Source organism: Arvicanthis niloticus, chromosome X, assembly GCF_011762505.2.
Source record: "Arvicanthis niloticus isolate mArvNil1 chromosome X, mArvNil1.pat.X, whole genome shotgun sequence".
Classification (NCBI taxonomy): domain Eukaryota; kingdom Metazoa; phylum Chordata; class Mammalia; order Rodentia; family Muridae; genus Arvicanthis; species Arvicanthis niloticus.
In genome coordinates, this window is record NC_047679.1 from 21,607,929 (window position 1) to 21,680,017 (window position 72,089).

The 72,089-nt window shown below is 38.9% G+C and overlaps 2 protein-coding genes across 7 annotated transcripts in view; one reads left to right on the forward strand and one right to left on the reverse strand.

Annotated features, from left to right (window-relative positions):
• Window positions 1-6,471, forward strand: part of Frmpd4 (FERM and PDZ domain containing 4) — a 617,514-nt gene extending 611,043 nt beyond the window's left edge. For 5 of the 6 annotated variants that reach the window (XM_076919095.1, XM_076919093.1, XM_076919092.1 and 2 more), the window contains 2 exons: window positions 1-1,023; window positions 2,482-6,471. The exon at window positions 1-1,023 is cut by the window's left edge and continues 267 nt beyond it. In XM_076919095.1, the coding sequence (XP_076775210.1) occupies window positions 1-1,023; window positions 2,482-3,806 (2,348 nt within the window). In that variant the 3' untranslated portion in view covers window positions 3,807-6,471. Of the gene's footprint in view, window positions 1,024-2,476 lie in introns of all 6 variants that reach the window. The other variant, XM_034485555.2, reaches the window with a different exon arrangement.
• A 23,273-nt stretch (window positions 6,472-29,744) lies between these two features.
• Window positions 29,745-30,862, reverse strand: LOC117693987 (FANCD2 opposite strand protein-like). Its single transcript, XM_034484703.2, has one exon. It carries the CDS (start codon window positions 30,860-30,862, stop codon window positions 30,320-30,322), a length of 543 nt encoding a protein of 180 aa, XP_034340594.1. The 3' UTR covers window positions 29,745-30,319.
• Window positions 30,863-72,089: the final 41,227 nt, after the last annotated feature.

Here is a 72,089-nt window from a genome sequence, read left to right on the forward strand (position 1 = left end):
CCAAAGTTGTGCCTTCCAAGCAGATCCTTCACTCAGACCACATGGAAATGGAGCCAGAAACCATGGAGACCAAGTCAGTCACTGACTATTTTAGCAAACTGCACATGGGGTCAGTGGCATATTCCTGTACCAGCAAAAGGAAAAGCAAGCTTGCTGAGGGAGAGGGGAAATCCCCCCTGAGTGGGAATGTACCAGGGAAAAAACAGCAAGGAACCAAACTGGCAGAGATGGAGGAGGACACCAAAGGCAAAGTTGGCACTATGTCTTCAAGAGACAATCCACACCTCAGCACTTTTAACCTGGAGAGAACTGCCTTTCGCAAGGACAGCCAAAGATGGTATGTGGCCTCTGATGGTGGCATGGTAGAGAAAAGTGGAATGGAAGCAACAGCCATGAAAGCCTTTCCCAGAGGTCCAGGTCTGGGTAACAGAGAGGCTGAAGGGAAAGAGGATGGCACTGTGGAAGGAGAGGCTGATGATGCTTCAGGACTTGGCCAAGGGGACCGCTTCCTAACAGATATGGCCTGTGTAGCCTCAGCCAAAGACTTAGACAACCCTGAAGATACTGACTCTCCCACTTGTGACCATGCCACTAAGCTTCCTGAGGCTGAAGACAATGTGGCCCGCCTTTGTGACTACCATTTGGCCAAGCGAATGTCATCCCTGCAGAGTGAGGGCCATTTTTCTCTCCAGAGCTCTCAAGGCTCTTCAGTGGACACAAGCTGTGGCCCGGGCAGCAGTAGCAGTGCCTGCGCTACTCCTGTGGAATCTCCCCTCTGCCCATCCATGGGGAAGCACCTGATTCCAGATGCTTCTGGGAAAGGCGGGAGTTATATGTCACCAGAGGAGAGAGCACCAGGCCATCCCAACCATGGAGCCACCTTCAAGGAACTGCACCCACAGACAGAAGGGATGTGTCCACGCATGACAGTGCCTGCTCTGCACACAGCCATTAATGCCGACCCCCTGTTTGGCACTTTGAGAGATGGATGCCATCGACTGCCCAAGATTAAGGAAACCACAGGTACAGCAATGATGGATTTAGTGTTTTATTTTATGTGCCAGGAGCATGGGGGCCTTATTACAATAAACCTAAAAATACAGAGTAAAAGGTAAAAGGGGGGGAAGACCATGGAGCTGTTTAGTAGCAATCACTGACCCAGTGACAATAAATAGTGGGGTTTGAGTCTGGAACAATGTGGGAAATAGATTTTTCTCATTATAATCTTGCTTTGCTCTTACTTTAGAATTTGATGGAGTCATAAATTTTGTTCTAAATTCTGAGCGCAGAGTCCCCCTATGACTACAGCTACAAGAATGTATTGCATAAGATCACATAGCACTTTGATTTCCTTCTTGCTAAGATCACCCCTTTCTAGTTTTGCTGTCATGTTGTTTAGAGAAGGATACAGAGCAGGCAGTAAGGCAGACTGGAGCATTTGAGTCTATGTGTCTCAGCAGAGTCATGCCTTCCGGTCTTACCTTTGGGAGACACCTTCCCTAAAGTAATAGTCTCATGTCTCCAATGGACACTTGTGTTGAGAAGAGTTGGAAGGGTTATGATAAAATCTGTATCAAGAAGATAACACAGTCACCTTTTGTGCTCACCATAACCCATGCCCCAGCAGGCGCCCCCTCATCCTGACCTACTTAGCTGATCAGATTACCCAAGCAGATGCTCTTAAGGCTTCATGTTATGACAATAGTGTTTTTCCCATAGTGGCCTTAAGTAAAGGTTACTGAGATCTCATACAGCTTAATTTCTAGTCCTGCCCTTTAAAAATGTCTTGAGTCTTCAAAAGACTGTGATGCTGCCTCCAAACTCACCATTAGCTTTGGTTTCCTACTCTAGGCAAATCATCTGTGAGTGTTGCCCAGCTCATTTGGCTTTCAAAGAGTTTTTGCCTCCATTACCTCTTGTTCTTTTACATATAATATGTTAGTTTTCCTACAGAAGTTGAGCAGCTTGTCTAGTGTCTTGACCTCAAGCCCTATACCAAATAAACTTTACAACTCATGCTGTCCTCTTAAAAACAGGAGGCTGAGTTAACTATCAAGAATTCAATTAGAACGCTTAAAAAGTTGTCACCCATGCCCCAATTAATCCAATTCCCTTAAGATGAAACTTAAATATCTCAAACCTGTTGGGATAATGTATGCAGTGGGATGCTTATTTACAAACTATATATCTAACCTTTGGAAATTCATGAACTACAATTGTCTCCATACAAATGCTTCAGATTTCTAGACAAATTCAACTGAGCCAGTAACTTCCAGAAGTAATAGACTCCAGAAATTCTTGCCATCCATTGACATGAATAAGTTATTAGGAAGCTATCTTTGGGAAGCAGGGTAACCCTGACACATAGCAACTCTTTTTAAATAGACTCCTGGGAAATGACAGGCATCCCATAGAGCAGTAGTGAAAATGTCCACCCAAGAGATGCTTAACGACTCTGTTTTTCTACTACCCCTAGTGTAGCTTTGACAGAGCCTGGGAAGGAGAGAAAAGGAGGCATGCCTTCAGCTTGGTCTCCACGTCCTGAAGTTGATCCCATCTTGCTACCATCAAATATTCACTTGGAATCAAAGGTGCCAAGCCCAAATCAAGACCCTAATGATTTCTCCCAAGGAAACCAGGCATTTGGAGAGGCTGTGAGCTGGCGGCTGGCAGATCTGAGAGGGGGGAGTCTCAGGACACCCCCCAGCCAGAGGGCTCTCAGACATAGCAGCAGTATCCCCTCAGGACCCATAGGTTTGGAGACCTTCCAAGAGAGAACCAAGGGTGTAGTCGGCTTGAAGTATCCAGGAATCACAGAAGCACAGGAGGCCAGTTCAGAAAGACGAGCAGAACTCCCTCTTGGGAAGAAGCTCACCAAAAGTTTTTCCCAAAGCTCAATGCACTTTATCTCTGAGGGAAAGTTTCACAAAAGGTCCCCCATGTCTTATAAAGACTCAAAGGTGTATAGGACCCTACCCTTACGGAAGCTGGAAAGCAGCAACTGGAGATGCCGAGGACCCTTCAGCTACTGTTTTCTAAACCAAGGGCAGGATGAAGATGGGGATGAGGATGAAGAGGAAGGAGAGGCCACTCTTCAGGTCTCTTGTCTCTATCGACCACAGATAACCCAAGCCATGCCGGAACAAAGTAATTCATCCTTGGTTGTTGGACAGCAGAAGCAAGGGGAAGAACTGTCCAGAGGGACAGTACTGAAGGTCTGGACAGAAGTCCCAGATGGCCCAGATGACTTGGACTTCAGCAATCTGGCTTTTGATGCCCGGATTGCAAGAATAAATGCCCTAAAGGCAAACACATATGGAATGCCCAATGGGTTTCTTGAAGCCCAGAATGATGCCAATGAGCTGCTCTGCCTTGTGAGGGCAACCAAGGCAAAGAGGGATGAGTCACGCCCTGAAGCATATGACCTTACACTTTCTCAGTACAAGCAACTGTTATCCATTGAGTCCAGACAGTTGGGAAGTGCCTGTAGGAAAATGGCAATGGCCGAGAAAAGCCCAGAAGAGATGCTCCTAGCTATGAGTTCCAGTTTTCAAGTGCTCTGTTGCCTAACAGAAGCTTGCATGCGGTTGGTGAAAGTCGTGAACTCTGAAACACAGCGGCAAGAAATTGTAGCGAAGATTGATGAAGTGGTCATAAACTATATTTGTCTCCTGAAAGCTGCTGAGGCAGCCACTGGCAAGATCACTGGAGATCCTAGTATTGGACTATCGATGCGACATTCAACCACCATGGCCGCTCTTGTAAGCACACTAACACGTTCTCTCAAGATGCTTTTAAATAAATAAATATGAAAGTCACATCATAATCTATCTTTGCAAAGCCATACATGAACTTTTCTTTACTTTCTGTGTACAATGAACAGATGTCTCCTTTCTTCTCTTGTATATTTTGTTCTTTTATATAAAATAGGAGATAGAAGTTACATTGATGAAATGTTGAAAAGTCTTAATCAGATGTATTCTGTTTATATTATACATATATACATGTAGAAGGAATATATGAGAAAATGAGGGCATTTGGCTATTTTTCATATAGTCAAAACTCCAAGCAAATGATATGAAATTTTAAATTCTACATTGTTAGAGGAAAACAAAGAATCCTATCACCTCTCCTTTCAAATGGATACCTGGATATCCTATCATTCATATTTAGAAAAAAAGCCAAAAGAAAAAATAGAAAAGAAATCAAAATGTATATAAAACAGTACCTTTGTTTTAAAATTATAATTTTTAAACATTGGAAGTAGCAAAAATATATTTAAAATTCAAGAAGCTATTATGAATTATTAGAAAATATATATAATAAATTAATGTTTTGCTCATAGTGTTTTGTTATTGGATGCTTTCTTCCAAGAATCCCCACATATTCAATTTTGGTTTATACTAATTTGGGCTACAGATTGGCAGGGATGGGCAGATTCCATTGTGTCAGCATAAATGCTCTTTACAGTATTTCTAGACTTAAAAAGCTCCCCAAATAAAAGAACTGGGGGAATGATGTGCAGGATCCTAGGCAATAGCTAAAGGTATGGGTTGTCTAGTTACATAAAATAAATGGAATTAGTAATGCTAAAATTAAATTGTTTGATGAAAAGAGAGATCTGCTTTGACTCAATGTCAAAAATACAGAAACCAAAGGCATTATTTCCTTCCAACTCAACCATGAAGCTTACGATTTCCTTTAGAGAACACCTAATAATGTGTTTGTAGATTTACACAAAAGCAGAAGATTTAATGAGCACAAAAAGTGCAGACCCAGTAACGTAAATCAGAGCGCACCCTAGCACCTGGGAAACACAGCTCAGCCTTCAGCTCCTAGCCCTCAGCTCCATGAAGGGCTTCATATAGCCCCTCTACTGCAGGAGAATGGCTACCAACAAAACATGAAAGGACAGCCTACTACTGGGACAAAATTTCAAATCTAGAATGTTCCAGAAAATCAAGGAGAGATGAATGTGCTCATAATTGAAACCATGATTGACAAAGTAATATTTACCTAATGAGTACTTCATTTGGCTGATAGAAATACAAAATCTGAAGAGAAACATGGCAAATTTGACTATTTCAGGTGAAACTAAGGGAATACAAAGATGCGTTCTGAACTGTCATCACTCAAATTATACCTTTGGGTCAAAACAAAAGAAGGCAAACTCTTCAATCATAAGTTAAATTGATATGTACATATGTAGTTTCTGGATCACTCTGTAGTCAAGCTCCCCACATTCCTATTTCTGTAAATGGCTTAGAATAAGAGTAGTATAGCAAGAACCAATATTTCCCATTTTGTAGCCTGCCATGCAGGAGACCTAGCAAGGTCTACAGTTGCTATTTCTCTCTGGTCAGCCATTCATTCCACAGAGACTCAGCAAATGCAACACCACAGATTTACAGATTGTAACCAAGGAAAGGAGGTCAGATGTGTTATTATAAATAATGTTTGATTAAATAATAAAACATTATTTCATTACAATTCTAAATATTTGGTGTTTTGCTGTTGAGAGACATTAGTGGTGTTTACTGTGGAAAATCTTAGCAAATATTCTGTGTACTATAATACAAACAATAATAGGATGTGTGCTCTGTGTCAGACAATGTGCTAAACATTATTATCACATGTATTATCTCATTTAATCATCTCTATGATCTCTTGGTTTAGACACTATCATTAGTTCCTTCTGGAGGCATTATGGTTTACTAGTTATGAAATGTGGGGCTTGGGGTCAGAAACATCTTGATTTAAATTTTGGTCCTGCCATTCCCTCGCCCTTTCATCTTGGGAAAGCTATTTCTCAGTCTTGATATCCTTATTGTGAAATGGACTTCAGTAATGAAATCTATTTCCATAGGGTTTTCACAAGTTTTAAGTAAAATTGTGTATTGTAAAGTTCTTACCACAATATCTGATGGAGAATAAGTATTCAATGTTAGATCTAATTATCATAATTGTTGTGTTAAATATATTGCCCAAGATACTGTGTGGAGGATATTTGTTTTCAATGCATATTGTATCCTGACTGTGTGCAGAACACATTATGTGTAGTGCATATTCTGAAAAAAAAAAGCATACAAGGAAATGATGGTCCTTTTTCAAATTGCAAATCTAGCTAGAACAACTTCCTACTCCATTGTGGTTCTTTGAGAAGCCTCAGGGAAATAGCTCTGGGTCTTTCTAGCCAATCTCCCATTTCCTGTGGTTACTCCAGTAAGTTTCTGTTCTCTTAAACAAAGTCTTTACTATTCAAATATCTCAAAAGGTCCCCTCACCTTCATTAAGCATGGGGCTCCTAACTGGAGTTCGTATTAGAACTTCCATTAGAGTATAGAAAGAACATACTAGAGTGATACTTGTGTTTATTTTTATCTAGTTTTTTTTATGTTTGTGTATGTTTTATAATGGCATAATAGTACAGTGGTACATGTACATAATTTTAAATAAATAAATAAACAAATAAACAAGCATAAGCCTGGTGCATGTATGTAAAATACCATTACAGGTAGAATGACATTCACCAAAGTTTGAAGACCATGGAACTGGCACTGTTCCCAAATGTCTCTCTCGCCATTTTTATTTAGCTATCATTATAAAAGGTACAAAAGCATGCAAGAATGCATGTAGTTATTAAAGGTGCCAACTGGTGACTCTATGGACATCAACTCCTGGTCAGTATTACTTGCTCCATTTCCACACACCTCCTCCCAGCCTATATGATTTAGAAGCACCACCCTGGTATCATGTCACTTAATTTATGAATATCTCATTAGGAATCTTCTAGGAATAAGAACTTTAAAAAACAACCACGATGCCACTTCACATATAAAAATGGGCAATTCCTCCATATCGCTAAACAAACATTACAGAAATAAAAGGTAATGAAAGTGAAAGTCCCTTACAAACTGAGCTTCCAGAGACCTTGTCCACAATTACTGCCATCTTTTCCCCACTTCTTTCTCTTTATTTGTTGGTATTTTCATTCATTTCACTCTTCCGAGTTTAACTATGAACTCAGTTGGTGTGAGCACATGAATCTTAATTTGTTCATCAGTCATGTAAGTGAATTTGTCACAAGGAATATTGTTGGCATGAGAGGGAGAGGTGACACACAAACAACAGTCATAGCATTGCCGCTATTTGACACAGTTGATTCGATGTCAAACTTAACATGGAATCTACCAATTTGGGGCTCAGTGGGAATGAATCTAGTCATACAAGAAATTATTTTCTAGAAAATAGAGGCTAAAAATAAGTTTTAAAACCATTAGCTACAATGCCACCACGTTTGATTAATTTTGCTAAGAACACCATCTTTTCGTGGTAGACACTCTCCATTTGCTTATATTCCATTTGCATATTCTTCCAGTGCCAATTATCAATTACCTTAGTGCTATTTTTGAGCCACTCAGAATGTTGCTTTAATCTCTTCTGCCTGCATTTTTCTTTATTTGGCAATAGGGCGATTTATTCTTTTTTTTTTTTTTTTTTAACCACTCATTGGGCTACTGATAACTGTGTTTAAAATTGGAAAAAAGAGGAGAGTGAATCAGCTTTGTTCAGGCAATTCCTCATCTTTTCTAAACACTTAGAAACCTTAAGGGGAGCCTTGTGCAAGACCCTGGATTCCATCCTCAGCAGTTAAGGAAAAGGGAAGGTGAGGAAAAAGGAAATAAATGGGGAAATGAAAGGAGGAGAGATAGACACCGAGAGGGGATATTTGTGAGAAATAAAACTAAATGAGTATTAGACTGTCTCTAATCTGATTTGGGATATGCATGTGTCTGTGTGTGTGCGTGTATGTGTGTGTGTGTGTGTGTGTGTGTGCGCGCATGCATGCAGGCTTGCCTGTCTGCGGCTTGCCTGCCTGCCTATGAGGCTAGCTTTTCTATTTGGCTTTATAGATTTCAATACTTGTTTCCTCTCTGATAGTACATAAAGTATGAAAAAGACATTTAGATGTAATGTGACTGATTCTCATTTAAAGGCAGGTTGCAGTAATAGCTACTCAGTTTTAAAATATCAAGGAGCAAGTATTCTACCATTTGAATTGTTTATATTCATAACAGCTTGACTAGCATCGCTAAACCTGATCGTCTTAGTTATTCCAATTATTCCTTGGCTACATATCTCACTTGAAACTGATCTTTGAGAATTTCATTTCATATAAATATATACATACATATACATATATGTGAACTATATATTGAAATATCTATCCCCATTTTTCCTCTTTAGAGTGCTCCAACATACCCACCTCCTATCTTCACAATAACTCAATTAGAGGTAGGCCTGATCTTGTACAGTTGACCACAACTGCTCTGAGTTCATGAATGGATGACCTAGATCATGATCACAGGACAGCATTTCATAACACTCCTTTCCCCATCCTCAGGTTCTTACAGTCTCCCCACCTCCTCTTGCATGATGTTCCCCTACCTTGGGAGGAGGGATGATAAATTTCAAATCCCCTACATAAGATATCCATGGAAAAATGTTCTACTAAATGTTGTTGCTGCACAAAATAATGGGATGAAATAAATCTCTACTCTGCTGGAAATTCCTACTGGGCTGGAAAAAATAGGTAATCATCCCACTTAACTTATAAAATTAACCCACTTCCTTCAGCTGAGATTCTTCTGGTCTTCTTCATCATATTTATAATTGCATCTCAATTATCTTACACATTCATTTTAGAGCCTTAGATTTGTTTTCCCTTGTTTATTCTAGTTTTATACTTCACAGCCTGAACTGAAAGTCTGTGCCATTTGTGCTGGCTTATTCACAATACACAGTTAAAACTCACTATAATCACAAATATATGTGGTGGTGTACTTTTTTATTTTCTTATTGTCTGAGAATTTTATATATGCATATGATATGTTTGATCAATTCCAGCCCACTCTCTCCTCCAACCCTTCCCTTAACTCCCCATCACTTTCTTCTCCATGTGCTCTGTTTTTAAGCCCACAGAGTCTACTTAGTGCTGCCTTTATGTGCATGAATGTAGGACTAGCTACTGGTACATGGTAGCCTTTCAGAGAGATTATCCCTGAAGAAATAACCCTCCCCCACCAGCTATCAGCTGCCAATGGCTCCTCAATTAAGGGTAGGAACTCATGAGCCCTGTCCAAATTCATGGGGAGATTTTGCCTACACTGTTCTTGTGTATGTACTTATAGCCACTGTAAGTTCATCTGTGAAACAGCTGTCTCACATCCACTAAGACAGTTTCACAGCAAATCACCAATGCTTCCAACTCTTACAGTCTTTCTGACTCCTCTTCCATTATGATCCTTGAGTCTTGGGGACAGGGATATGATACAGGTGTCCCATTTAAAACTTAGCACTCTGTGATATCTTATTTTCTGAATTCTGACCAGTTGTGGATTTCTGTTTTTATAGCCATCCACTACAAAAAAAGCTGCTTCTCTGATGTGGGTCAACAGATCTATAAATATAGACATAAGAAATTAGGGGGCAGTTTAATACTATGTCCATTTGACAGTATAAAATCATTAGGTTTGTCCTGTGGTTTATGATTATATCCATTCACAGGCTTGTGGCTCAATTCATGGTACAAGGCATAAGTTCTATGGAGTAGGGCTTAAATCAAATCAGAAAATATTTGGTTACTTTCATAACATTTGTTAAAGTAGGAATACCTTGTTAGGCCAGTAGTTATCAGGTTACAAGGTTCACAACAGAATAAGACTGTGTATTACTCCCATGTAGTATACAGCAGTATGAGGAGAGAAAACTAACACTACAGATCTTAGAAAAAAACTAAATGGAAACCTACTACTATAGAAGCTTCATAACAAGACCTTAACAGGAGGTTTCTTGGAAACCTCCAAACAAAATGCTATTCCCGGTGTTTGCATTTTCACTGGTGGCTGATATCTATCTAGCTTGTTCTTTCATCAGTGATCCGTGACTGTTTTCTTTCACTTAAAAGGGCAGAAGGATTCTACTCATTCAACACCTATGAATAACTTCCTAATGTGGGCAAATATTATGCAGGCACAGTGATCAACACGGGGAATCAACCTCTGTCAAAGATGGTGTAGCTATTCTAGAATGGGCAAGCCTTTATCCTTCTCTGCCAAAAGAGGAGTTCTGAAAGAATGTCATCCTTGCAGCCTTCACTTCCACGATACATCTGGATGAGAAGATGCCAAGCTGAGACTTGTGTGTAGGTCCATCATAATGACCATAGTAACCTACAGCTTTGAAAAGAAAAGCTGTCAAAGTTGAACATGCCTCATCCTGCTAATTGCATATGTTTGTGAACATTAGGAAATTTAGTGAAACTTGTTTGAGTTTTGCTTGCTTGTTTGTTTTTTTAAGATAGGGTCTCACTAAGTAGTCTAGACTGGCCTGGAACTTGTGTCCCTCTTACCTCAGCCACCTGAGTTCTGAGACTGTAGCTAAGAAGCACTATGTCTAGCTTTCCATTAGTTTAAATTACTCAATTGCCATGTATGAGCACAATTTGGGTTCTTTAGTGAAACCATTCCTCATAAAATAAAGAATCTAGATTAGCAAATATGATCAAAGTAGTCAGATATACTTCAGAGAAATTGTTTTTGTGAAGCCCTTTCACTAAGATCAATGAATATGCATACACCAATTAAAAATGCTTTCAAATGCCCAGGCAAAAAGCAAAGGACATAAGAAACCAAAGAACTGAAACAAGCCTTTTCAATAAAACCCTATCAAGAATAGTTTGAAAAGTTAAGTGATTCGACAAATTGTCACATCCTTTTCTAAATTTGGATGAGCTTCCATAAGTTTTTGCATTTGTGTTTTGAGTCTTGTGAAATATTTCCAAGGGTTCTTTTAATGTAACTATTTTTGTCACTTTCTCTGAGACAGCTTCATTCTTCTCTCAAGCACTCTTCTTCACACCTCTGGCTGCACCCCTTTATTCCCAAATGAAGACACTGTCAGCTACTTCTTCAATTACTCTACCTCCAGCACAACCATTTTCAGTTTCTCTGTGGCACTTGCAGCTTTGCTGGCTAGTTCTTTCTCCTAGTGTTTCTCCCAGTGTTCCCCCTTTTAAAAATGTCTGAGGTCTCATCACTCAGGGAACCAAAGGAGGCAGCACCACTACAGGCTCTGCTCACTGTGCAGGAACTGACCAACAGGTCCTCAATGAGTTGCTACTATCAGCCTTTGAAAGAAAGGATGTGATTTGCTACTAACCATTACACACACACACACACACACACACACACACACACACATACACCTTTTATGTAGTGAATTTTGGATTGGAGTTTGCAGAAAAGTTGGTCCTTTAAACAATGACAGTTAACATGTCATAAGAAGAATTCAAACCATGTTGCTACACACTAGTGATCAACTAAAACATAGCAACTAAAAATGATGTTTATCAGAACTATGAATATTGAAGACTGCCTTACTTAGGTGCTTAAGGAATCTAAGCCAGTCTTCCAAAATAATACTCAGCATTATCCAACAGATTTTTTCCATAGTAATAGACATTTTCTGACTGATACTCAATATGGTAAGAAATAGCCCCATATGACTGATGGGAACTTTGAATATGGCTGACCAAGGTATTGATTTTTTAACATTATATGATTAAATTAATTTAAACATACCCAGTATCTACCCATTTTACACAGAAACTGCTGAAACTATTTAATGGTATATTTAATGAAGATTCCATAAAATAAAGACTTTTCTTTCTCTTGTTGGGTCCAATGCCAATTCACTGTACTCAAATTCCATTCTTTAGCCTTGTGTGGGTCCTAAGTAAAGAAACATCTGAGAAAAGTCTCAAAAAATGCAAACACTTGCATGAAGACACAGATGCATGCACAAACACACATACACACACACCAGATGCATGCACATACACACATGCACACACACAAACTTCACAGTGGCCTAATCACAGTGAAGTGTGTGAGTTGTACAAATAGCTATTCTTCGCCAAGATCTGAACATTTGTAATTTGGCATACAATTTAGTTTTTCAAAAATATTGACAGGGGCCATCCATTCAACATCATTGACAAGCGCCTGCCTGACAGACAGCACAGCAGTTTGTTTGCCTGAAACACATCTTTCCTGACACAGCTGGAACCTACACTAACCCAGATCTCAAAACCTGAGCTTTGCTCTCCTTAGTCTTAATATTTCTACATGTTCTTGGATCTAACTTACATCTTAGTTGGGTTTCAAAATGACTCTAAAGTTCAAGGAGTTCTTTACCTGAACATGTTTTTCAGGTGTGTGTGTGTGTGTGTGTGTGTGTGTGTGTGTATTCAAGTGCCCACGCAAAGAAAGATATGTGCTCAGAGTTTTATGCATGTCAATTGAAATTTGGTCTTCAATGTTCACTGTTTCCACTCTCTCTTTCTCCCCTTTGTTTCTCCTGTCACATATACAAAATATTGACATGAAGACTAGAAGTGTGGCATGTGTCAAGCTAACATGTGCCAGTCTCTCAGTTTGAGTTCCAGTCCTACAAAGAAAAAGACTTACAGTGACACATAGTAATTATTTTGAAGTCTCTATGGATCAGGAATTTGGACATAGCTAGTCGCACAAGGTTTCAATCAAGGTTATATACCTGGGAGGAATTTTCATCTGAAGGCATGGTGGACAATGAGTCAGTTTCTAAGCTCATGCAAGTTGTTGGAAGAATAGATTTCCTTACAACCATTTCCCTACAGTCCCGGCATTTTGCTGGCTGTGAAAACTGGAGTCTGCTTACCGTTCTGTAGGGTACATATTATGACGCCCTAAAGAAGTCTTAAAGAGATCTCTAGGCCCCCTTTTAAGGGTTTTCATCTGATCATGTCAGGCTAGTGTTAATCTTCTTTTTGGTTTCTTCAACTGGGGTTGAAGAGATAGCTCAGCAGTTAAGAGCATGTATTAGTCAGGGTTCTCTAGAGTAACAAAACTTATAGAATGAACCTATTTATATAAAGAAGGGAAATGTATTAGAATGACTTACAGACTGCAGTCCAGCTGATCCAACAATGACTGCTATGAACAGGAAGTCCAAGAACCCAGTAGTTGTTCAGTTCAAGAGGTTGAATCTTTCATCTAGTCTTTAGTACACAGTGGATTCCCAAAGGAGTTGGCTATAAGCCCATGAAAGAATGGATATGCCAGAAAGAGGAGGCCAAACAGGCAAAAGCAAAAGCTTCCTTCTTCCAAGTAGCAGAAGGTGGGGCCCAGATTACAGGTGTGTGTCTTCCTATCTCGAAAGTCATGGTTTAAAGATGTGACTCCCTAATTCAAAGTTCGAGATTACAAATGGATCTTCCCACTACAAATTAAACAAAAAACCTTTCACACATGTGTCCTCTGTTTTGGGTTTTAGTTCCATATGTAGTCAAGTTGGCAACCTAAAACAGCTATCACAAAGCACTTTTTGCTCTTGCAGAGGGTACAAGTTCAGTTCTCAAAACCCATAACAGACAGCACCAGAGGATCCAGTGCTGTCTTCTGACCTCTTTGGACACCCACACTTGCTCATACAGACTACACACACACACACACACACACACACACACAAATAAATAAATACAGACAGACAGACAGACAGACCTGGATTTCTAAAAAAACTAACAGATTTGGAATATTAAGGCTAGCTCTAAACTTTCTCCTCTATTGTATGCTAAGTAAAAAGCACATGATATACAGACCCTCTTTATATTGCAGGGGAGAGGGTTGGACAGTTTGGGAACACCAGGGACAGGAATCATGGTATACTATCCAAGGATTTTGCCTCAATTACTGACTCAACAGACCACATATTCTCCTGGTCAGAAGGAGCAATGGAGACATTTCTTCTTAGTGCAGAAATACAATCCCTGTGTGAGTCATTAAAGGCCATAGGGGACATTTTTGGCCTTCTTTGTCCTGGCTCAGACCCATTCTCTAGAAATATTTCTGTGTTAACATGCCAAGTTGCCCCAGGAATGGAAAGTCCAATAATTATGATGTACTGACCTGTGTGGGTCAGGATTTTATTAGTGCTAAATCCATAGGTAAGCTTCTTGTGGCAATGTGACTTTTCTCACTGCATTCATTTTAGAGTCAAGTTATAACGACAGGATCAGCGTAGATGGAATAATTCAACCTGACAGGTGAATTATTGAAGATGCTGAACTTTAGTGTAACTATGCCATTCTCAAGTATTTATAGGGCATGAGGATAAAGTCAGCTCAGGTCACTCACCCCTACGTTATTCATCTGGCAACAAAGCCTGTGTATTCAAGTTCAGTTCCCCGACAGATTCCACTTGGAACTTCCAGACAGAGTACCTTGAGAGAATGCTATTCCCTCATGCGCCCTCTAGCAAGGATGAGTATGGAGTAAGTTCTCTATACACCCTATGCCCTTTTGAAAACCATTATTGTAAAGCTACACTAGGAAGAATGGGCTGATACAAAGTCTCACCCTATATCCTAGGCTGGTCTAAATTCACTGGCTAGAACAGGCTGCCATCAAATTCACAGCAACCCTTCTATCACTGCCTTGCAAATGCTGATGTGAGCCACATTTGTGATGAAGTGAAATTATTGAATCAGATTTAGAGAAGTTGAGTACTCTGTCTCTATAGTACTCCTCGAATTTATTTACAAAGGCATAGTAATCCAGACACTGACATACACACATTCACTATGACACAAGATGTAAGGAAGTGTACTACAGCACATCACTCAATAATCTACACAGGACCAAAGGTGGCTTTTTTCCCTCCATTTTGTCTATACCTCTTAGTCCTGCTGATCAAGGTGCTGGTCTGTTCTCAGTATGGGTAATAATGATATCCATAATAATAGTAGCCAAAATGTATTCATTTAGTATGCCAGATCCTGTGTTATGTGATCTTCATGCATAATTATTACATCAAATTCTCAGAACAATCAGAGATAAAATTATCTTCTCAACTTTTAAGATAGAAAATTGAGGCTAGAGACTCCAAAGAACTTACCTCAAATACTACATACAGATCAGTGAGACTTGAGATTTGAACTCACCAGGCTCAGATGGTTGAGGCAGGGGAAACTGCCCCAAGTTCAAGGCCACTTGATTTACATAAGGAGACTCTACCTTAGAAAAAAAAGAATTGCAATTTCCCTTTGTATTTTTAAATCAAGTGACCTACTTACATTTTTTTTTTTACTTCTTTTTAATAAGAGGAATACCAGTATGTAGGTTGTGGTTGTTAGTGGTGGTGGTGCTGGTGTTACTGGTAGTGGTGGTTTCAATTAAGTTTCACAAAGGGAAGCCAGACAGTGAGATGTTCGGTAGACAGCAGTGCCTGAGTCTCAGCTTGATGAAATGAGTTCCATGTGTGGGACCCATAAGGTAGGAGGAGAGAAAAGATTTGTATAAGCTATCTTTTATCCTCCCACACACATGCCATGGCCCACTCCTTCCACACACAAAATAGATAAATTCTGCCAAAGAACTCACAACCCAAAACAGCCATCTTTTATCCCATCATCAGTCTCAATTCGGAGATAATTCCTGAATGCATCTATTTTCTAGATGTTAGTGTTACTTATTTGGTGATTCTGGCCATGGAACAAAAGACCTCAATATGCTAAGCACATGCTCTAGCCTAGCCTGGCCCAGTTTCTGTCTTCAGTTTCTCTTATCTAGTTTTTCATAGATAGAGTTAATCCAACTTCATGGCTTATTGACATTGGAATGACTTTTGTCAACTACTCTAAACAGGAAGGGTGATATGTAGGAGGAGCTAAGGGGGAAGGAGTACCGAGAGGAAAAGATGGAATAAGAAGAGGAGAAGATGAAGGAGAGGAGAAGCTAGGTGATGAGAGAGAGAAACAGAGAGAAAGAGAGGGGGGCATGGAGGCAGATGTTCACCTGTCTCCACCAGTCAAAGATAGTTTATATATCTAGGTTGGGTATTGGGTTACACTTCTGATTGAGCATTACTAAACTTATAAAGCCTTTGATTAACATTTTAAAAAAATGTATAAAAGCAAAAAGGAAAAAAGCGCAAGGGATAGGGGTTTTCTAGGGAGGGGAAATGGGGAAAGGGGATGGCATCTGAAATGTAAATAAAATATAAAATATAAATAAATAAATAAATAAATAAATAAATAGAAAAAGAATAAATACACTCTATTATATTCCCCCTCTCTCTTCTTCTCCTCTAACATAAGTCCCATGAGGGACATTATTATACTCTAGTCTTAGTTATTTAGCTTTAAATTCTATCATCACATTGTTGGATTTTGTTCAACCTTCTTTAGGTTCTCTGACATTTTATCTATGAGAAATGAAGTGTTTTGTGTCAGCCTCATCCCTTCCCATCCACCCATCCCACCATTTAATTATAGCTTCTATCTTAGGCTACCATTTCCCCCTATTTACATAATTAGTATTGTCATTAATAATAATATTTTCTTTGGTAAGTAGTGATCATATCTATTTAAACCAATGCGGACACAGAAAGAACATGGTCAACTTTCTTTCTTCACAAAATCATAAACTTGGACTAGGAAGAAATCTGTTTGGAGAGAGCCAGGCAAATGGAGTTCAGTCCCCAGAAACCACATTGTAAAAGGTGAGCATGGTGACATGGGCTTTTAATCTCAGTACTGGGGAGGTAGAGACAGGCAGGATCTCTGAAGCTCACTAACTGCCCAGCCTAACTTATTAGGCAACCTTCAGGTCAGTGAAAAACACGCTTCCAAAAGATGAACTGGCTAACACTTAATAGACATCAAAGTTGACCTCTTGTTTCCACATACACACACACAGGCACACACACACACACACACACACACACACACACACACACACCTCACAAGGCTATAATTCCCCTCAAGAAATCTTATCAGCATCATCTAGAAACTTGGAGAAAATGACAACCATTGGGCTTCACCTAAGGCTTAGGAAATAGCAGTTATCTAGAAATGTGAATTATCGAGTCTTCCATATGATTCTAAAGCATAGTCGAGTTTGAGACTTGCATGTTAAGTGAAGAATAAATTCAATTTAATACCCAGGATCCTTTATATCATTATATATTGTCTTGTAAGTTAAATCATTTAAATTATGTTGTAAAAGTTAAATCTACACATAAAGCTTTTGATTAATATTTCCAAAAGAACTTCAGCATTATAAGATAGTAATGAGTTCCACAAGAGAAATCAAACTATGGTGGTATATAACTGGGTGGGAGGGTGGGGTAGGCATTTACTTATATTGTTCATGACAAAAAAGCAAAGAAACCTCAATATCTGAAAATTACAAAAAATGTGTGTAATATCTGCAGAAGAGGTATCTTACAGAGTATTTTGAAAATCAAATATGGCAATAAATTAAAGCTTTTTTTCCCCAACATAAATTTTCTGCAAATAGAATTCTTAAATATGGTATGAAAGGATCAGTATCTGCTTAGGACCCTCAAGACCAAGTTCTCAGGACAAAAGAAATTTACTTGCCCCAGAGGGACAAAGGGCAAGGAATAAGAGACAAAGACAGGAGACGGAGGAAAAGAAAAAAGGGAAAGAGAGCAAGGGAGAGGAGTCAGGGTATTTGTCCCAAGATGGGAGGGACAAAGGACTATCTGGAAACAGACTCAGCTCATAGGCAAATGGCAGTTTACAAAGATAAAAGGGGAAACTTCATGTTAGAATGAGGGGTTTAATTTTGATTGGGTGTGTTAATTAGGTGAACCAAAGGGGGCTTTTGGTTGCCAGATTTCAACACTTTGATAGCAGTCAGCCTCAGGAGGAGAAAGTGGACAAATAAAGAAATAGACCTTGGGGCTATCTTTAGGAATGTAATCTAATGACGTTTAGCAAGGCAGAGGGAATGGGCAGAAGGGCAAGACCTGCCAATGCCATGTTCATCATGCTGTTCCTAAGCCTGAAAATATGTTGCTATGGCAATATGACTATGTCATATTGTCATCATCACTGAGCTTTAAGGAAGTGAGACTAAACTGGAGAGGAAAAGATTTGGTTCCTGGTGATGGAATACAAATTGAAATTTATTTAATCTATACATGCCATAGCAAGACAATTTCCATGCCATGTTGCCTGTCTTAGTTGGGGTTTGCATTCCTGCACAAACATCATGACCAAGAAGCAAGTTGAGGAGAAAAGGGTTTATTCAGCTTACACCTCCACCTTGCTGTCCATCACCAAAGGAAGTAAGGACTGGAATTCAAGCAGATCAGGAGGCTGAAGCTGAGGCCATGGAGAGGTGTTACTGGCTTGGTTCCCCTGGCTTGCTCAGCTTGCTCAGCTTGCTTTCTTATAGAACCTTGGACTACCAGCCCACAGATGGTACCACCCACAATGGGCCCTCCCATTCTTGTTCACTAATTGAGAGAATGCCTTACAGTTGGATCTCATGGAGGCATTTCCTCAAGGGAGGCTCCTTTCTCTATGATAATTCCAGCTTGTGTCAAGTTGACACACAAAACCAGCCAATACATTACCTAACAAAAGTTCAGTGTGTTTGCTTTATAGAGTTCTCTTAACTGAAGCTCCTTCCAAAGTGAGAGCTTGACCAAAAATACTTTCCTCCTTCAAGAGGGAAAAATATCAGGGTACAGTCACAATCAAAAGCAAAATCAAACTCTAACCCTCCAATGTCTGGGATCTACTCACGATCTTCTGGGCTCCTCCAAGGGCTTGGGTCACTTCTCCAGTTCTTCCCTTTGTAGCACTCATCTTGTCTTCTAGGCTCCAGCTGCCTGTACTTCACTGCTGCTGCTGTTTTTGTTTGTCATCTTATGGTACTGGCATCTCCAAAACACTACTGTCTCCTGCTGCAACTAGGCTTCACCAATAACCTCTCATAGGCCCTCTTCATGGTGCCAAGCCTCAACTCCTTTGCATGATCCCTTCAGTCCCAGGTATCAACTGCAACTGGGGCTGTACCTTCACTGAGGGCCTTCCATAGCTTCTTATAGTACCAAGCCTCAACTGTTCTTCATGATGGCCTCATGCCTTCAAAACCAGTACCACCTGGGTGATTCGTACACATTACCAAGTCTAGCCACAGCACAAGGTACAACCTTCTGGAACACAGCCTCTGTATTCTCAGAAAACACCAGAAGATTTTACCTCAGTGATGCTTGTCTCTTCTTAATCACCACTAATTTCTTAGCTCCAGCTAACCAGCATCAATAGTCCCAGTAATGCAAAGGTTGTGCTTTAGTAGTTCTGGTCTTGTTCATCACAGCTGATTATTCAGCCCCAGCTAACCAAAACCACAGAATCTTCACAATCCAAACAGCAACTACCCTGATAAGAGTCCATGGTAATCTTCCCTATGAAATTTCACAAGACAGGGCTCCATGGTTTGCAGTGTTCTCAACATTATCTTCTAAGCTCCTACAGACCATCCCACAGAGCTCTTAACACCCAATGGCTTTTCTAGCCCAAAGTTCCAGAGTCCTTCCACAGTCCTCCTCAAAACATGGTCAGGTTGTCACAGGAATGCCCCACTATGCTGGTACCAATTTGTCTTAGTCAAGGTATCTATTCCTGCAAAAAACATCATGACCAAGAAGCAAGTTGGGGAGGAAAGGGTTTATTCAGCTTACACTTCCACACTGCTGTTCATCATTAAAGGAAGTCAGGACTATAACACAAGCATGTCAGAAAGCAGGAGCTGATGCAGAGGCTATGGAGGAATGTTATTTACTGGCTTGGTTCCCCTGGCTTGCTCAGCTTGCTTTCTTATAGAACCTTGGACTACCAGCCCACAGATGGTACCACCCACAATGGGCCCTCCCATTCTTGATCACTAAATGAGAAAATGCCTTACAGCTGGATCTCATGGAGGCATTTCCTCAAGAGAGGCTCCTTTCTCTATGATAACTCCAGCTTGTGTCAAGTTGACACACAAAACCAGCCAATACATTACCTAACAAAAGTTCAGTGTGTTTGCTTTATAGAGTTCTCTTAACTGAAGCTCCTTCTAAATCAAGAGCTTGAGCATGCAGTGGCCTCCACATTAAGGTAGATAATTTTTCTCTGTTCCTGATCAAAGAGAAATTATCTATGCTTTGATTTAGGTTTTCTTAGCTTATTAATTAACATTTCTGTTATGATTATCATTGCACTAGAGGAATTCATTTCTACACACTCAATAGCATGGTTCCCAGGTAATTTGAAATCATGTTCATTGACTTGAACTATAATTGATGTTCTTTTAGTATGTTTGATCAAAATATACCAGTTCCTCAAAACCACACCATGCTTTGATTCCTTGATACTTGAATCAATACTTGCTAGGTTGCTTTTAAAGTTCTCCTGTAGTTTCTGTAGATTTTCCCATTTTTTGTACTGACAAAGTGAAAACACATTGTGCATACCTACTGAATCATTAGAAACTGTGAGACCATCCTGATAAATTCCCCATAATAACCAAGGGAACAGAAAGGGCCTTTAGACACACAACCACCCTACTGGTCAGGCTGTTCCTGGTAGCAGGGACAGAGTTAAAAAAACAAGTCAGAGAAAAACCACACAATGTACTGAATAGTAACCAGCTGTACCCTTCACAGGCCTGGATAAGCATAGCCCACCAGAAATAATTGCCTGAATGTGGCCAATAAGTTTAAAGGCTAAGTAAAGTATCCAATTAGGTTTAAGCAAGTTTTGCTGTTGCTAAAGTCTGCCTATGCTAAAGTATAAAAGGTGTGTGCTTCAGAAATTTGGGGTCCTTCCTCCTGTGAGAATGAAGTGACTCTGACATGTTGGAATAAAAATTCCTCTTGCTGTTTGCATCAATCTCGGTCTCCGTGTCTCTGTGCACTGCGTATCCCAGAGTTGAGACTTTCAGGTCCAACAAAACCACCTCAACGGGCCAGAGACATCGATCAGGTACAGAGCATGTATTTAGCATGTACAGTGTCCTGCATTCAATCCCCCAGAATTGCCAAAATAAAAGCAACAACCAATGAAGAGCAACCTAATATTTGGTAACTTAAAGAACCAGTTTCTGTCAACTCTCTTGGAGGTGATATTGGGCTCAGCTAGGTTGTTCTCATGTGGAAGCTCCCAAGAACTTGAAATCAGGTGATGATGGAGTCAGAATAAACTGCACCTTGACACAGGTCTGTTAATTCTTCTCACATGGAGTCATTAATCTGAGAAATCATCTGGGTATACCAAGTCTTGTCAAATCTAGGGACAATTCTGTAAGTCTCAGCTTTCTCCAAGCACAGCAATCAGGAAAACACCAATACTCTTTACATAGAAAATAGCTCCCACGAATAGAGAATTTCAGTCTGAGAATCCCAAGATAGCCCTGAAGGAGCTTTAAGGCTTCATCCATTCTAGTCTACATGGTAATTGAGTGACTTTTTGAGTCATCAAATTAAGTCATATTTAAAAAATGGAAAGGGAAGTGTTATAAGTATATTTCCATTAAAAACATTTAAGAATAAAATTTTAAAAAGTTATGTGGAAGCACAAAAGAGCTGAGATAGTTCAAATAATTGTAAACAATAAAACACTGCTGGATGTATCACCCACAAAGAAAGCTGAATGTCAACAACAACAGAAACAACAGAAAGCCTACATACTCATGGAAACAGAACAACTCTCTACTCAGTGATCACTGGGTCAGGGAAGAAATTTTTAAAAAAAGAAATTAAAGACTTTAATTAGTTTGGCTAAGGGCTTGTCTACCTTGTTGATTTTCTCAGTACACTAATCCACCCATAGAAAGTATACCAGAAGACAAACTCCAACACAATGAGGGTAACTACACCCAAGAAAACACAAGAAATAGATAATTCCACACCATCAAATCCAAAAGAATAGAATCACACAAACACACACACACACACACACACACACACACACACAGAGTACTACCAAAAACATCAAAATAACAGGAACTAACAATCATTGGTCATTAATATCTCTCAACATCAATGGTCTCAATTCCCTGAATAAAAAGACACAGGCTAACAGAATGGATGTGTAAACAGGGTCCATCATTCTAGTGTATACAAGAAACACACCTCAGCAACAAATATAGACATTACCTCAGAATTTAAAAAAGTAAAAGGTTTTCCAAGCAAAAGGATCCCCCCCCTCAAAAAATCAAACTGGAGTAGCCATTCTAATATCTAATAAAATAGACTTTCTACCAAAAGTAATCAAAATACATATGGAAGGATACTTCACACTTATCAATGGAAAAATACACCAAGATGATGTCTCAATTCTGAACAGCTATGCCCCAAATGCAAATGCATCCACATTCGTAAAAGAAACATTGCTAAATCACACATTGAATCCTGCACATCAATAGGGGGAGACTTCAACACCCCATTCTCCCCAGCTGACAGGTCATCTAGAAAAAAACTAAACAGGGAAATATTGAAACTAACAAAGGTTATAAATCAAATGAATCTAACAGATATCTACAAAATCTTTCACCCAAACACAAAAGATTATATCTTCTCCTTAGTACCTCATGGAACCTTATCCAACATTGACCACATACTTGGTCACAAAGCAAGCATCAACAGAATCAAAAAAATTGAATCCTATCAGACTACCATGAATTAAAGCTGGAATTCAATTTAACTTAGTATGTATGAATGTTTTGCCTGCACACATAGCTGGGAACCATATTCATGGCTGGTGTATAAAGGCAAGAAGATGGTATCAGATACCTTGGAGCTACAGTTATAAATGGATATGAGCTACTGTGTGGGTGCTGGTAACTGAAAGTGGGTCTATTAAAAATGTAGACAATATTCTTAATCACTGAGCCATCTCTTCAGCCTCCTAACTCCTATTTTTATGAGAAATGGTTTTTCCACAACAGCATGACTAGAGCATAGAAAAACATTTGCAGTTGGATTTTACTAATATTCATAGACACAACTGGCTAAATCAAATGGACAAAGTTATGAAAGAGGGGAAGAAGGAAGAAAAGAAACTGATTAAATAAGCAGGCACATTGTCTAATATAATCTTGAAAAAACACAGTGATATTTATTGTGTGTATAGTAACTTAAGAATGAATCTCATTTCAATTAATATAATTTGTATGTCTACTGTGCTATTACTGAAAATATATGTCCCATGTTGTTCTACAAACTCCCTGGTAGACTCCTAGTTTGCAATTACTGTATGATATTTCATCATTTACATCTGCCTTCATCACTATTTCCCCAATGATGGACGTTTAACTTCCTTCTTTAACCAAAACTAGATGGAACACCCTCAATTTACCCCCATTATATCAATACAGACAAGTGTACACATGCACACACAGACACACACGACTAAGATGGCTTTACCTTATCTACATTCTCACAGAGCATTACTTCATATTAGTCTACCAACAGTTTAATATTACTCACCATCCAGATTCATCATTGCTTTGCCTATTTGATGGGTTTCTATTTTCTATTATTTTTCATTTATAGCCTCTGAATTCCAATGATTATAAGTATCTCTCTTTTTATGTTTGTTGAATGCTTCCTTGTCTGTTAATTTTCTTATTTCCTTTTATCTTTGGCCTGATGTTTTCTTTGTTTACTGTATGTTTATTTGTTTGGAGATAGTGGATTTTCAGAACTTTCATTCCCATCATCTTCTCCTATCCCCCTCCTTCTTCTGCTAAAACACTTCTTCACAAGAAGGCCCACTCCAATCTTCATGTCCATGTATAACCAGGAGTTTAATTGGGATTGATTGTATGATCATGAGTGGAACACTCAACTACTTTTCAGTGGTGTCACCACTACAGAAAATGATACCCTTTGCCCTAGCCACTGTTAAATGCCAACTGTCCCTCAAGGAGGTGGGGCCACATGAGCTCCTCCCCTATCTCTGGTGAAATGCTATTTTCAATAAACTTTTCTACTTTTCTTGCTGTTGTTGTTGTTAATTTCAAGCATTTTATTGTGGAGAGAGAAGGTCATCACTGGAGAACTATAAATATCTTCTTCCAGTACATTAGTTGTAAACTTTGTCCATTGTTTTATTTGTGACACAGAAAGGTTCGTAATATATGAATAAAGATTTACACAGTTATATTTGCACTAAGACTTGTTTTTGAAAGTCATTTTACAATTCTTTATGAGGAATATATTCTCTCACAGTCTCTTCTATTTAATGTGAAGTTTCACCATTCCTTTGCAGGCCTTTAATCCATCTAAATTATAGTTTATGGCATATAGTCAGAGTTTTCTTTTATTTTCCTCCATAGAGGAAGGCAAGATTTCCTTATCACATCTCTGAGCAGACCCTGGAGGACAAGAAACATATGTTGATGTTTAAGATGGATGAGGCTGGCATAGGTTGGGAATAACAATTAGTATTACTACCAAGTTATGCACATGTTGCTTTTGGTTCACTTGGGGTTCTCTGGAGAAAATGCTCTTTGTTCTTACATAAATTACATTGTGATATTAACATGAGAAAAAGGCTGAGGACCTCTCTACCTTATAATATGAAGTTCACAATAAGGGTGAACTGAGGTAGAAGAACTAGGTAGTCACATACTCTGGGCAAAACTGTAGGAGAACTCACACAGAACAGCACCAGACACTCCTGAGAAAGAAACTTTGACATTAATGGAAAACAAAAGTCTCAGTACTTACCAGATGTCCAGTCCAGCTGGACAATCAAGTGGGACCCTTAGACCCTGTGAAGAGGATTGAGATGCGTGAGAAAATAAGGAGGCACAGCACGTCAAGAATTCTGATCAAGCTGGCAAAGATTTTATTGTTCACACAGGTTATGTACTCTGAAAACAGGATATGGGGAGGGGCAGGAAGGTAAAGGAGCTTTGCAGGTGGAGGAAGCTGGCTGCAGCTGTGGGTTCTAACTAGGTCATACCTGTTGTTCTCACAAAGCCTTGCCATTACCAGGAGTTCTAAAAACATCTATCCAGCAGGATGTTGGCTAAATCTAAAGATCAGGAGGAAGGGTTACTAAGGTGGGTTGCTATGAGGCCTTGTTTGAGTTCTGAGTACTGAAAATACAGCAAGTGAATCATGGAAGGTAAGCAGAAAGAAGAACAGTAGATAGGAGAGCCAAGGGTGAGTGCTTGCCAAGAATAAGGCCTTGCCATGGCTTCCCACAACCAGACACCACTGCAGCCAAGACATGGTTAATTGTTGACTTGAGCTGTTCTATAGCTATTAGCCACTGTTAGCTTTTATTGTCAACTTGACACAACCTAGACTCACCCAGGAAAAAGAAACCTCAATTTAGGAATTGCTCAATTAATTGCATATTGATGTAGGAAGGTCCATCCCACTGTAGGCCACATCTTTTCCTGAATAAGTGGTCCTACATGTATATAAAAAAAGCTGTGAATAAGGCTGTGAGTGTGGTTACTGCCTCAGGTCCCTGCCTGGCCTTCCCTACATGATGGGTTGTAACATGGAAGTATTAGCCAAATAAACCCTTTCCTCTTCAAGTTACTTTTGGTTAAAATGTTTTATCACAGCAACAGAATAAAACTGGAACAGCACATGGTTCCAAGAGAAGTGGGACGTTGCTGTGTTGGACATGACCATCTTGTTTTATGGAAAGATTGCATACGTGTTTGGAACTTTGAGCTAGAAAAGTCATTGAGTGGTCCAAGTTTCATGGTATACTCTACTGGATATTTGGAAGACAGTAATACCAAGATAAATGTGGACTGTGGAGTCCTGACTCATGAAGTTGAAAAAAGGACTTAAATAAAAACATAGATATGGGATGTTTGGGTGACATTTTGAGTTGGGACTCTCTGTTTGCTAATCAGCTGGAACTGAAAAATCACCTGTGATTAATAAGAGATCCCTTTCACTCAGTGAAAATTTCTGTGCTTTATTAGAACTTTTTTTGGTTTTATTAATTTTTGAAATTTTATTTTAATTTACAAAATTTTCTCTTCCCTTTTCTCCCTCAAAAGCCTCTCATGTACCACTCTGTGCTCTCCTTCAGATTAATGGCCTCTTTTTTCACCAATTTTTACTGCATTCATTTTATGTATATGTTTCTATATACATCAGTATTCCCAAATATAACCTTTTGATCATATGGAGGATCTACATAATGTTATTTGTATGCATTGTAACATTATTGTATGTAATGTTTTTAGGGCTGACCAGTTGGCACTAGACAACCAATTGGTATGCTTTTCCCTGGGGAAGAGCCATCTCTTCTGCTCCCAGCTTTATTTAGTTGTCTACAGTTCCTTGTATCTGGTCATGGGTTTTTCCCTACACACTTTGACTAGTTCCTTGGTGTTCAGCTCACAGTTGGGGGTCATGTTGATGAGACTTTATGGGTGTAGCCTCTAATTTTACTAGCAGACACAATCTCAGAGCAAAATTCGCTGGTCTTCTGGTTTTTACAATCTTTCTGCCCTCTCTTCCACAGTGGTTCCTGAGATTTAGGATTGGGAGTGTTTTGTAGATGTATCAATTAGGACAGGGCTTTATAACTTTACATATTGATTATAGGGTTTTTTTTTTTTTTGAAGTGATCTTCATATGTTTCAAAGAGAAGCGTCCTTAATGAGGGCTGAAGACTAAACCTATCTATGGGTATGCAGATAAATTTTTATAGACTGCTGTTAGGGATTATGCTGATTTAGTATATTATTAGTTATAGACTCTCTCCCAGTATCCATGACTTCACTAGTACTGAGTAGTTAGCTAGGTTTCTAGGACCAGGCATGGTATTCTTGTTGAGTGGGTCTTAAGTCCAACTAGAGAGCCACTGTTTATTGCCAAGATATTTGTCTTTCTGCACCTACAAGGTTATTCTACCATGCTTGTCACTGATGTTGTTTCTTGGCTGATTTTATGTCAATTTGACACAATCTAGAATCATCGAAGGTGGGGGTTCTCAATTGAGAAAATGCCTCCATGAGATCAGGCTGCAGGTAAACCTGTAGAGAATTTTTTTTAAATAAATGATTTATGGGGGAGGGCCCAGTGCATTGTGGGTGATGCCATCCCTGGGCTCTCGGTCCTGGGTTCTATAAGAAAGCAGACTGAGCAGACCATAAGAAAACCAGTAAGCAGAACTCCTCTATGGCTTCTGCATCAGCTCCTGCCTCCAGGTTTCTGCCCTGTTTGAATTCCTCTCCTGATGCCCTTCAATGATGAACAGTGATGTGTAAGTGTAAGACAAATAAACCCTTTCCTCCCAAGCTTGCCTTTTGGTCATAGTGTTTCATCAACATTATTTCTAGCAATATAAACCTTAACCAGGACTTGTGTTGGTATCTGGAGTAACAGACCTAACCATGTTGCTTGGGGGTAGATGGTAGAAAGGTTTTGGAACCTTGTGCTATAAAAGCTATTGAGTGTTCAAATCTTGGTGAGATGTTACGTATGAGTCTAGAAGATAAAACTATTAAGGGCTTTGGAAGTTTATCAGGCTGTTATTTCGAACTGAAGTGCTGTGGTTCTGGTTAGCTGGGGCTGAAGAATCGGCTGTGATTAAGAAGATACTAGAACTGCTAGTGTGAAACTTTTGCTTTTCTGGGATATTCAATGTTGGTTGGCTCATGCTGAAAAACTGGTGATTAGGAAGAGACCAGTATCATTAAGGTGAAATCTTCTATAAAGTGTTTTTAGAGGGTCAGCACACAGAAACTGTGTTCCAGATATGGCTAAGGGTTTACCTCCTGCTGCAGCTGAACTTGGTACTATAAGAGTCACCCAGGTGGTACTGGTTTTGAAAACATTAGGGGTCATGGAGAGCAGCTGAGGCCTGTCACTGTGAAAGGACAGGGGAGGTCATTGGTGAAGATACAACCTCAGTAGCAGTTTGTGACCCAGGACTTAGGGGTCATACAGGAAAGTTAAAGTTTGGCACCATGAAGAAAGCCTAGGAGAGTACACCATGAAGTACAGCCCAGTTGCAGCTGAAGACAGTAGCATTTTGGAGATATCAGTACCATGGGACAACCACCAAGAACAGCATCAGTAGTGGAGTGGAGCCTGCCAGAGCTTAGAAGCCAGACAAGCTGTGTGTGCTGTAGAGGACAGAGCCAAAGAAGCAACCTAAGCTCTTTAGATGAACCCACAAGATCATGAATGAATCCCAGACATTGCACATTGAGTTATTTTTATAGATGGAGTTCCATTTTGCTTTGTTCAGATTATGACTGTGCCCTGGTTCTTTCCCTCTTGAAATGAGAAGTTATTTCATTTAATTTTGATTTTTACAGGAGCCTACAGAGGAATGACTTTGCTCTTTTAAAGGAGATTGTGGGATACTATATAAAGAGACTGGAGTTTTAATGTGTTTGAATTTGTAAGAACTGGGGGACTTTTTTTAAAAAATTGTATTTTATATTGTGATATGAATATTAACATGCCATGTTGGGAATAAATGAGAAAGGAAAAGTTTTGAGAAGCAATATGTTTGTGAGTCAGGTGAGCAAGATGTCAGTTTTACTGACTAATTTTATGTCAACAAAACAAGCCAAAATCATCAGAGAGTATGGAGTCTCAGTTGAGAAAAATACCCCATAAGATCAGGCTATAGTCAAGCCTTTAGGTCACTTTCTTAATTAAGGATTGATGTGAGAACTTTGAGCCCATTGTCAGTAGAGGCACCTCTGACTTGATTCCTAGGTGTTGTAGTTGGATGGGACTCTTAGTTGCCTCTCTTCTTTGGAAGCCTGTATGGCAATTTCTGATGCCATGAAAGCTAGACCTCAGGATGAGTAAATTAGGTCTGTTCTACCTAATGGGCCTCTGGAGCCAATTTCTGAAGTGCATGTTGTCTTCAGCAATAGAGACTTACCTTTTGCGTCTGGGAATTAACCAAGGACAACAGCAATAGGCTATATTTTGTTGAGGCAGCCCTAACCAAGGATTCAATGAGGGCTCCCCATACCTGGCATTGGGATTTTTATTGGGTAGTCTTCGATTCTTTGAGGAAGCACCACCAGCTCAGATGAGAACAGTTCATTAGAACTATGTGTCTATACTTATATACTTAAGTACCTGTGTTATAGGGATTTTTAGGTAAATAGTTAATAGTATGATTTCTTCTATCTTTTTTAGTCATCTATATTGTTTTACCTTCTTTTCTCTTCCTGTATTTACCTCCCTTTCCTAATGAGCCTGCACTTTGCCAGATCACTTGTATCCTGCTATTTCCTTTTGCCCTCCTCCTTTCTTCTTCTGTATTTACCTCCCTCCCTCTCCATATGAAGCCCCCTCCCATTTTCTGTTATAGCACTGTATCCTGTATTCTACCATCCTCTTTTCCTTCTTTCTACTTTCTTTTGTATTCACTCCCATTCACTAAGGACTCCCCCTTTCCCATATCTGTAATCAGATTATTTACACATTGCCGTTCCCCTCTCTATTGTTCCCCAAGCCCCCTATCCTGGCTATAGTTCCCTTTTACTTTCCTGGTTTCTATAGTTACTACAAGCTATGTACTCACATCTGAACATTTGGAGCTAGGAGCTCTCCAATCATAGAACATGGGACATCCAAAGGACAATTTTTAAACTCACAATTTTAACAGAACCCAGTTACAATAGGGTGAAACTACAAGTCTTTTTTGATTAATTGTTTAAGAGTTCTGCTTTTAGGACTAAATTACAGTTTGAAATAAGAAATTCTAAACTCCCCTTGAATAAAACAATGATGGTTTATTGGAACTAGAATACCAGAAGCTAATGTGGGAACGCTTATGTCTTCCAACAAAATGTCCAGTCACAAAATTGCTATCAATTTAATCCTTGTCAGGCTGTAAGGATTACTTAATATTTTTTAACATTTTTACCCACATTGATATTAGGGTCCTATGGTTAGGTTTCTGTGGTCATAATCTGTTTGATGATGGCAGCTGTTCTCAAATTGGTCCTTAACGCACACAAAGATTTTGGCTTTTGATTGCTTCATCTTCTGGTAGTCAGAAAATCATACATGTCTTGATATATATGTATATATAAAGTCCCTTTTCTCCCCTAACCTCTTCAGTTATCTTTGGGGCTTGAGTATGTTCATACTGGACTGGCTGACTTGAGTGGTTTGTCTGACTCTTCAGTACCATATGAGCATGATGATGGATGGTAGTTTAACTTTTAAATGTCCATTCAGCTTTCAAACAGAAATGTTCTTCCTTGCTCAGTCTTGTTGGCCCTGCTTGTGAAGAGAAAGGAAGGAGCAGAACTTCTAGGCAATTATAGCTTGACAGAAGGGCAAAATATCAAATATGAGGTTACAGTTTGACTTATACAAACAGGAATTTGAAAGCACCAGTACATACCATACAGTATTGTGTGAAGTACTGGGATCAGATGGAAACACTTTACTGGGAGTGTTGCAAGGCAAAGGTACACTTTTTGTATATTGCATACAGCAGAAGAATCGAGCGTAGCATCTGTTTGCACATGGCCATTGTCATCTCAATCTGTTGCTCCTTGAGGCCAGTGGGCCACTGTTGGTCTTTACTGACAATTTTGCTGAAGGCTGATGTTTCAGAAACTCTGAAGGTTCCAGTCCACCTGGGTGGCTGGATGGTAATAACCCTGCCAAAGACTGAATCCAATCCAATGAGACGGATGGGCTGGGGCTTCTTAATCACTCGCTTCTTCCTGGCTGCTGTTCCTCTCTGGGGATCAGGTGGGTGGCCAGATAACTCTGAGCTCTTCACAGCTTCCGTCCTGGGTCTCTCTAAGACTACAGCAACTTCATGAAAGCACTGATGTACTTCAAGATCAGAAGGGCTCTGTGGAAAGAAAGGTGAGACCCTAAAAGGATGTTTGGAGGCAAATGTAGGTGTTGTTCTCCGCAGCCATTGCAAATTCTCATCTAGGGGGGTCCATGGTGACCAGAGCTGGTATCCTGCCATTGATAGTCTGACTGCACTCCCCAACGCAATACAGACTCCAAAGTAGCAGCTGAGTCTTTTCTGTGTCTGGCACTTAGCAACAGCCTTTGTGACCTAAGGCCACCAGAATCTAACTCACAGCAGGGCTGGAGGCTAGAGGTACCCTTCTGTGAGGTGTCAGGGACTGCCTACTGCCCAATCCTCAGAAGCCAGATATGGGACACTGGAGGCTAAGAAAAATTTTTTGGGTTCCATAATCACATTATGAGTAAAGAATGATAGTTTAGATTTATTTTGTTATGTAATAAAAGCAAATAGGAAATAAGATGTTATAATTATACCAATAAACAGATAAAACCATCAGTAAGTCACCTGTAACACTATCTTAAATAAAATAACAAGTAATGAACAAATCTAAAAAGATATTTCCACTATTTCTTGTTCTTCATCTATCTTCTTTGTGGTTCTCTTCTCATTGGATGCTTCCATTCAGAAAAACTACAGTCGTGATTTTGAAATATGTTTTATTTATCTTGTTCTATATCTGTATTTGGTTGTTTGGTTGGTTTTGGTAGTTTCTTCAAGATGGAGTCTGTGTGTTGAATTTGTAACGTACTGGTAGAGGACATGCCTAGTATGTATGGGGCTCTGAGTTCATTCTCCAATGCTGAGAAAAAAGATCAAAGGATAATCCCTTGATAAGTGTGGTGATTTGAACAGGCATGGCCCACATAGTCTCAGGTGGTTGAATACTTGTCCCATAGGGAGTGTCACTATTAGGAAGTACAGCCTTATTGAAGGAAGTGTGTCACTGTGGGGGTGGCCTTTGAGGTCTCCTGTGCTCAAGCTATACACAGTCTCCTTTTACTAACTTTGAATTAAGATGCAGAACTCTCGGCTCCTTCTCCAGCACCATGCCTGCCTGTACTCTGCCATGTTTCCTGTAGTGACAATGATGGACTAAAACTCTGAAACTATAAGTCAATGCCATGTTTTCTTTGATAAGAGTTGCTGTAGTTATGGTGTTTCTTCATAGCAAAACAAAACAAACAAACACCCTAACTAAGGTACTAAGTAGTCCAGGCTAGTCTTAAACTTTCTATATATCCCAGACTGGCCTTGAATTTGCTTTGTATCCCTAGGTACCCTGTTATACACACTATATAACCCAGGTTAGCCCCAAACACATGGTCATCCTGCCTCAGTTCCCCAAGTGTGGGGACTACAGTTCCATACTACCATGTCTGTGCTTGTTCTCTGTTTTGTTTTGCTTTAATCTATCTTTGAAGATAGGCATTCACTAGTGTGAAGCAATGTCATTGACATTGGAGAACACACCTCCATGTGGGTAGAAAAAAAATGGAGGGACATTGTCTCAGAGCCACAGGGACCTCTATTCACATTCAACACTCAAAGTGAAACAAAATCAGTGAGGTTTTTGATAAGGGGAAGAATCAACTGTAGACTTCAAGTGAGAAACAGATACCTAAGTTCTTACGTATAAGCTATAGAAGGAATCTTGGGGCTTTGGAGTACATTATTTGAAGTAGTTAATCTTAAATAAAATTGAGGGGGGAGAACAAAAATATCTTGATGTACTCACTTCCTTATGAAACAAAGTTTTATGAATTAAATTATAAGATTATTTATAAAAGCACTTGGCAGCCCTAAATATGAGAAAGAAACCCAATTAAGATAGAAATACATACACACACACACACACACACACACACACACACACATATATATATATATATATATATATATATATATAATCAGTGTAAGTTTGCTATATAGAGACCACACAAAGCTCTTACAATAGATGTTTAGAAAAGATAATAAGTATGGTTCACTGACTATCTTAATAGTGTTGCCTATGGTATTTCAGGAAAAAGTGTGATTTCTGTGTACAGTACCCATATAGGTAAATCTCCTGTCAACTACGCTGAAATACTTGACATAGTAAGAAAAATACTGGAGATATAAACATTAGGTTAGATCTGAGAAGGGTGATGGCAAGGGAGGAAGGGCTCTTTCTCTTTCTTATACCCCTCAAATCTTTTCCTATATTTAAATCCTGCTTCAGCAACACACAACTCACTACAAGTTAAAATTATCATCACAATTGATATTTTTGATCAATCAATCTTTCATCGGGATTTTAGTAGTCATTTGCTAGGACGATCACTAAGGTCTTCAAAAAGTGTTTTGTGTCACTTGCTGTATACAGCTGTATTAGTTACTTTTTTATTGCTATGATAAAATACCATGACCAAGTCAACTCATAAAAGCATTTAATTGGACTTAACGTTTCAGCAGGTAAGAATCTATGATGGCAGAGCAAAAGCATTGTAGCATGAACCTTAGAGAGCTCACATCTCAAACTGTAAGCAGGAAGTAAAGAGAAGCAGCTTGAAATTGTGAAATAGTACGAGTCTTTTGAAACCTCAAAACCTTCCCTGTGACATACCTCCTTCAACAAGGCCACATCTCCTAATACTTCCTAAACAATTCCATCAACTAGAGTCCAAGTATTGAAACAATGAGCATCTAGGGGACATTCTCATTCAAATTACCACAACAGAATACATTCAGGTCAGAATATATTGTTATACCCTTAGTAACTTATAATCCTATGAGTCTTTTTTTAATTAAGCACATTGGCTAAATATAAAAAGTATCAGGGACGAGTCAAGCTAATCACACAAACTCCCATATCATTCAACCAAAGTTAGTTTTAATGTATCTTATAAAACTAAATACATATAAAATAAACAATCCAGAAAATTCAAAACATTATAGTATATAATTTAAGGTATAGTTCTGCTACCACAAATAATAATGAATTTGACACAATCAAAAACACTTCCACTATATTATCTCATATATATGTATGAATATTTTTATCCAAAACCATGGAGTGGCTCCCAGTTAGGTTGTGGTATGGGAAATTTTCAGTTTATTCATTTCCTTTTGATTGTTTAGTCATTTTCATATATGAAATAAATGTACACTAGACAGAAAACAGTAAGAGTATACAAATTATATTACACCTCTAAGTCATGAGAGGACTAAATTCTCAAGGGTCAAAATAATTGTTCAACCTTTTCTTGTGGTACTCAGAGCCATATCCAGGGTCTTAACTTCCTAGGGAAGAGCTCTGTACTGAGCCATATACTTAGATCAAGTTGACTACCATGTAGACCTTGGTCTTCTGGGATGAAGAAAAGTAACACAGGTTGTAAGTAGCATCTGCCTTTGGCCACCTCCATGTGAATAGATGTCAAACTCCCAATCTCTTCTTCCTGTGGGAAGTTTCACTTAGGCAGGAAATGAGGAAAGTTGAGAAGAAAAGCTCATATCTACATTCACTGTTTCTTTTACTAATGTAGAGATAGATGCACATTTCTTTTTATAAAAGCACAACTTTTAGAATCATCCCAAATCTGCAGATCTCCATACGTCTTTTAAATCAACACTAAATATGCCAAAGAAACACATTTGTAGTAAAATAGTTTACCTTCTCACAGATGATACAATCCAAATTCTTTTATATTTCCACTTTCTTGTCCCCAGTGTCTTTTCTAAATGTCTCTTTTAGTTGTCTATGGGGAATCCTACTCAGACTGGTAAACTGTCTAGCCATTTACACAGACGTTGTGTACATTTATATGGTATGACATAGTTGGAGTCTAGAGGGTCATGTAAGCTGGGCAGAAGAAGGATTGAGTAAGAAATGGCTACTAAAAGAGGCAGCCTAGCATACATATTGATACTCTGCAAAAGCCTTTCTTACTGTGGCCTTCACTAGATTAGAGTTAAGAAGCCTATTGCCAGATAATCCTTCCCATTGACTGGGTCTATCAGTGTCCTTTCCAGACCTATAGAATTTGATGACATAATTATTAATAATCATCACCTACCTGACTGGCTTTATAATAACTAAGAAAATATGCCTCTGTGAACTTCTGTAAATGAGTGTCTAGATTAGGTTAACTAAGGTGGGATGATCTACCCTGAATTTAGATGGAACCGTCTCATGGGCTGGGGTTCTGACTTGAATAAAAAGGAGACAGGGAGCTGAGCAACAGTGGTCATTACTCTTTGCTTCCTGATTGAGAATGTAATTAATGCACCAAGCTTAATGCAGGAGCTTAATCCTGTTCCTGCTGCTGGGCCTTCCCTGCCAGAAAGGTCTGTGCCTTCAAATAGTGAAGCAAAATATTCCTTCTCATATTGTCACAGCAGTGAGAAAAGTAACTAGTAGATTCATCTTGTTAAATATATGATAGAACAGAAAAGATAATACAGGAAATGTATGTCCATTTATTTATGATGAGAAAATTTATAGCAAAACTCTCTCAAGACAGGTAAATACCATAAACATGAGTCATAAAATAATAATTTCTAATCTGCTGGTACAATACCTCTGTTTTGGTCCACAGTATTCTTGATTTATACTCTTTAATTTTCTCTCCATGGCTTAATAAACCTTCATTTCATTTGTGCAACATCACTAGCAAGATCACAGAAAGTGTGATAAATTTTCAAATTGGTGAAAAGTTTTATCAAGTTTATTTCCTAAGTAAGCTATGACTCTTGAAGGCATTTGGAATTTCTGGTGGAGTAGATATTCTCGTGTGTGTGTGTGTGTGTGTGTGTGTGTGTGTGTGTGTTACAACACTCATTGACAGGCTAGTTTGTTTGTCTTTTGGGAGGGGGTGTTTCAAGACAGGGTTTCTCTTTGTAGCCTTGGCTGTCCTGGAACTCACTCTGTAGACCAGGTTGGCCTTCAAGCTCAGAAATCCATAGTTTGTTTGTCCTATAGTATAGTATACATTTTATGGCTTACTTGAGAAAATCTCATATCAAAACATGGAGAAATAAATTCTTAAACAAGTTTATTTCTGACAGGAGAGAATTTATATTTAAGTAGCAGAAAATAAAAATTGAACCTTCTGCTTATAATTTTACATATTTGGATAATTAGAAATGGTTTTTTTCCACAGACTAACTTCTGACTTCAGATATTTCTAGTTGTATTTCTCTTTGCTATTTTAAATCTCAAGTACTGTGTGCATATCTTCACTAAGATAGAACCTTGACCTTGCTACCAAGTGAGTCAAGTCAGCAGGAGAGAGAAATATTCTTAGATGTGCTTCCTACACCAAGACAGTAAGCAGTAACTCAAGTGCAAACAGCAGCAACAATGAATCCTGTAACTACAGCTTATATGCACAGGCTAAATATATTCATTTCACTTCTACTCACTGCTGTCCTTCTGCTATAGAAAATAAGGACAAGAGTAACAGAAGAGATGTCAGGGTGTAGAGAGACAGCATTGTTAATTAATGTATGTGTTATTTGCAATAATTTTTGCATAAACATTTAGAATCATTAAAATATATTACTAAGGCCTGTGCAATGGGTTTGGAAGAGAACCATGGAAGTCAAGGTGCATGAGGCATGGACTTGCATAGTTGAACAAGGGAAAAGGTAGCTTCATCTTTGGGCTACTGTTATTATTCACATGTTTCCCCTGGAATGTATGTATTACAAACCTGAGGAAGGGCTTCAAAGAGGAGTTTGTGTCATTAAAGTAGTGCCCTCATGTGTGGATTAATCTTGGTATCAAAGGTAAATGTGTTGCTTCAGTAGTAACATTTTTATAGATATTATTCTGCCCATCTCTATCTCCTTCTATTCATTTTGTTGCATTCCATGTGATACTGCAGCAAGAAGACTCTTGCTAAATAATGGTGCCTCAACCTTAGAGGTCTTGGCCTTCAGACCTTCAGAAGTAAGTTGATATTATCATAAATTACTTATTCTTGGGTCTTTTGTCCCAGCAGGACAAAACACTAAGACATGTCACATCTTGAAAGCCATGTATTACAACTTCAAATGTATTCTGTCAGTTACTTGTACGGATTGTGGTACAATGTTATACAAGTTATACAAAGGCATGATTTGTAAAAGGCAAAGATTATTAGAGGCCATATTGGAAGCTGAGTACCATACTGGATAATCTAAACCTCATGGAATTGTGAATACTTTTTGTTTGTTACTATTACCTAAAATGTATCTTTTAAAATCAATTGTTTTCTAAACTTAGAGAAAATTGAACTAGAATTCCCCTGAAACAAATTCTCTGAGGGATAGGCTATGTAACATTAAAGAATAAGCAAAATATCTAAGATGAACTTTAATAAATAAAGTCTTGCAAGCAAAACTGAAGGGCTGTCCAGGCGAGCTGGACAATCAAGTGGGACCCTTAGACCCCATGGAGCGGGCTGAGATGCACAAGAAAATAAAAAGGCACAGCAAGTCAAGAAGTCTGATCAAGCTGGCAAAGATTTTATTGTTCACACAGGTTATATACTCTGAAAACAGGATATGAGGAGGGGTAGAAAAGAAAAGAGGGCTTTGCAGGTGGAGGAAGCTAGCTGCAGCTGTGGGGTCTAAGTTATTCTTACAAAGCCTTTCCATTACCAGGGGTTCTAAAAACATCTATCTAGCAGGATGTTGGCTAAATCTAGAAATCAGGAGGAAGAGTTGCTAAGGTGGGTTGCTATGAGGCCTTGTTTGAAGTTCTGAGAACTAACAAGTGAATCATGGAAGGTAAACAGAACGAAGAATAGGAGATAGGAAAGCCAAGAGTGAGTGTTTGCCAAGAGTAAGGCCATGCCATGGCTTCCCACAAAGGGCAATGATGCACTTATCTGTAGTAAAGCTTTGAAGCAAGGCTGAGACATAATACTAATGAAACTAGGAGAGCAGTTATCTCTCCAAGGGAAGAAAGATTTAGTTGAAAAGTAATGGGAAAGGCTCTGTGCTATGAAACATGGCCTAATTCATGTCATTGTTGATTGCTATACAGATATTTGCTCTATCAAAAGTCATTATTTTAGATATAGCTAATTGAGTCACTTTAATGTATGTGAGTTACAGAGATCATAATTTAAATTTTAACTTAAATATGCTGGGGAAGGGATTGTCAGCAGTTCAGTTAAGTGTTCTGGCTCTCCAAGGTACCTTTTCCTCACAGCAGAATGCTGAAGCAGAGTACCTTCTGAAACATTTCAAAATGGCTACCAAGAGCTCCTTAGGAACAACTGAGCTTCCTGTTGTGAGGGAGGTAGTATACAGCGGTCACTAGCTGACATGAAAAATGAGCTTCCCCCCCTCCTGCAGTCTGAGGCCTGCGGGTAAGTGCACCCAGGAGCCCCCCAGACACATTCTGGGGGATCCATAGAACCCATAGCCAGCGCTAGCGCACCCCTTCCGCCGCTCGCCCCTCCTGCAGTCTGAGGCCTGCAGGGTCTGAGTCCCAGACCAGACCTCTACCAGGTCTGCATTTGTGTGGACCCCGGATTCCACCTGAGACATACTGGAAGGTCTGCTCAACCCAGAGCCACAGAGGAACAACTGAACTCAGAGTGTCAGACAACATACCCTGAGATATCCAAGAGGAGACACTGCACCCAGAACAGCAGACATCTAGCTGGACTGCTACCTTGGAGGTACCATATCCTGAGGCATCCTAGAGATACCACTGAAATCAGGGCAGCTGGAAAAAAATCACAAAGACATCTGGACTCCTAGAAGACCAAACAAAAGCAAGACAACTGGAAAGACAGGCTTCAATCAGAGACAGAAGTACAGGTAGCACTAGAATTAACCAGATGGCAAAAGGCAGGCGCAAGAATGTAAGCAACAGAAACCAAAGTTACATGGCATCATCAGAACCCAGTTCCCCCATCATAGCAAGCCCTGAACACCCCATCACACCAGAAAAGCAGGATTCAGAATTAAAATCACTTCTCATGATGATGATAGAGGACTTTAAGAAAGACATAAATAACACTCTCAAAGAACAGATAGAAACCCTTAGAGAGGAAACACAAAAATCCCTTAAGGAATTACAAGAAAATGCAACCAAACAGGAGAAGGAATTAAACAAAACCATGCAGGATCTAAAAACGGAATTAGAAACAATAAAGAAATCACAAAGGGAGAACACCCTGGAGATAGAAAACTTAAAAAAACGATCAGGAGTCATAGATACAAGTATTACCAACAGAATACAAGAGATGGAAGAGAGAATCTCATGTGCAGAAGATACCATGGAAAACATTGACACAACTGTCAAAGAAAATGCAAAATACAAAAAGCTACTAACCCAAAATATACAAGAAATCCAAGACACAATGAGAAGGCCAAACCTAAGGATAATAGGAATAGATGAGGGGGAAGACTCCCAACTTAAAGGACCAGTAAATATTCTCAGCAAAATTATAGAGGAAAACTTCCCTAACCTAAAGAAAGAGATGTCCATAAATATACAAGAAGCCTACAGAACTCCAAATAGTTTAGACCAGAAAAGAAATACTTCCCACAACATAATAGTCAAAACATCAAATGTACAAAACAAAGAAAAAATACTAAAAGCAGTAAGGGAAAAAGGCAAAGTAACATATAAAGGCAGACCTATAAGAATTACACCAGACTTCTCACCAGAGACCATAAAAGCCAGAAGATCCTGGACTGATATCATACAGACCCTAAAAGAACATAAATGTCAGCCCAGACTACTATACCCAGCAAAACTGTCAATCATTATTGATGGAGAAACCAAAATATTCCATGACAAATCCAAATTTACACAGTATCTCAACACAAACCCAGCACTTCAAAGGATAATTGGTGGAAAACTCCATCACAAGGAGGGAAACTACAACCTGGAAAAAGCAGGAAAGTAATCTTCCAAAAACTGTAAAAGAAGGTAGCTACACAAACATATCTCCACTGCCAAAAACAAAAATAACAGGAAACAACACTCATTTTTCCTTAATATCTCTTAATATCAATGGACTCAATTCTCCAGTAAAAAGACATAGACTATCAGACTGGATACGTAAACAGGACCCAACATTTTGCTGCATTCAGGAAACGCACCTCTGTGGAAAGGACAGACACTACCTCAGAGTAAAAGGTTGGAAAACAATCTACCAAGCAAATGGTCCCAAGAAACAAGCTGGAGTAGCGATTCTAATATCAAATAAAATCAGTTTTCAACCAGAAGTAATCAAAAAAGATAAAGAAGGACACTTCATATTCATGAAAGGAAAAATGTACCAAGAGGAACTTGCAATTCTCAACATCTATGCCCCAAATGTAAGGGCACCCACATACATAAAAGACACTTTACTAAAACTTAAAGCATACATTGCACCCTACACAATAATAGTGGGAAATTTCAACACCCCACTCTCAGCTATGGACAGATCATGGAAACAGAAACTAAATCAAGACACAATGAAACTAACAGAAGTTATGAACCAATTGGACTTAACTGACATCTATAGAACATTTCATCCTAAAACAAAAGAATACACCTTCTTCTCAGCACCTCATGGTACCTTCTCGAAAATAGACCATATAATTGGTCACAAAACAGGCCTCAACAAATACAAAAAGATTGAAATAATCCCCAGCACCTTATCAGACCACCATGGATTAAGACTTGTCTTTGACATGGACAAAAACATCAGAAAACCGACATACACTTGGCAACTGGACAATGCTCTACTCAATGATAACTTGGTCAAGGAAGAAATTAAGAAAGAAATTAAAGACTTTTTAGATTTAAATGAAAATGAGGACACATCATATCAAAACATGTGGGACTCATTGAAAGCAGTACTAAGAGGAAAAATCATAGCTCTAAGTGCTCACAAAAAAAGTGGAAAGAGCATACATCAACAACTTGACAGCAAACCTGAAAGCATTAGAACAAAAAGAAGCTAGTATACCCAAGAGGAGTAGACGGCAGGAAATAGTCAAACTCAGGGCTGAAATCAACCAAGTCGAAACAAAAAGAACTATACAAAATATCAACAAAACCAGGAGCTGGTTCTTTGAGAAAATCAACAAGATAGACAAACCCTTAGCCAGACTAACCAAAGGGCGACGAGACAGCATTCAAATTAATAAAATCAGAACTGAAAAGGGAGACATAACAACAGAAACAGAGGAAATTAAAAAAATTATCAGATCCTACTACAAAGGCCTATACTCAACAAAATTGGAAAATCTGGAGTAAATGGACAATTTTCTAGATAGATACCAGGTACCAAAGTTAAAGGAGGAGCAGATAAACCACCTAAACAGTCCCATAACGCCTAAAGAAATAGACACAGTCATTAAAAATCTTCCCACCAAAAAATGTCCGGGGCCAGATGGTTTCAGTGCAGAATTCTTTCAGACCTTCAAGGAAGACCTAATACCAATCCTCTTCAAGTTATTCCATCGAATAGAAACAGAAGGAACACTACCCAATTCATTCTATGAAGCTACCATTACACTCATACCTAAACCACAGAAAGACCCAACAAAGAAAGAGAACTACAGACCAATCTCTCTTATGAATATAGATGCAAAAATACTCAATAAAATTCTCGCAAACCGAATCCAACAACACATCAAAACAATTATCCATCAAGATCAAGTAGGCTTTATCCCAGGAATGCAGGGATGGTTCAATATTCGGAAATCCATCAATGTAATCCACTACATAAATAAACTCAAAGAGAAAAACCACATGGTCATATCACTAGATGCTGAGAAAGCATTTGACAAAATTCAACATCCCTTCATGTTAAAAGCCTTGGAAAGATCAGGAATACAAGGCCCATATCTAAACATAGTAAAAGCAATATACAGCAAGCCAGTAGCCAACATCAAACTAAATGGAGAGAAACTTGAAGCAATCCCACTAAGATCAGGGACTAGGCAAGGCTGCCCACTCTCACCTTACCTATTCAATATAGTACTGGAAGTCTTAGCTAGAGCAATTAGACAACAAAAGGAAGTCAAAGGGATACAGATAGGAAAGGAAGAAGTCAAAATTTCACTATTTGCAGATGATATGATAGTATACTTAAGTGACCCTCCACCAGAGAACTCCTAAACCTGATAAACAACTTTAGCAATGTGGCTGGATATAAAATCAACTCAAACAAATCAGTAGCCTTCCTCTACTCAAAGGATAAACAGGCAGAGAAAGAAATCAGGGAAATGACACCCTTCACAATAGCCACGAATAAAATAAATTATCTTGGAGTGAATCTAACAAAGCAAGTGAAAGATCTGTATGACAAGAACTTCAAGTCTGTGAAGAAAGAAATAGAAGAAGATCTCAGAAGATGGAAAAATCTCCCATGCTCCTGGATTGGCAGGATTAATTTAGTAAAAATGGCTATCCTGCCAAAAGCAATCTACAGATTCAATGCAATCCCCATCAAAATTCCAAATCAATTCTTCATAGAGATAGAAAGAGCAATTTACAAATTCATTTGGAATAACAAAAAACCTAGGATAGCGAGAACTATTCTCAACAATAAAAGAACCTCTGGGGGAATCACCATTCCGGACCTCAAACTGTACTACAGAGCAGTAGTGATAAAAACTGCTTGGTATTGGTACAGAGACAGAAAGGACGATCAATGGAACAGAATTGAAGACCCAGAAATGAACCCGCATACCTATGGTCACTTGATATTTGACAAGGGAGCTAAATTCATCCAGTGGAAAAAGGACAGCATTTTCAACAAGTGGTGCTGGCTCAACTGGAGGTCAACATGTAGAAGAATGCAAATTAATCCATTCTTATCTCCTTGCACAAAGCTCAACTCCAAGTGGATAAAGGACCTTCACATAAAGCCAGGTACACTGAAAATATTAGAAGAGAAGTTGGGGAAGACCCTCGAATACCTAGGCACAGGGGAAAAGTTCCTGAACAGAACACCAATGGCTTATGCTCTAAGATCAAGAATTGACAAATGGGACCTCATCAAATTGCAAAGCTTCTGTAAGGCAAAGGACACTGTCAACAAGACAAAACGGCAACCAACAGATTGGGAAAAGATCATTACCAATCCTACTCTGATAGGGGGCTAATATCGAATATTTACAAAGAACTCAAGAAATTAGACGCCAAACAACAAAATAACCCCATTAAAAAATGGGGTACAGAGCTAAACAAAGAATTCTCAACTGAGGAAACTCGAATGGCCAAGAAGCACCTTAAGAAATGCTCAACATCCTTAGTCATCAGGGAAATGCAAATCAAAACAACACTGAGATACCACCTCACACCAGTCAGAATGGCTAAGATCAAAAACTCAGGTGATAGTAGATGCTGTCGAGGATGTGAAGAAAGAGGAACACTCCTGCATTGTTGGTGGGGTTGCAAGCTGGTACAACCACTTTGGAAGTCAGTCTGGCGGTTCCTCAGAAAATTGGACATAGCACTACCTGAGGACCCAGCTATACCACTTCTGGGTATATACCCAGAAAATGCCTCAACAAATAACAAAGACATATGCTCCACTATGTTCATAGCAGCCCTATTTATAATAGCCAGAAGCTGGAAAGAACCCAGATGCCCTTCAACAGAGGAATGGATACAAAAAATGTGGTACATTTACACAATGGAATATTACTCAGCTATTAAAAATAATGAATTCGAGAAATTCTTAGGTAAATGGATGGATCTAGAAAATATCATCCTGAGTGAGGTAACCCAATCACAAAAGAACACACATGGTATTTACTCACTGATAAGCGGAGATTAGCCCAAAAGTTTGAAACAACAAAGATTCAACTACCAGACGACATGAAGCTCATGAAGAAGAAAGAACAAGTGAGGATGCCTAGGTCTTTCTTAGAAGGAGTAACTAAATAACCAAGGGAGCAAATATAGAGACAAAGTGTGGGTCAGAATCTGAAGGGGGGGTTGTAGGGAGACCATTCTGTCTGGGTATTCATTCCATAGGCAGTCACCAAAAATAGATGCTGATAGGGATGTCAGGATGGGAAAGCTGACAGCAGCCTGATAAGGCTGTCTCCTTAGAGGTCTCTCAGAGTCGGACATACCCAGAGACAGATACCCACAGCTATCCATTAATCTGATCAAAGTTCCCAATGGAGGAGTTAGAGAGTAAATTGAAGGAACCGTGAACCATAAGGGCTGGTGGCCCTGTGAGGAGAGCAAGAATACCAACCAGCCAGAGCTCCCCAGGGTCTAAACCACCAGCCCAGGAGCACATAGGGAGAGACACATGACTCCAGCTGTATATGTAGGGGAGGATGGCCCTGTTGGGCATAGGTGGGAGACAAGATCATTGGTACCCTGAAGGCTGAGCACTGAGGCGGGGGAATCTGAGGGTGGGGAGGGAGGCTGGGGGTAGGTGGGTAAACACCTTTATAGAGGCAGGAGGAGGGAGGATGGGATAAGGGGTTCCTGGGTGGTGGGGGAAATATGGTAAGGGGATAAAATTTGAAATGTAAATATTATATCCAATAAAAGAGGGGAAAAATAGAAAAGCGGTTAGAACCAACATTCTTAATAAAATGTCAGCCCTCTTTAAAAAAAAAAAAAAAACTATCTTGATACTAAAATTTGTTTTGAGAATTGTATATTGCAGAATGATCAGCCTTGGTGTATCTACTCAACAAGCAAGCTGGGCAGACCTGCTCAAACCTCTGAGGTCCGTGAATTCCATCTGGAGGCAGCGAAGACACAGCATCAGAGGATTGTCAACTTGCTCTCCCCCCCACTCCTCTTCTAATATCTCAACGCCCATAATCAGCTTGAAGAAGCTAATGATGAGTCAGCGCCCCTATTCCCTGGGCATGGGGACTAAGGTGGTAAATGTTGGGCTGTCTCCCTAGGGAAAAGTAGTGGTTTTGTCGGAATAGAGAGGATTAGCTAGGGTTTATTGCATAGCCATAACCTATTAGTAGAAATCTGTATAATTAATATCAAGATGAAGATATAAATTCTTAAACGGCACCAATTTACTTTGTTTACAAATTTTAAGGTTTTCATTGGCATGAGCTTCTTAGTGATATAAGAGTGAGATGAATATTGTTACTCTCATAGGCATTGTACCAGTATAACACACTTAGGAATACAAAGCTTGGACCCAGTCCTTCTTTAACTTTTTTAACTGATTTGAGATGGTCAGCCTGTGAGTTAAGGGACTATAGCAAATTCATGACTTGGAGTTTATTATAAGGGTGTTCTCTATGTTTTATTTAGAAATAGCTGAGTGGAGTTAACAGGCAACAGTCCAGATTACCTTACATGGATAGCTGGTTTTCAAAACATCAGAAATCCTTAGAATTGACATGACAAACATTTCAGTATTAATGTTCATTTTCATTAGAGACCTGTCTGCTCCGGACAGCTTCCTATGTTAAATTCTAAGAAGAAATTGAGCATCCTTGGAGTTACTCCAGTTGTGGTGAGACAGCCACTAGGCAAGAATTGCCACTTTCCTTCTACAGACAAATTACTGTCCAGAAAAGGACACACTTGCAGAATAGTCGACTGATTATATCTGCCTAAACAGAGTAATCAGCCCTTAATGATTCTGCAGCACTAAGGTCTGTCAGATGATCCTGGGCCAGAAGGCAGAAGAACAGATGCTCCAACGTTTTGAAGTAGAGCAAGTGTCCAGGTGTTCAGAGGTCTCTATAAATTGGCTAAGTTTTAGAAGCTATGCTTTGTGCTTCCCACAATTATAGTCAACTCAGTCATTCTGGATTTCTGATGGGGTTGAAAACTTATAGCTATTTACTTTGAGAGAAAAGATCTGAGTGTATGGTCATCAGCTGACATTCATCCTAAAGCCAAGGAAAAAGCCAGGTTCAGAACTAAGTGTTTTAGTTAGGATAGATGACAGAGGTGCTGGTTAGTCAACAAAAGGATGGACTGGGTATTAGGACTATCTTGTACCTCACTGGTACAAATAGGCATAATTATGCTCTAATTGTATTTTGAGAGAAAAGTTTCCTTTTAACAGGAAGGGTCATGTGTAGGAGGAGCTAAGGTGGGAGGAGTACTGAGAGGAAGAAAAGGAGTAAGAAGAGGAGAAGAAGAAGGAGAGGAGAAGCTAGGTGATGAAAGAGAGATAGAGGGGGGAGACAGGGAAGCAGATGTCCATGTATCTCCACCAGTCAAAGATAGTTGATATATCTAGGTTGGGTAGTGGGTTACACCTCTGATTGAACAATACCAAACTTATAAAGCCTATGATTAACATTTCTTAAAAAAATGTATAAATGCAAAAAGGAAAAGGGGGCATGGGATAGGGGTTTTCTAAGGGGGGGGGGAATGGGGAAACGGGATGTATCTGAAGTGTAAACGAAAGATCTAATAAAAAAAATAAAAAAAAAAAAAGAAAAAGAAAAATGAGCTTCCCAAAATGGGTCAGTGATGTGATCATCAAAAGGAGAACTGCACTGTTTCACAAAGTGGTCACCCTATTAATACATTTCCATACAGACAAGTAAAGGAATATCTCAGATGGGCAGTCTGGTAACGGAGACCATGCATTCTGAGCCCCGTGTCAAGTAGATTTCAGCATGTTTTAACTTCTCTGCTGCTTCATTGAGTTGAATGAAATTCTTCTGTCACAAGAAGTCTCCATGTAAAATTTCCTCAATACCATTTCCCATGCACCCAAACACATACCCATAGGCTTTCTCATAGATATCAGTACACATGTCCAGTCCTTAGCTGGAAGAGATTCTACAGAGACTAGAGAGACAGCTCAGTCACTAAAGTACTTGCTATATAAGAATGAAGACCTAAGTTCTGTTCCTAGAACTCTGATATAAAACTCAGGCATGATGGCATGTTTGTAATCCCAGTGCTGGGAGCAGAGTGGGGAGGGCAATGGATTGCTGTAGCTCCATAGCCAGCCATCTTAGCAGAATTAGCAAGCTTTGGGTTATTCTCTCTCTCAAAAACTAAGTAAACAATGCTGTCAGAATGACATCTGAAGGTGACCTCTCATCTCATCCCCCCATCTGTTAGAGAGAGAGAGAGAGAGAGAGAGAGAGAGAGAGAGAGAGAGAGAGAGAGAGACTGCCATATAAAGCCAGAGTTTAGGAGTCTATGGTTGTTCTGCCAAGAGATAGAAAACTAAGAAAATGCCATATAGTACTTATGAAATGACTTATTTTATTATGGAGTTGTATGATCTAAACAAACATTTGACTCAATCACCCAAGAAGCAGTCTTCCCTCTGATTTAGCAGCTTTAGTTGGTTTAGTAGGTACATGTAGCAAAGAGTGTTATCTCAGACTAGGAAATCCGTAGCCCAGAGGGTCTATCAGCTAGAGAAAATTGCTTGTCATGAGCAATGTTGGAACTGTCTAGAGTTGTTTCTTATTTTCATATACAGAAATTTATGAAAAAATACTAGTAGATAGAGACCAGGAATGCTGCTCAAAAATCTTACATACAGGCTGTGGAGTTGTCTCAGCAGGATAATGTACTTATTGTACAAGCATGAATATGTGAATTGGAATCTCTGGCATCCATGTATGATAGTACACATCTGTAATCTGAGTACTAGAAAATGATGACATGGAACATCCCAGGGCTTGGTGGCCAACCAACCAAGCCAAACTGGTGAGCTCTAGGTTAAAAGTGAGAGACTTCTCAGAAAAGTAGAAATTGGTAGAGGAAGATACCAACATTAACCTCTGGCTTCCACGTGTATATGAATGGGCAAATGCAACACACACACACACACACACCACAAACACATGCACAACTAAAATATCTTGCAATCCTCAAGATGCTCCTCACACACCAATAAAAATATCAGATCGAAAATATCAGAAGTTCTGAGGTTGAGAAGCCCATTATTCCAATTTCTCTATAAACCTAAAACACCTTTAGCACCAATCACAAAATTTTGGCTTCCCTTTGTCATGTATACAACTAATAACAAGAAACCAAGACTATCTAATGAGCTCTAGACATGCTAAGATTTCCACAGAAAACAATTTATACCTATTATACATGCTTTTTAAAATTTACATAGATATACATATTTTGTGGGCATCAAATATTCTGTGAGAAAGCCCTCTCAAAACTGCACCTGCTCACTGTTTTCATGATGCAATTAAGAAGTCCAGGGAGAGTTGCCCACAATCATGCTACAAATGAGATAACAGTTATGGCTGGCTAACCATTGCTGATCATTTTTGCCCTGGAGTATACTAAAACAAGTGACTTGTTTTATAAGAGCATGTCTAAAGCTTTTTGCAGAGCCTTCTCAAACTTTCAGAAAAACAGGAATCCCACCATTTAGAAGGCAGAGACAAGCAGACCTCTGTGAGTTTATGGCCAGCCTCGTCTACAAATCTAGTTCAGGCTACCAGATAGTAAGACACTGTCTCTGAAAACAAACAAATAAAATATATTATAGAAAATAATTACATAGATTTTGTTAATGGATATATGAATGTTCTCTTCAAGGTCTTTGAACATATTCATTGGAGCTACTTTGACGTCCTTGTTTTGCGCTTTAGCTATATTATAACCTATTATAGTTAGGTTATTGGGTTCTAGTGGAAGACATTATCGTGGCCGTTGATAATTTTTTGCTGGTGTCTAGGCATCTGTGTTTGGAATGATTATAATTTTAGGTGTTGGTATCTAGTCTTCTCTGTTAGGTGGTTGTTCTGTTCTTTTGATTATGTTGCTTTCTTTGGTTCTTAGGAGAATGTCATGGCTATGAGAGCACTTCTGGGTCTCCACCAGTTGTGGCCACCGGGGGTCCTGGTTTGACCATGTTTCTAAGTATTGGGAGCTGACAATAAAGAAATGGAGCTGGGCTGAGGATGGAGAAATTGAGAGAATCTATAGAAGGCAAGAAAGCTAGGCCTGTCCTGAGGATCTGTGGAGTGCCAAGAGAATGGAGGAAGAGAAGAAAGACAGGCCCCTGTAGGGGCCTGCTAAAGTGATAAAAATGAAACAGGAGAATTGGACATGGAAAACAGGTCCCTGGGACCCAAGAGGTTTCCAGGACCCTACAGGGAAGACATTAGCTGAAATACCCAACAAAGGAGAGATAGAACCTGTAGAGAACATATCCAGTGAATAGGCATGGCCCCCAGTTGAGGGATGGGGCCACCTGTCCATCTCACTATTAATCCAGAATTCCTCCTGTCAAAAGGAAATGTAGGGACAAAGAATGGATCAGAAACAGAAGGAAAGGCCATCCAGAGACTGCCCCACCTAGGGATTCATCCCATATACAGTCACCAAACCCAGACACTATTGTTGATGCCAAGAAGTGCTTACTTACAGGAGCCCGGTATAGCTGTCCCCTGAGAGGTTCTGCTAGAGCCAGACCAATACATATGTGAATGTACACAGCCAAACATTGGACCAAGTGTGGGGACCCCAATGGGGAACTTAGAGCAAGATTGTTAGAGCTTAAGGGGTTTGCAACTTCATAGGAAGACCACAGTATCAACCAACCAGACACCCCCCCCCAGCTCCTAGAAACTATATTGCCAACCAAAGAGTACACAAGAGGTACCCATGGCTCTAGTTGGATATATAGCAGAGAATGGTCTTATCCAGCATCATTGGGAGGTGAGGTACTTGGTCCTGTGGAGGCTCGATGACCCAGGATAGGAGGATAGGGGAACGCTAGGTCCTGAGGCAGGAGTAGGTGGGCAGGTAGGGAGAGCACTCACATACAGGCAGGGGAGGGAGGAGGGGATAGGGAGCTTGTGGAGGGAAACTGGGAAGGGGGATAACATTTGAAATGTAAATAAATAAAATGACCAATAAAAAATGAAAAAAAAATGGAAAACAGGAAGGATAGTTTAGATCACCTACCTGATTCCCAGGCTGGCATAGCCTGCAGGAACCCAGGTAGAGAGTACCTACAAGTATTATCTGAAAACACAGCAAAATTACCCATGATCTGAGGTTATCTTAGCTAGGGTTTCCATTTCTGGAAAGAGACACCATGACCAAGGCAACTCTTACAAAGAAACACTTACTTGGGGGTGTGTTACAGTTTCAGAGGTTTAGTCCATTTTCAGTATGGTATGGTGCATGGTGGTATCCAGGCAGACACGGTGTTGGAGAAGAAGTTGAGAGTTGTAAATCTTGATCCAAAGGTGGAAGAAGGGAACTAGACTCCATTATGGTTAGAGCTTGAGCATAGGATACCTCAAAGCCCAACCCCCCACAGTGACACACTTTCTCCAATAAGGGCACACCTACTCCAACAAGGCCACATATCCTAATAGTGCCACTCCCCATATGAGTCAAGCATGAGTCTATGGAAGCCATACCTATTCAAACCACCACAGAGGGAAAACTATTTTTACATGCATGCTCTTAGCCACTATTGGTATTCTTATACCCAGTCCTACTTGACTGTGTACATTAGAAAGGTAAATGTAAATACCTGGGTATATTAGGAAATCCTACTCCTATGTGTCTGCTGGTACTGGGATTAAAACATTTAGAATCAAACTCTACCACTCTCTTCTCAGTGCTTTCACATGACTTCAAATATAGAGATTATATCCTGGTGATTCCTCAAATGATTAACCATAGTTATTATATGACTTAGCAATTCCAGTTGTACATAGACTCAAGAGAAACAAATACACATAATGATAAAAATTTTGAACATAAATGTTCATAGAAACATTAATTATAGTAATAAAAAAGTGGGACAAACTGATGAAGGAATTTTTTAATGTGATTATACTAGTGAAACTGCCACTATAATTTGATACACTAGATACTGAATTTTAAAAGAAGAAAGGTTTGGCTCATAATGTTGATGGTTTCAATCTGTAGTTGGCTGGCCTCGTTGCTTTTCAGCTGCCTTATTTTTTTTAATTTGTTTTGTTTGGTAGAGTATCTGCCACTTATGCATATGTATTATTGGCATTGACAGCAATATGTAGCTCATGACAAGCAACAAAACAATTGTCACTAAAAAACAGACAACAAACAAAAAACAGAAAAGAACTGCTTGAAATTCTATGGCTGTCTTTATAAAACACTGATGAAACTGCAGTGCTATATATATATATATATATATATATATATATATATATATAAATGTAAATTTCAGGTGAGTCTGACATACATGCTAACCACCCCTACTCTAGATAGATAGATAGATAGATAGATAGATAGATAGATAGATGATAGATAGATAGATGATAGATAGATCAAGTTGATCTGAAACACACACATATATGTATATATAAAATACATAGCATATAATAGATAATAGTACTATTATATAGACTATATGCTATTGCTATATGCTCTATGTTATATCACATGTTATATGTTATGTTTTATCTTATAGGTTTCATGTTGTATGTTGCAAGTTGTATATCGCATGTTATATGTTACATTTTACATGTTGTATTATATGTTATATATTATACAGCATATTAAATACATAAATATTGTATATAATACATTGTAAATTGTATGTTGTATGTTATGTGTTATCTATTATATAGTATGTATTTTGTATTATATAGCATATATTGTAAACCATATATCATATTTTATATTTAATATTTTATAGATTACTGATCACATATATCATATATCATGTTTAGTATATTATATTACATATTACAAGTTAAAGAAAATATGACATGTGTTACATGTCACGTGTCACTTGTAATGTGACACATATTGTATATCATACATCATATATTATATATTAGATAGCACCTAATATGTTATATGTTATATGTTATATACTGTATATTGTATATTGTATATTGTATATTGTGAATTACATATTGTATATTGGTTTGTGTTTAAATTTATATTTGTATTTATATATAACATATATTTATGTTACATACTATATAACACATAGTACATAGTATATAGTACATTTTCTGAATTGTATATTATATATTTTATATCATATGTTATATGATATATTTTATATTATATCTTATATATATATTACAAATTACATATCATATATTAAATTATATATCATACACAAATTACTATATCATATATTTTATATTTTACCTTGTATATATTATAAATTACATATCACATTTATGTCATATTTTGTTTTATATATTATATGTTGCATGTTACGTGATACATGTCACATATCACATGCCACATGTAGTATATCATATATTGTTTGTTATATATCATATATTATATATTACATAGTCTATATTATATATTTGTTTTTCTATTTATAGTTATACTTATAATATATATCATTCATATTACATTACATATTATATATTATATTTATATGCTATAAAGTACTTACTACTTAGTACACAGTATTTTTATATTGTGTATTATATAACATATACCATGGTTTATAGTTTATATTGTATATTTTATAGATTACAAATTACAGAGAACATATCATATACTGTATATCACATGTTTTAAATATTATATAACATGTTACATGTTACATGCCCCATATCATGTGTTACATGTCACATATTATATATATATATATCCTATATCATATATTTCATATTATAATCATATATTTTATAATATATATTGCATTTTACATATTTTATACTATAGTTATGTTTATATTGATATTACTTATATATTTCATATAGTATATATCAAATATATCACATGTCATGTTATATAGTATATATTATATTTTATATGGTATATATAATATATTTTATACTGCATATCAATATTATGTGTTATATATTATATTTATATATTATCTATCATATATTATAAATTATATGCTATATATTTTATATTATATACTGTGTATTATATTTTACATTTAATATAGTATATATTTCATTTTATTTATTATATATGCATCATATATTATGGATTTCATATTGTATATGTTATATACTCAATAAATTATGTTATATACATTGCATATTATATTATATATTATATTCTAGGTATTATATAGCATATCATTAATATTTTATGCCTTATAATGTATGTATTATAATTTGATAACATATATCATATAATACATACTGTTTTATATATAATTATACAGTATATATAATATATGCCATGTTTTATATGTATTCTATAGATCACATATTATATATTATAATTATATATCATATATGCATATTATATAATTACAATATGGGGCTCTCATATAACTCAGGCTGACCTGAAACTTACATTAGGGTAAAGGCTTTCTATGAACCCCTGGTCCTCTGGCCTCCACCTAATAAGTTCTTAGATTAAACATGGGTACTAAGTCTGTCAACTAAACCACATATTCAGCCTAATATACATATATATAAAATATTTATATTATATGTATATATATTATATATAATTATTAATATAATTGTCAGTCTGTCATAGAAATATACAACATGCACTTTTGTATCTGTCAATTTACCTAAACCAACATTTTTCTATCTGATTTACTGGGGAGATATGGAAAGGCATGAGAGTAGTGTCCTAGCTCATAGTCACTGATGCAGGAGAATCTTTATCTCTGGAAAGTTCCCAAATGAGTTTGCTGCTGTTGAACCTTCTCTTAGATCCACTACTCTAGGAGTTGCTCCCAATCCACCATAATCCATAATCTATGAACATTTCATAAATGTCACAGTCTAACCACTTGTATATGGGACATCAGGTTAACATGTTAGACTACCATAGAATCATCTGTCATGCAAGAGTGCCCCATTGTACTAAAGTCATTTCCCCACATTATAAGGAGAAAGAGGTCCTAAGTTTCCTACATGAAGCCTTGGCTTCTAACCCTCAATCCTGAGATTGATACTTATGAGGAAATTACTAAAACTTCTCTGTTCTCAATTATCCTATTTATAAAACTTTTTTTTTCTTCTGAGCCTCAGCAGGCCTTGTTCTGTACTCCAAGTGCTTTCCCAGGCTGTTGTGAGCACCAACCTCACTGGAACCTAATTCTTGAGTAACACATTCCACAGAGCCAGACATGTGCTTTAATTATGTACTTATTACATGTATAATACCTATATATAATATGTAAGCACATATATGTGTATAATACATATATATGCACATATGTACCTATATACACACATATATACATAAATATATGTATATATATATATATATATATACACACACACAAACAACTAGAAATACTCTTAGTAAACAGCAAATAACACACACTCAATAAATGTTTACTGTTGAATGAATAAAAGTAATAAACCTTGAGCTCTAATAGCCGTTTAGGACCTAACTTTATATAAATTTGTTCACTTTAGCTGCTTTAAAGTATCATTAGGCTAGAATGCCCCACCAAGTAGTTCTGGGAGTGAAGGATGCATACTTCACTGCTTAATATGACTCTCCAGAGAGGAATAGATTTTTAGGCAGCCGAGCACTGAATGTTTTCTGGTTTTGTTTTTTTATTTTTTTAATTTCAGATTTAATGATGTATAGAATTATTTTTGGAGGCAAATATTTTTACTGATGCTCTTGGTGTGAGCTGTATTAAGAAATGTTGCTCATAGGCCTTGCTTTTATGAATTAACTGAACCTTTTGTTTTTATAAGAATTTTTACTAATAAAAACAACATTCAGTAGTTAGGTGTTTGGTTTTTAGATTGTACATCATGTTGTACTTACAACCTTTCTGTTGGTGAAATCATGAATCCAAAGTTACAAAGTTGTCTCTCTGGGTTTCTGTTGATATTGCTATTTTGGTGAGACATCCCATGTACGTGTACAAGAAAACAATTCCTATTTTACAGGTTTTTTATAGTATACATTAATTAAGAGATATTTTTTAAAAACTATCTGTTATATAATAAGCTCTAGCAAATAAAAATGCTTTGTGGTTGAGTAAAATAAACAATTTGCTAGAGATTGTGATCTGTGATTTCGATTTATCACTTAAAAAAAAGGACAGTTTGTTCGTCAAGACTGGTGAGATTTCGATGAGTTCATGTATGGTGGTTTGAACGAGAATGGTCCCCATAGGCTCATACATTTCAATGCTAGGTCCCCAGTTAGTGGCATGTGTGACCTTGTTGGAGGAAGCGTGTCTCTGGAGGTAAGTTTTGGGGTTTCAAAGATCATGCCAAACCCAAGTCCAAGCTTTCTCTCTCTCTCTCTCTCTCTCTCTCTCTCTCTCTCTCTCTCTCTCTCTCTCTCTCTCTCTCTCTCCTGTCTCTCTCTCTCTCCCTCCTTCCCTCCCTCTCTCACACTCTTTCTCTTCATGAGACTTGCTGATCAGCTGTGAGCTCTGTGCTAGTTCTCTAGCACAATCCCTTCCTATCTGCTGCCACATTCCCCAGCATGATGTTAATGGACTCACCCTCTGAAACTGTCAGCCAGTCCCCAATAAAAACCTTCTTTTTTGATAAGTTTCTTTTGTCATGCAATAGTAACCGTAATTAAGACAACATAGAAAGAGGAGTTTCATTCACTCCAGGTAGTTCAGAAGGTGATTTAAGCTGGGTGTGATGATATACACCATTAATCCCAATACAAGAGACACAGAGAGGCAGGTATATCTCTGTGAATTTGAGGCCAGCTCAGTCAACATAGCACATTCTAAGCTAGCCAAGGCTATATAGTAAAACCTTATCTCAAACAAACAAACAAACAAACAAACAAATAAGCCTCCCCCAAAACAAAAAAAATAAACACAATTTTTGGAAAACAAAGCAATAACAAAACAGCTTGGAGATGTTTTATTTTGTTCTTTGCAGCAGCTTGTTCCGCGCACCTCTCAAGTCCCCTTCGCCCGTGAAAAAGGACACGAGAGACAGTATTCGGGTAGTTACTGCAAAACGAGGCTTTACTCTGTAACAACAAATGTGAAAAACTCGGAAGGACGCGGAAGGGCTGAAGGCAGGAAGAGGCCTAGCTTAAATACACCCTAGAGTGACGTATTCACTTCTGATTGGCTGTTCGCTCACCACCCAATATTACGCCTCGGGATTGGCCAGTGACTTTGGCGGGCCTTCTGCCTTTGCAGCTGCGCAGTTACTTGTTTACTACTGGGAAGACACAAGGCCAGCGCCATCTTGGAATGGCAAACGTATAACCACTGACCACGGCTTCCTACAGCAGCTTGTCTTAAAAATAATTCCCAAGTTTACAGTGTTGTTATTAAAACTATGTTCCTTAAATCCTCCAAGGAATTCAGTGGTTCTGTCTACTTCTCATGTGGAAGAAATGAGCTGGCCTTTGAAAGATTATCAGGGAAGAAGCATGGCTCTAGTATTTGATTTCATGTTATAGTAAAACCTAGAACATATGTATAAATATGGGTTAGGAACTCATCTTTGTCCAATAGAAAATTCAAGTCTTGATTAATGCCCTTCATTTAAATGTACCAAAATTCTCTCTGCTACCTTTCTTGCTCACTGGTGGGGACTGACAATTGTGCCCAGAGCTTTCTATAAAAAGGAATAAGAAAAGAAAGTCCAATGCTAAGCAAAAATGAGAAGTTAAGGAGACATGTTCAGTAACTCTCAGCATTACAATGAGCCCCTAGAATTTAGGAGTAATAGTAATAAATGGTCTGACTACAGGCTGATTGAGATTGGACTACTCCATATGCAAATATGGGATTTAATTTTGCCATTATGAACTTTGACGTACTGGGTGAGTTAAGGCTAGGCAGAACTGCCCAAAGCTACAAAGGTAGACAAGAGATAGAAAACCAGCTTAGAAGCAGAGATTACCTGAATATTACATAATTAATAAGTCCCTCTTGCTTCTCATGTTCAGGGGGCTGCCAGATGGGTGACTGAAATAATAAATGAAAAATTATCCTAATGGTTTAACAGTGCCAGAGGCCCAGGGAAGAACTCTGATAATTAGAGAAGGCTGTCCTGTAAGTTCCATAGTTAGGCTTCGGTGATCTCAGACAAGCCTGCTAGAGGAAGACAGACATAAAAATTAAGTTGCATTTGATACCTTGTCTGATAGCAAGCCAAGTTTCTAGAAACAGAATGATATAGATTACCTACAAGACATAGCTATAGGAGAGCTTAAAGGCAACCAGAATAACCCAGGCAAACTCAGCCTACACTGATGAGTGAGGTGAACCATCTCCAGCTATTGGTGTTCTATGAATTTTTGTATATGTGTTGGAGGGTGTTTGTTACATGGCAACAGATAACAGATACAGGGAATAATAATGGTGCTTCATATGTTGACTGTATATTGTATGTTTGCAAGCCATTGTTATTTTCTTAAGTAAAATAGTGTTATAGATATTATGTAAAACTGTGTACTTCAGTGATGCTCCCAGAAGACAAGGATTATTAAAGAAAAACATCAGTCCTGACATAAGATAGTTCCCTACAAGTTATTCGTCATGGAGGGCTTAGAGGTACCCAGTGCAACAAAGGCTATTATTTGCCTCTGATTATGGTTGCCCATCATAACCAGATGGAATAGTCTGTTGCTGAAGACACCACACATTTTGATTATAATACATAAATAAATCTCAAACTTCCTGGGAAACGTACGCAAGATGGTTAGCTTTCATAGTGCCAGAAGGCACTACACAGACAACTGGAGGCGAAAAGATATCAGTGTCCTTGCCTGACTCTGGACCTCAAATGTTACAATACTGATCTGTCAGTGAAGATATAACCACTGATTTCACATACCTCCAACATTGATGCGGGAGAGTCTTTTGAGGCCCTGTACTTAGTCAAAAAGGTATTGGCAGTTGTTGATAGTGACTGAGAAAGAAAATCATTTTTTTTCTGGAACTGTGGCCTTAGTTGAGTTGCTCATTCTCCAGTGGACAGTCCCATACCAGTATACATACAAACAGACCAAATGGACTCAGTGTGTCAATAAGAAACAAAGGGACATGAAGTTGGGAGAGAGATTTGTTGGGGGCTAATTAGAAGGAGTTGGGGGCAGGGACAGAGAGGTGGGGGCAGGGACAGGGAGGTGGGGGCAGGGACAGAGAGAGTAGCTATGATCAAAGTACATTGTATCATTATAAAATTTTCAAAGAATAAATTAGAACATCATTTTAAATGCCCTTATCTTAGAAGATGAGTAATATGTCAGAATCACTGCAACTTTCAAGTCTTGACAAAAAGTATGCAAAAATGCCTAAAAAGTAAAGCAAATTACGACAAACGTTACCAATTGTTCAATCTAGGTGATGAGCATATGTGGGGATCATTTCATTTTTCTTCCAACATTTCTATGTAAAAAGTTGGAAAGAAAATTTTAAAAGTCACTTGTTTCTCATACTAAGCAAGCATTCTCATTGTAAAGGAAATGTTTTTGTAATTTGCCTTTGGAACTATCATTGTGAGTACTTATCCAATTAATATTTGACCATAATTTCCTGGCTCTTCTCATCAACACTCAGGTACAAAGTCCAATTTTAAAATCATGTTCAAAATATACAGAAATTTCCATCAAATATATGAATTTCTGATCACATTTATCCTTACCAAATCTGATAATGCATAAGTTAACATGTTAAATCCCACAGCCATTTTAATTGAATATTGTCATTAAATTTGATGTACCAGTTGTATTTTTACTTTTAGGAACCAAAGATCGCTGGCCCCAGCCCTGAAAATTCTCATCTGCTGTATATAAGCAATAGTTAATAGATAGTTAATTGGTAAAAGACTACGTTTATTTTAGAGGTAGAGTGGTCAGGTGCGCTCCTTAATAAACTGTAAGAAACCTCACAGTTCAATTGACAGATACAATAGTCAGAGCTCTCCCAGGATCTAGACTGTCAGAAGCTATAGCGATCAGAAATCAAATCTCAGTTATGCTACTTTATTCTTTTGCTTTTTAATATTTGCATGTGTGAGTATTCACCTGCATATATGCATGGTTGTTAGCTGAGCAGGCCAGAACACGGACTCAGATCTCCTGTTTTAATGTTTTATTGTGCGTGCATGAGTATTTTGCCTGCACATACACATGGTTGGTATCTAAGCAGGAGAGAACTGGAGTTACAGACAGTTGTGAGCCACCATGAGGGTGCTGGGATCAAGCCTAAGTCCTCTGGGGAGTAGACAGTGTTTTTAAACAATGAGCAAACTCTACAGCCCCTATTTTATTTTTAGTTCATGATTTTTTAAAAAAAATAAAATATGTGTGTTCATGTTGGGGGATACACGTGTGTTTACCTGTTGATAATCTCAGGCTCAGTACCACCCTCCTCTTCTCTCTCCTCTCTCCTCTCTCCCCTCTCCCCTCTCCCCTCTCCCCTCTCCCCTCTCCCCTCTCCCCTCTCCCCTCTCCCCTCTCCCCTCTCCCCTCTCCCCTCTCCCCTCTCCCCTCTCCCCTCTCCCCTCTCCCCTCTCCCCTCTCTCTCTCTCCCTCTTCTCTCTCTCTCTCTCTCTCTCTCTCTCTCTCTCTCTCTCTCTCTCTCTCCCCTCTCTCTCTCTCTCTTTCTCTCTGTCTCTCAACAGGGACTGTCAGTGCCTAGTATTCATGAAGTAGCCTATGCTGATTGGCCAATTTAACCCAGGGATCCACCTGTCGCTGTCTCCAAAGTGCTGGAATTGCAAGTGGGCACCACCACACCTGGCATTTTGGCTTGTTCAATTTACATAGGTTCTGGGGATGGAATGCTAGTCCTCATGATTGAATGCAAGTGATTTACCAACTGTGCTATCACCCCAGGCACCAAGCTTTAATATTTTTCAAATCTACTTTCCACTCTGCCCTGTTGGGACCCGCGCAAAATGTTGAGGCCCGGGCTGCCCCGCGTTTGGCGGCCACTGTATCCCGGCCCAAGCTGCCACTCCAGTCCGCGGGTCGGGTTCAGCAAGAGAGAGAGAAGGATGGACTCAAAGAATGGAGGGAGACCAGACAAAGTGTGATTCAATCCCGTTTATTCTTCAGTCTCTCTTCTTCTCTCTGAGTCCCAAGTCCTAAGTTCCTAGTCCCTAGTTCTTAGTCCCTAGTGCATCCAAGTTCCAAGTTTCTTCTTCTAAGTTCTCTTCCAAGTGCCTGCTACCTAATGCCTAATTCCTACTCCAAGTTGTACTCCAAATTGTACTCTCTGAAGTGTCTCTCTAAAGAGTCTATTTCCTCTAAGTGTCTGATTCTCTCCCATCTGCCTCTGCCTTTTATATGTCTCACTTCTAAGCCATGCCTTTTGGTCACACCTTTAATCATGCCCTTAGGTCTTGTCTCTAAATTTGATCTCTACACTTCTAAGTCACACTCCTTTAATCTCACACACCCAAGGTATCTAAACCAAGATTATCTGAGTGTGCTCAGCTGTTGTAGGCTATTGTAATCCAAGTCTCATGTCAGGGTATATGGCTCAAGATGGCTGCAAAGCTGATAGCCACTTTCTGTTAAAAGTCGGCCCCCAACACTGCCCCTCAGCTCCCTATGTTGTAAGGCAGAGAGCAAGATGACCATGTAATGACTACATTGTCATCCTGATAAAATTACTATGTGACTGGATAGACATAATGAAAAAGTAGAAATCAAGTGACAAGCATACCTTACACATAGTGTCTTATAACTTTGATGTCCTTGAGGCTGAATCTCTGCAAAAGAGGAAGAGCAAGAAAATATCTGCCAACTGCAGCTCAGCCCTGGACAGGTCTCAGCAAGTTTGCAGTGGGCTACCACATGGGCTGCAAGACAATTAACTGGAATAAAAAAAGGAAAAGTGTAGTTGTTTTTTTCATCCTTGTATCACATATTTATTACATTAACAAAGTGTTCCATTTATTTAACTATAAGTAAATATATGCTAATTTATGAAGGAGTGTTGTGTGGATAAAACTTATAAGTAAATTCATACCTTCCCTTCAACTGAGAGGGATGTTTAACCCATAAAAATGAATTCTTTTTGAAAGCACTTACTTAATTTTTATTTCATGTATCTGAGTGCTTGAAGCACATATGTATATGTATCATATGTGTGCCTGGTGCCGTCAGAGGCCAAACGAGGGCATCAGATCCCTTGGAAGTATAGTTGCATAGAACTGTGAGCTGTCATTGGGATTCTGGGCCATCTCTCCAACTTGGGCACAGGACTCTTCCCCAACCACAGCCCCCATAATGAACAATGAAACAGAAGATGGAGCTACATAGCCGAAAGTCAACTCTCCAGATATCTGTAGAGATGGTATGCATTACACATGCTTTCCTAGACTAACAGAACCTGTAGGAGGAGCTAAAGTGGGAAGAGTGAGGAGAAGAAGAGGAGAAGGAAGGAGAAGAAGAGGAAGAGCTAGGAGAGAGACAGAGAAAGAGAGAGGGGAACATGGAGGCTGATGTCCGATTGTCTGTAGCAGTCAAAGGTAGTTGGTGTATCTAGGTTGGGTATTGGGCTATACCTCTGATTGTAAGGGCATCTTGTTATTGATCATTACAAAATATATAAGCCTTTGTTTAATCTTTAAGCATTAGAGTCTCATTTTTCTACCGGGCCTGCATGTTTGGCAGGATAGTCTGGGCAATGCCCAGCCTTGCAGAGACAGCATGGAAGATTGGCAGAGCTATCTCCCATGCTGGCATCTAGTAGGTGGCAGGGCTGGTGTTTCCAGCCACCTGAGCCAGCGGTCTGAGCTGAGTGGTGGGGAAAATACACCGCTGCTGCTGCTGCTCATGGCCACATGCCTAGGCTATTTGGGAACGTAGTAGCTGATTAAGAAAAGGTAGATTGAATGATGGAGCTGTTTTTAAATAGTTACTTCACCAAGAACCAATCATATGAATGAATAACAATACTAAAGTATTGTTGTGTGGAGTTGGCTCATGAGATTATAAAGGCTGGCAAGGTTAGAATCTGCAGAGTTGACACACGACTTGTAGCCCAACGATCATCAGGATGCAACAGAATAAAGAATATCAGATATTCATATTCAAAGGCTGCTGGTCAGTATAATTCTCTATAAAGGGTCTGTCTATTTGTTTGATCCAGTTCTTAGATGGCTAATTGGATGATGGTCATACACATTATAAAAGAGTTAAAATGTTAACTTCATCAACAAAAGTCCTTACCAACAGTTCCAAGACAGTATCTGGAAATTATCTGGACACCTTATTGCCCAATCAAGTTGATACATAAACTTAACCATCATTGGATGCTTCCACAGAACAAGGTAGCTACAAAATATGAGTTATACTGTTACGTTGGCCTTCACATGGAGACACTGTGGCTACAAAACTTCCATTATCAAGTACCAAATTAAAACTTCAGATCTTCCCACCTTCAATGACTCTCTTTTAAAAAAAAAATTCTTTAAACCTTTTTTACAATACAGTCTTCATCCCCCTCCAGGTCTTCCCCCACTGAATGCTCCCCATCCCATACTTCCCCCAACCCCCCACCCCAGTCTCCAAGAGGATGTCCCCACCTCCCCACCTCCCCACCCCCACCTCCCCAGACTTCCCCACTCCCTAAGGCCTCAAGTCTCTCAAGGGTTAGGTGCATCTTCTCTCACTGAACCCAGACCCAGCAGTCCTCTGCTATATATGTGTCTGGGACCTCATATTAGCTGGTGTATGCTACCTGGTTGGTGGCTCAGTGTCTGAGAGATCTCAGGGGTCCAGATCAGTTGAGACTGCTGGTCTTCCTGTGGGGCCACCCTCCTCAGCTTCTTCCAGCTTTGTCCCAATTCAACCACAGGGGTTCCCAACTTCTGTCCATTGGTTGGGTGCGAGTATCTTCATCTGACTCTTTCAGCCTCTTGGAGGGCAGCCATGCTAGCCTCCTGTCTGCAAGCACACACCACAGCATCAGTAACAGTGTCAGGCCCCAGAGACTTCCCCTGGAAAGTGTGTTATCTGCCCAAGTATCTTAGGAAAGCCCTCTGGCTCTTTTTCTTCAAAAAGACCAGTAAGTGATACCTGCTCTCGTGGGACAGGTTTTTTCTGTCTCTGAGATAAGAAAAACAAGGAAACAATAATCAAAAGATCTTTAAAGCTACAACTATGGATACCTTGGTAGAGAAATGCTATTTCCCCACCAGCCTACATGAGGGCTAGCTCTACCACCTAAGAATGGAAAGTACATTTTGTCATACCTTTATCAACACCCCCAGTTTTCTTGTGTATAAAAAACCAGCTCTCAGTGAATGGACCCCAATACTCAGAGAGAGAGAATTAGGTCAGAAACCCTAAAATAGGGAACAAGATTAGATATGTGTTCATTATTTATTGTAATTTCACATTTCACTTCTGACCAAAGAAGATACTTCAACTAATTCAATTTTAACACTAAGAGAAGACTCCCTTGTGGATGAGTGTATGCATGTGTTCACATATATGGGGATGCATATACATGTGCTTGTGTGTGAGTGCAGGTATAGATATGCACATGTGTACATGTGTGTGTAGAGATGCAAGGAACAGCCTTCAGTATCATTCTTCGGGTGCCATAAGTTAGTTTTTCATTGACCTGAAACTTCACCAAGTAGGTTAGGCTAGCTGATTCCATTTCCAAGTCATCCTGTCTGACCTAGGGAAAGACTTTCTGGAACTCAAAACAAATTATTTCCAGGTTTCAAAAGAGAATTAATTGATTCTCTTCACTCCTGTGGCCCTTGTTCACTACAGAGTATGTACACACCTGCTCAGTCATTAAATAAATAAGATCCAGTGGGTAAGAGTGCAGTGACAACGAGACCAGAAGTACTTTCCCTCAATGGCTGGGGATGTATTGCAATTAATAGAGTGGTTTCCTAACATACACAAAGCCCTGGGTTCAGTCCCCAGCAACACACAAACCAGGTGTGGTAGCACAAATCTGTAATCCCAGCACCTAGGAAGCGGAGAAAGAAGGATCAGGGTTTAAGATCATCCTTAGTTTCATCCTTAAACCCATTGTGGGGTACATAAAACCTTGTCTCAAAAAACAATGTATCTGCCTCAGAGCAGCTGGACCAAAGATGCCATAAATTAAGAAAATTCAATACTACAAGGTGGTCTCACATCGGTTAATATGGTTATTATGTAAAACTACAAATCATACTAAAAAAAAAAAATCTCAGAACGCGCAGCAAGTACGCTTAAGAATGTGTAGAAATTGGATTCTTAGCATTGCCAGTGAGAATCTGAAATTGCAGCCATTGTGCAAAATAGTACAGCAGTTCCTAAAATATTAAATGTGGAATTATGTTGCTGTGCAAGCATGCCACTTGTGGCACATATCCAGACCATTGAAGTCTGAGGCATGAACAGATAAACAGACATCAGTATGTCAGCAGCACTGTTTATAATAAGTTAAAGGTGGGCAGATCCCAAAAATCCATGGACAGATCAAAGGCTAATACTGATATGAAATATGCAGACAATAAGGTGTTATTTAGCCTCATGAATGAACTTAGAAGGCATAAAGAGATAGGTACTGTACAGTTCCACATATATGTGGCACTGATATTCACGGTGACAGAAAATAGGAAGATAGTTCTCAGAATCTGAAGAAGAGGGAATTACTCAAAAAGTACAGCAACTCAGGTTTGAAAGATGAAAAAGTCCTGGAGAAGAGAACCCAAACAGAAAGTAAAGGAGCAATATAAAACACCCAAAGCTTAACTGGGGAAATGCAGCATGTAGGTAATGAGGCTCCTGGAAAGAAAAGGGGGTCTGGAGGGACATGAACAAGTAAAGAAATGACAAAAGGAAGATTTTTCTTTTCTGGGATGAAGAAAAATAGGTCTGCACACTGAGTGGGCTCAATGAAGTCCAGATAATCCTAGAGATTTGTGTAGCAGCAATTGGATAATATTCTTGAGCTCTGGAAGCACAGAGGGAAGCTTATAGGCATTATTCAGACTGCAATAAAACACAGTAGATGTCCAACAGCAGGAGGGACAGAAGAGGAAAAATGTAAGATACACACCCAAAGCATACGTTTCTGCCATATTGAAGAACCAAGTTGTGACTTATGCAGGAAAGTGGATGCAACTGGAAATCAACATATTTAATAAATTGAATGAATCTTAGAAAGGTACATGAATTGTCTCTCATTTCTGGTTCCTAGGTTGTATATGACTACATAAAGTCACATACATATATGTTATAGAAAACCTATAGGATATTTATATGACATGGAAGCAGAAGTAAACCTGCCTACAAGACAAAGGGAACTAGCAGAAGGGTAATGGGAAGCCAGGAGGGAGGGAGCCTGTCATGAGAGGGATATGCTCAACACACAATATAAACAAATACTAAAGCTTAAAATGTGACAACAAGGTTACTTATAAAGACAAAATTTGCATCAGAAATTTTATAAACAACTCTAAATGTTACAATGTAGAAAGAAGTGTGACCAATTTCTATAATGGCTATCATATTTGCCTCATGCAATTAAGAAAGTGAAATAACATCCATACATTGTAAAGAGAAAAGAATTACAGATAAAATTAAAAAAAATAGTATTTGGCCAAGATAGCAATGAGGAATAAGGGCAAAATATTGTCGTCGCAGGAATATATTAAGCGTTTACTATGTTACAGGCTCCCTGCCATGGCAGTATAAATCATAATCATTTCTGCCTCCAACCAATCACAGTTGGTCACTACTTTATTATAACCCCAATGTAACAGTTGCAGGAGATGTGACACAGAGAAGTTCAATTGCTCAAGAATTGAACTAACTTCACCATTCAGATCTAGGAAAGCCAAAGTTTTAATTCTTGCATTTACCTTCTTATGCCATCTTCCTGTTTCCGGAATCAGCAGCCTTTAGAGTGGAAGAGATGGGTCTGGAGAAGGATGGCTTTCAGTGTGTAGGGGGTTGGGGATAGAAGATTGTGTTTGAAGAAAGTGCATTGTGTAACATACAGAGGAAACAAAATGTCGTATGGTGATATAAATATATGAAAACTGAATGCATATAGTGACAAGAGCTCAAAGATAATAGGACATCTGAAGCCTAAATATGATCTTGATAAACCTCCAAACAATTTTATAACATTTATATTTCATTGATTTCCATACATTATGCATAATCAAGAGGGCAAAATCAGATCATCTCAACCCTACAGACCACCTACCTGGGTTCCATTCTCCTAGTTGTTTAGCACCTGAGGGCTGACGGTGGGCTCTGGTGTGTGTATTTCCTCTTTAGATAGGTTCTACTCTGTGAGAAAGGAGCCAGACCTTCTTCCTCCTGCCCCATCAGTCTGCACCACAGCTGTTCAAGAAAAATAGAAGTTGTCATGGATCATATGTTCTTGCTGCTATGGTTCCAGAACCATATGGGACCAACGGTAGACCTTCAGTGAAGGTAATTGGTATTCAAAATCAGAAGCAAAGTGCACCCAAATTGGAAAAAAAATCCTTCAGAACCCATAAAACATAACCCCCAGTTTTGGGGAGAACATTATGGTATCTTTGTGATTTTTTCCCCACTTATTACTTTTCCAAGTAACCAACAAGATACTTAAAGGAGGAAGGATGTAGTTTGTCTTGCAGTTTGAGGGTACAAATCTGTTACGTGGGAAGAATGTATTGACAGGAGCACAAGGCAGCTGGTGCACACTGTAGCCACAGTGAGGAAGCAGAAAGGTGAGTGCTGGTACTCATTTCACTTCACCTTTGTTGTTGTTGTTGTTGTTGTGTAACAGGACCCAAGGCCATGGAATGCCCATAGTAGAGTTACCTCATATTTAGCTCCCTGTCTATAAGTGTTTTAAAGGTAGTCTTGTTAGAAGTAATCTTTATTAAAATTTAGTCTGTCAAAATTAGGTGCAGTAGAAGCAAGGGTATAAGAAAAGACAATAGGACAGGTGAGATGTCTCAGCACATAAAGGAGCTTGTTCCCAAGGCCCTCCCCCTCTGTGTGTGTGTGTGTGTGTGTGTGTGTGTGTGTGTGTGTGTGTGTGTGTGTATGTGTGTTGTGTGTCTGTGTGTGTGTGTTTGTCTGGGGTGTGTGTATGTGTGTGTGTCTGTGTGTGTGTGTCTGTGTGTGTGTGTGTCTGGGTGTCTGTCTGGGTATTGGGATATGTGGAATGTATGTAATGCCATTAGTTAGTATTTTAGAAATAAAGGAGAATGGTGACTATGTCCGTTAAGGTGGATGGAAGCAGCTGTTACTGCCCTAGGGCCCTGTTCTTAATCTTATATATCTTGGTTATCTTACACTCATCTAAAAGCCCTCTTATCTTCCTCCTGCTCCTGCTGCTGCTGTTGCTGCTTGTTGCTGATTGCTAGTTGCTAGTTGGAGATATTCTGATAATAAAGATCAAACTTGCCCCAAGGAACTTAAGGCCCCTTATCATCAGGGAGTAGTTTAATGACATTGAAGTCTCTTTCCCCACTCTATTCTTTCTCTCCTACCTAGAGTTGGGAGGGAGGGAGGGAGGTGGAAAAGAATAGTAGATAAAAAATAAAACCAATAAAGTAGCAAAGTCCACCTACAATAGGAAACCAAGCTATCTAATCAAGGGGACTGGCAGGAGAAAGAAAGGAGCCACAGAACACAGACAAGAATGTGACATTAAGAGACCTAAGGGCCACATATGGTCAGCTCCTGTCGCAGCTAATGTTGTGACTTAAAATGATGCTCCTTTATTGTGGTAGATTGAATGAAAATGGCCCCATAGTTTGAATGAAAATAGCCCCATAGGCCTAGTGGAAGTGGTACTATTAGGAGATGTGGCCTTGTTGGAGTAGGTGTGACCTTGTGGGAGGAAGTGTGTCACTAGCATTCTCGTCCCACTTCGTGTGGATCTAGATGTAGAACTCTCAGTTCCTTCTCCAGCATCATGTCTGCCTGCATGCCACCATAATTTCCACCATGAACATAATGGACTGGACCTTTGAAACTGTAAGCCAGCTCCTATTGAATGTTTTCTTTTATAAGAGTTGCCATGATTATGGTGTGTCTTCACAGCAATAGAAACCTTAACTAAGACACCTAGCATGCACAAACATACATAAACTAGATATGGTAGCACATGCTTGTGATTCTAGGACTTGGAAAGCTAAGCAAGAATTCCACAAATTCAAGATTCCAGATCAGGATACACAGAATCTTTTCAGAAGCTGGTGGTTGCAATTTGTCCAGGTTTGTTGTTGGTTAGTTGGTTGGTTGGTTGGTTGGTTGGTTGGTTGGTTGGTTAGTTTTCTATTCTGTATCATGTGCTCTCATCTCAGCAAGTATCCCGAAGCTCTGCCCAACTGACCTACTCTTAAGTGCAAGCCACTGATCATAGCCCCACATGTTGTGTTTTCCTCAGAGTTCAATATAAAACTGAGTGATCAATGTACACGTTTGCAGCCTTGGCTTCTTTTGCCTGCTTCTTAACTGACTTCAACCCTTCAACTTTTAATCAAAAATCTGTAACCTACTTATTCCCAATGCCTTTGAGGTTGATCACACAGTCAAGGGGAGGGAAAAATGGATGAGGAAGTAGCAAGAGAATGAAAATACCCATGTGAAGAGGACAAAGGAAGTGAAAAAATATTATACAGCTCTGAATTTCCTGATAGTCTTGGTTCTGAATTTTGCTTTTATTCCTCTTCACAAAGGAATAAAATGAGCTTTAAAGTAAGCTCATTTATCACAACAGGACACTAAATAAGCAAAAAATATACAATATCTTTAACTATACTTAAGCAATAATCATTGACTGTCTGCATAAGGGAGTTTTCTATTGATCCAGCATAATGATTAAAGACAAGCTATGCCCAATAGGCTGTCTCTTCCAACAGCATGTGTCTCCAGTGATTGCTTCTTAGGATTCCTTCTTTGAAGAATGTATTGAGTATCTTCAATATGTGAGCACTATGTCAGTTGTTGATCAATGCCTATCCCAGTTGTTGAGATAGTTTATTCCTGAGTCCTCTAAGAGTTGCCTTCCTGTGCAACACAACCCCTAGAGGACTTGTTAAAACTCTCAGCACAATTGGATCCCAAGTTTCTATATGGTGCAGAAGTGGACATTTTGTATTTCTAATAGTTCTGGGGTAACTCTGAAGTTTCTGGTCCAAGGAGCATACTTTAAGAACCACTGTTCCAATAATAGTATGAAAAAGTAAACATTCCAGAGGTAGAGAGATGGCTAAGTGGGTACGGCACTTTCTGTACTGGTTTAAGGACCACAGCTCAGGTTTTCAATATCCATATGAAAAAAGAGTCAAAGCATGATGACCACCTGTCTTCTTACTGCTAGAGAAGCAGAAACAGGGAATTGCTAAGGCAAGCTCTTTAGCTAGATGTCTTAGTTAGGGTTTTACTGCTATGAACAGATAACATGACCAAGGCAACACTTATAAGAACACCATTTAATTGGGGCTGGCTTACAGCTTCAGAGGTTCAGTCCATTATTATCAAGGCAGGGGTATGGCACCATCCAGGCAGGCATGGTGCAGACAGGGCTGAGAGTTCTACATCTTCTTCTGAAGACTGCTAGCTGGATAATTGCTTCCAAGCAGATAGTATGAGGGTCTCAAAGCCATATCCACAGTAACACACCTTCTCCAAAAGGGCCAAGCATATACAAACAATCACACTAGACTATGAAGTTCCAGTAAATAAACTAGCCCAAGCCATAAGAGGGAACCCATATCAGACAATGCCTGGATATCCAGCTAGATGGCTCAAAGACCTGGGGTAGACTGATCCCCCAAACATGAGTGATCCCCAAAAGAAGTTAATGAAGTGATTCTTAGCAATATTCTGCTACACTCATAGATCAGTGCCTAGCCCAGTTGTTGTCAGAGAGGCTTCACCCAGAAACCCAACTTTAGAAACAGGTACAAAGACCCAAAGTCAATTGTTAGGTGGATCTTGGAGAACCCTGCAAAAGAGGAGGAGCCAGAGGGTTCCAGGACACCAGGAAAACACAGCCCACAGAAACAACTAAGCATAGCTCATAGGGGCTCATAGAGACTGACACAGCAATCATCGAGCCTGCATGGGTATATGCTAGGTCCTTTGAATACATGGCCTGACAAGATATGCTTACTTGTATAATAGTGATGTCTATGTTATAGGAGTAAACCATTTAATGAATGAATTTAAGGCATCCTACAGAATATAAAACCTATGCCTCATATAAATATCTAAGCCTAAGACTCATGGTTGAGTGGATCATAGGCTCTAGGGGGAAACCTACTATTATTTGCTAAATAAACATAGTATTAAACTGCTCTAAGTACTTATCTTTATAGCCATAGATTAGTTCGTCTCTCAACTCTTATCAGAGGAGATTTTTTTGTAATAGACGGCTATTAATATAGAGATTCACAACTGGCCATTGAGGAGAAAATAAGAAACCCGCAGTGCTCAGAATTAAACCCCTTTTATTATACCCCTTCCTCCCAAGGCTCAGGGATGGTCATTGCAGAAGAAGGAAGGAAAAATTGTATCGTGTATGTGGTAAAAATCATAGTTTCTGAACATGAAAAGACTGTTTCACGCATGAACTCATACCAGCTATGATTGCATGCATAAGACCTGCACAAGATCAAGCCAAACATGCATGGACAGATGAGGGGTCACAAGTTCCACCCCTAGCTGAGGAGCTACTGAAAATTGATGGCTTCTGGGAGAGGAGAAAGTCAGTTGTCTTAAAGAATATGTCCCCCGGAGAGCCTACCCCATGCTTCAGTATGGTTCCATACCCATAAACATACAGGCAACACTAAGTAGACCCAGCACACTTTTTTAAAGTACACATGAAGATGGGAAGGAATTGTGGTGGAGGAGGTGAGGAATTAGAGAAAAGTGAGGATGTATTTGACAATGTACTTATGTAAGATGCAAAAGATAAATTAAAATGTAAACAACGCCAATTAAAAAAGGACTACACTTCTTGCAGGTTAAGTGAAGTACTTATTTAAAAATAAATTAAGATATGACAATAGTTTCTTGCTGCTTATTCTCCAGGTAATTATCACCCATCCCTTCTGACACTTGAAGATAACAAAGATTTGAGGCTGATTCAAAACTCTTCTGGGATTTTTTTTTTAACTGTTTAAAGAAAATGGTAAACCAAGAGTAGTAACACACACTTAAAATCCAAGCACTGGAAAAACTGAGATGGCACAATTACCATGAGTTTGAGGCCAGCTTCGCTACATAATAAGACTCTATCTGGACAGGAAGGAAGGAGTTGGAGAAGGAAAGGAAGAAAGAAATGCACAAGGAGAAGATATTAATCTAGCTTATTTGGCTCGTCTTCAAGGGATGCCACGTGAGTTTTTTAGAAAACAGATTTTCAACTTCTTTTGGCTCCTGTCTAGACACATAAATGCCAATTTAATAACCAAGACTTTTAGTGAGAAACAGGCCATTAAGATGAAGTGGTTATTTCTGTTCCATTCAAAAGTCTCCTTAACCAAAATATCAGGGTACATTGTTAGGCATGCCCACCCACACAGGAAATTGGGAAAGAGGATATAATAAAACCACACTGGAGGCAGAAAAATAGAAAAACAACTGATTTGGTAGCTGGAGACAGCCAAATCCTAACCCCATGGAGCAGATGTCAAGAAGCAGGTCCCCCAGAAAGCTCAGGAACTGGTAATCCCAGTTTCTCTTGGAAGGAGAGAGATAAAAAGGATAATGAATGATGCTTATACTCCCTACTTCCCATTTTAAAGATTTGTCTCCTAGTCCCTGAGGTGATGACTCTAGTGTTTGAGGTCATTAAAAAGATGGTCAAGTTAAGATGACTTATAACTTGTGTGTTTATATGAAGAGATGAGTTGAGCATAGGCACAGAGTAGACAAGTTAAAAAGACATAGAGACTTGTAATGGACACACCTATTATGGAGGTCAGAAGTTATGCCTGGGTGAAGGTGCTAGCACCTTGACATCAGTGTTTGAACCTCCAGAATTGTTACAAAATAAAATTTTGGTTGCATACGTCACCAGTTCTGCAGTACTTTATTACAGCAACCCTAGGATCCTGACGCAAGATGGAAATTGAAAAAAAAAAAAATAGAAAAATTCATGGAAGCAAGTGATTGCCCACACCATGCTCCTCCATCATGGAGTCAGAAAACATCCCTTGATCTACCATGAGAGAAGAACGAGCTCAATGTTCTTGACTAAGAAAATTAAAAGGCCCTCTGCCCTTACAGAAACAAGCTATGGTTAAAGATAAGAGCACCAGAATGACAATAAAATTAAGTTAAATCATTATGTGCACTCTGACAGGAAATTCAAAATTCATCCCTGGAAAATTTCTCTAACACAAATGAAATAATACTGATGCCTGTGATCCTAACACTTGGAAAGCTGAAGTAGGGGGATCATTAGTTCAAGGTCAGTCTGGGCTATACAACCAGATGAGAGAGAGAGAGAGAGAGAGAGAGAGAGAGAGAGGGGGAGGGAGGGAGGGAGGAAAGGGAAAATAGAAAGAAAAGAAACAAAAAGAAAAGAAAATCAGTGAACAGTATTAGAGATTTTGTGACAGAATGTACCACATGTGAATTTTCAGTTGC

Bases quoted from the DNA above. Each gene is read 5' to 3' on its own strand.
- LOC117693987 (XM_034484703.2), bottom strand. From the start codon at position 30,862: ATGGCAGGATACCAGCTCTGGTCACCATGGACCCCCCTAGATGAGAAT.